This window comes from Pagrus major, chromosome 18 (genome assembly GCF_040436345.1).
Source record: "Pagrus major chromosome 18, Pma_NU_1.0".
NCBI classification, from domain to species: domain Eukaryota; kingdom Metazoa; phylum Chordata; class Actinopteri; order Spariformes; family Sparidae; genus Pagrus; species Pagrus major.
In genome coordinates, this window is record NC_133232.1 from 33,413,258 (window position 1) to 33,474,205 (window position 60,948).

Below are 60,948 nucleotides of genomic sequence, written 5' to 3' on the forward strand. Positions count from 1 at the left end.
ATCCTGCAAGCTTGTTTTCTCATGATAAATTATCTTGTTATCTCGATAAATCGTCCCTCTGTGTTTCCCAAGATAACGAGATATATCGATTATATTATCATGAGCAAAATGAGCTGTTATCTTTGTTGTAACTTCAACTTCAGTTGATTTAAAGTGCACATCACCCAGAGTCTCTGCGCACTTTACTAGTAAAAACAGCAAAACACAATATTACTTGTAAAAATGCACACACATTCATAAGCACCCAAACACACAAATACACAGGTGAAAGTGTCAACGAGACGACGTTGAGAGAGTTCCCAGATGTTGTTAGGAGAGGCTCAATGAAGAGAAAACAGACGTGTTTTCAGTCTGAATTTGAAAATGTTAACGGCGCTTGCCTCTGAATGTGTATTGGTAGGTTAGTCCAGAGAACTGGAGCTCTGTGGGCAAAGATCCAGCATTAAGGGATATTAGATAAAGAAATAATTAACTCATGATTATGGCCGTTCTTGGCCTCCGTAGGATTTGGAGGGACAATAAATGTCCGGACAAACTTTCCCAACAATCCATTCAACAGTTGTTTAGGACCAGCACACCTTGCTGTAATTATATCATCTGTTTTTGTGTGTATTTATTACTTTGATTATTTGCATCTTGTTGATTTATTTGATATTAAACTGCTAAAACTACAATGCGGTTATTCTCAAACTGGTTTCTAATGCAGAACGTCATAACTAGTATGAACTAATAGAATAATTATATATAAGTTGCTTCTGACACAGCAGCCTATCTCCAACAGGGTTTAAATCATTGCAACAATAATCCTCTGTGGCTCCAAACTCCATTGACAAATGGCCATATTTTACGTAAAGACCAAACTGAAATGAAGTTCCTCACAAATGTATTTATTTTTCCTCAACGTTTGCCCCACAAACCCCTCACAGAGCTTATTTTTATTCATTAGCTCTGCATTAATAAAGAGGCTCATTAACATGAATGAGGCTGCGGTCAATTCTCAGCAGAACAAACATCGTTTTCACGTTTGCCATTATTCATAAGTGTATAATCACTAATGATACATTTAGTATAGAAGAGACACAGAAACAAGCCGGCTTGATTTTTCTCCTGAATCTCACATGAAAACTCCACATTGTACGAGTTAGCCGTGCGCGTACACACACCTAATGTCTTCCTGTGTTCAGCGTTTTCTACATTTCCCGTCCCTAATTGCCTAATAATTTAAACACACTTAAGTTGGCTCATTAGCTGAAGACTTCAGGGGGGAAACACCTGTTCATTTACTTAATGAACTCCAAAAAAACACTGCAGTGTGTTCAGGGGGCAAGAAAATAAACCGAGACATAACATAGTGGTCTCAAGACATACAAACCCTTAATGGAACTCCAATAGTAAAAAGTAAATATCAGCATTTATGCTTTTGTTAATCTACCTGCAGAGACAGGCTGGAGCTGCTTTCTAGGGCTGTAAATCAAGTGTTTCCTCCCTTCGGCCGTCCGCTGGAAAAATAATGAAGGGCTTCATGAGGCCTGGGGCAAAAATAAGGATTAAAGTAAATATCCAAAAAGAAACCATTTGGATTGTATTAATGATATTTCCATGTGTGCAGGCAAGTGAGGGAGACACAGAGCTGGTGAGGAAAATGACAATTTGTGCGAGTGAAGCAAAAACTGAAAGAGAAGGACTGCTGCCACGAGTTGTTAGTGCAGAACGGGCAGGTGCTCCTTACTGAGAGTGGACGAGAGCACGTGAAGTCAAATTTAGGCTTTTTTAACTACGCCTTCATGAAGACAACCAGCTGTGTCGTGGACGTGGTTGTTCAGATACTTGCCGATGAACTACATGAGGATTCCACTAGAGGACACACCGGAGAACTAGTATAGAACCAGATGTTAACGACTTACCGGGTTAGTTTGTGGAAAATCACTCTCAAACTGATCTTTGGCTTCCTTTCATAACATATTCGTCACTTCGCAGCGGCAGTGACACGTCGTACATTTTTCATCACTGCTTTCGCAAATATTACAGCTGCAACGATTGATTCATTACTCGATTAGAAGATCGAGAGTCATTTTTCAAGTGAAAAAGTCAAACACTTGCTGGTTTCAGCTTCTTAGATGTCAGGATTTGCTGCTTATGTATGAATGTTAAATGAAAAGTCTTTGGGTTTTGGACTGTTTGTTGGACAAAAGAAGACATTTGAAGACGTCACTTTGGGCTCATTTTTCACATTTTGTAGACTAAACGATTAATTGATCAATAATGAAAATAAGCAGTGTTTCAACATTTGTAAGTGTCACATCACAGAATATTTTTAAGGCAACCTCGGGACAATTTCGAGCCGTGTTTGTGCTGATAAAACCAGGTATTTTAAACCAAACCAAAATGTTTTCCTAACCCTAACCAAGTGTTTTTTGTGCCTAACCAGAGCATGAATACGGCGTTGTCCCAATGCTGAAAGGTGAAACATAAAGAAATGTAAAGTTTCAACATATCCATAGTTTGTAGAAACTGCCAACATTTATTCTGCCGACTGGGTTTCCTATTCTGAGTATCTACAGTAGGTTTGCATGAACATGGTGTAACAGTACGACAGTACGAGTGTTTTCACATGGGGCTCGCAGCTCCTGTCGTCAGTGATCGATGTGGCGTCTTTAGGATGATTTGGCCCGTGCAGCGTCGCCCTTTGCCATCTTCACCAGCGCCCTTTGCTCAAACCTCTCCGTGCTTGAAACCCAAGAGCGCAGGCCACAAAGGACTATGTAAAGCACCTCACCCTTCCCTCTCAGTATAGTAATTAACCTGCCTCTCACCTCCCTGTCCAGCAGCGTCCTCAGAACAGCCTGGCAATCACCAGACACTTCACACAACAGCCTGCACACGGGAACTTGACCCTCGCGGGTCCCTTTCTTCTTTTGTGACACTTTTCTCTGCGGTACTTCTCTTTCCAAATTATGGCGGCCTGCCATAACTCGCACACACGCAATGTCATCACATTCTGTAATGACTCCATGTCTCGATTAAAACGCTTTGACAGACCACTGTGAATTAGTAGCTACTTGTAAGTGATTTCATATGTTATAATACGGGACAGAAAAAAAAAAACGTCCTTGATGTGCAGCTCGAGCGGTTGAAGTCAGTAAATCACAGGCTCCACTCTGTCCATAGGCAATTTTCAAAGTAAGAAAACATTAAAGGCTTATTAACTTTTAGTGGACTTTCAATGCAGGTCAAGAAATGGAAACAGGCTAAACAGCCAATAAAAGCATGAGCCCATCTTTGGCGCAACTCATGACAAAAGCAGCCCTTAAATCAGATGTGAACAACTCTGCCTTGTTCATAGAAACTCCACATGTAGCATGTTTGTCAGGCTGAACCTCTGAGGCAGTCCAGCACCTTTATTTCCATCAATAATTTCCTCTCCTTGGCTGATGACCTTCGAGCCCCCAGAGCGGGCTGGTTTTGATTAACAGTGCTGTGTACTATAAGTGAGACCTGCAGGGTTTGTGACGCCGTGATGGATACTCTGAAAAAAGTCACACCATCCAGGTTTTCCACACTGCCCACATTGTGTTGGACAGAGAAAGGAATTCTAACGTCACCTCGCATTATATCAATGCTTTCGTGCTTCTCAATATGAGGCAGCTACATTTTCCAGCGTACAATTTTTGTTGCTGGCAATCCAGCGAGAGAACACTGTCTGTTACCACCGAGGAATGACCCGAGAGTGTCTCAGCACATTTCTTTCAAACATTTCAAGAAATATCCCGTGATTTGAGCATTTCGGTGCGGCTCTGTATCGTGCCAGTCCCACATTTGACCATATATTGTTGTTGGCTGGACCAGCAGGGAGGTGTTGTGATTGGTGTCACGGTCCTTCAGCCGGAGCGGACGGGGCTCGATTCCCTTTGACAGCCAAAATCCACCCTGCTGAGGTGCCCTTCAGCAAGATTTCCTAGCAGCTACAGGGATGCAGCTCTGAAGAGGTGCGGTTCAGAAAGACATTAATCCTGACAAGACTCCGGTAAAAAAAAAAAATGCAGGGTCGTCCAGCAAAGAAAAGTGAATCTGGCTCAACTAGTGGGGTGCTACATCAGCCAATCACATACGTGCAACACACGGCCTTGGTGGCTGACTTTGTAACGTAAACAGCGTGTTTCTACTGTTTACCTCACGAACAATGTGATGAAAGATGAAATGACTGCTGCCATGATAACTTTTTCACAGTTCTATATTCCCGTCTCACAGTATTATAAACCGCTGTGCAGTGGTTTTGGCGTCTTAAGTGTCCTCAAACTCACAGATCTAACACTCAAACTGGACCTCCTGGATCGTAATTCATCGTCTAACCCTATTACCGAAGCAGCGGTAATAGGGTTAGGTACCGAAAACAAAAACTTGTTTTCCAATGCAGGGCTGCTTTCAGTCTGGATGCCCGATAATGTCCTTGTCCAGCAGACATGTGGCGTTGGAAACCACAATGGTAGGAACCCGGTGCAGCCGCCTCACAATGCCACAGCAAAAAAAACGAACCTGAAAATTTTAGTCCCAAGTTTAGTCCTTCTTTGGGCTAAAGGTAAGGAGCTAGTTCACCTCTGTGTCTCCTGAGGATGACTGGTTAGGGCAGCTGTGATAACATCGCCTTTGTCTCCTGAGCAAACAAGGCCAATAGACGGGATGTACTCGGCCTCAGACTCTTACAGACTGTCTCCTATTAGATTGTGTTTCATGTGAACTGACGATCACACAACATGACTTGACGTGAGGCTTAAATACTCCCTGTTCAGGAAGTGGTCTGGCACGACACAGCGTTCTCACTTTTAATGCTTATGTCTATTCTCCTCGATCAAGGTTAAATAAAGACATCCAAGTCTTCTGAGCGTTTTCAGTAATGACCCGTTCTGAAGAATTCCTTCACAACAAGAACCACTTTTTACTGAACTAAAAGCTTCCTTCAGCCAGTAGCTGTCTGCGTTTCCACCTTGGTCTGAAGGCCCGCGAAGGATCAGGCCACAAAAAAGGAACTTTTCTGGTGATAAAATAATGTCCCTGGATCTTAACTTAGTCCCTGTTCCCTGCGGTGGAAACTCACCTCACCTTCTCTCACTCTCATTTCATGTAACTGAACCTGTAACCGTTTAACTATCAACACTGGGTCAGGAGCATTATGCCAAATGAATCACACCTGTCACCTCCCTCACACTCACCGTATCCCTGCTTTACTGGGAGAGGGCGAGTGTGCAGGAAGTTAATCACTGGCACTTTGTCGATCGCCGATATTCAACAGAAGTCAGTCAGCTGATTGGTTGTGTGCAGCTTGAAGTCTTCCCCAAGTTATACTCCAACAATAACTGTCGAAAAAAAGAGTCTTTTTATTATTTTGGTTTTCTAAAAATTGCTTCATCCCCTCCATTCTTCACTTCAGATAAATGTAGCGTTTCATTTATTGTTCTTTTTCCGACCGAGAACACTTTTTCAACCTCCCGGCCCGTTAAATAAATCCCTTTTCCAATCCCTTCGGACAACATGAGAAATGAATCGCCGTCGAGCTAAGAATAAAAGTCGTTTTTCTTGATTCCTGAGAAGTTGACATTGTGGAGGTTCACTGGTGATATGTAGACATCACAGCGCACGCCATTTCCAAAGACACCTGGTGGAACAATTCATACTCCTGTGCCTTTTGTTCTTTGTAAAGAGACGGGACGGAGGGACGACATATTTTCAACACATTTCAACAGAATTTTTCTTTTTGAGCGGTCGTCCCTGGAGAGAAATGAACACCTGAAGCCGTCGCTCATGGATGTCAATAAACACGGACTTGTCCTGTGGAACATGCCATCTTCACTCACTATTGTTCCTCCAGAGGCCACTGAGGCCTGACTCATTTCTGAGGCTCCACACTGAATGAATTTTCCAGTCAAACACGGAGTGAAAGTTCCACTCTGTCGCACGTTAAATGGGACATAATTTGAGGTAAAGATCAACGTGGAATTAGCATACTTTCACGAATCCAGAAGGGATATGCCTCTCTGTAATTAGCAATAATACTCAATTCATTTTGGCCCTGAACGGCTCTTCTCCACAGGGGCACTTACTTAATCTCAGAGCCATACTTTCCCACCTCAAGAAATGCCACAGTGGAACGTCTACATCTATATTCACACTCTTCAGTGTCTCAGAGCGCCGCAGCATCTCATAAGTAGCCTTTTGAAAAGCCTCAAAGTGTCATCTCATGGATAAATGCTATTTTCAGTGGGGCTGTAATGAATAGCACTTAAAACACTGAATGGCTCTCGTATCAGGTTTTGTATCCAAAGTATTTTGGGGAACAATGAGGGAGGAATCACAAAGCAGAGGAGACAGAGGGAAGCGGAGTTGAGTAATGACCTTGTAATCTGCCTCCCTGACTATTTTTTCACTGCGCTTATAAACTCTTTTATTTATCTTCCAACAGATGCGGTAAGTAGTGACACCCAACGCTGGCCCCACCCAGTTAACCGTCTCTTTGTTGGAGGGTGGCACAGGCTGAATTCAGGTGCTGAGATGAGGGTAAGTGTTGGATCCTTCTTGTCGTTTTAATGAGATGATATCATTGTGTCAGATCCTTTATCAAACACATGAGCTACACAGGCCTGCAAGTCAGAGGAGGTCTCAGTTATCAGCTCTGAAAAGGCCAAGTTCATTTATCATCTGCTCCTTGAGAGACAGCCTCTGTGTACACGTTAAGATGTGAACACAATGTGGTGTGAACACAGAATCTCAAACACACAAGCCACAACACTGGAAAATAAAAGTGACATCACAGATCACAAAGCATTAAAATGAAATGCAAACACTTTCATTATTTTATTAGGGATTGCGTGACTATTGTAGGTAAAGTAGGTTCATGCCGATGAAACACTGCAGGCAAAGAGGAAGGGTCATAACTACTGTGACACAGAGAATAACCCGCCAGAAATCTGTCATCGAGTATCAAATTCTCAGCACCTGTAGGCTTGAAAAGTAGGTCTGAAGAGTTTGCAGCTCGCTGCAGCACGGAGGACGGCAGATGAAGAAAACCTTTGCAGTTATAATAAGAAAATATGTCAAAACGTCCATAGAGAGCAACTATTGATCAGTGTGTTCCAAGCTCGAGCTGCACCTCATGATTATTTACATGACTAATCAATGTGACAATTATACATTTGTTTGTAAAATTTGCAAGAAAATAGTAATAATTTTAGAGTTGGCAAGTTTAAATTCATTAAGATACAAGATAGTAAACAGAATATCTTTGCGTTTTAAACGTCTCAGATAAAACAAAGAAAAGCAGAAAATCTTCATAAGGGGAAACACCAGAATGTTTCCGGAGAAAAAAGCCCCGTCTCGCAGTGTTGCTGGATCCGTCCCTCCATCTGGACCTGCAACAAAAATTAACGGGGTCTATTCTTGGCCGAGACACGTCCTCCATCCAAGTTTCATGGAAATCTGTTCAGTAGTTTTTTGTGTGATCCTGCTGACAAACAAACAAACGTACACAGGTGAAAACTTAACCTCCTCCTAGACTTTCAGTCGTATCTCAACACCACCTGAGTGTTTGTGTTTTGGTGATTGCCCTATAAAGAGTCTTTGTTACTGCTTCCTCTGTGTCTAAAATATGATACAAGAGCTATTCAGTTTTAAGTGCTATTCATTACAGCCCACTGAAAATAGCATTCATCCGTGGCCTCCAAAGAGAGAAAGACTTTTCAGTTTTCTGTCCCCGTGCCTCTTTTTCAGAATCTGTGCTTTTGCTGGCAGGTCTTCTCACCAGACCAGCGGACTATAAATATGACCCCTCTGAATGCCCACATCCTTGCCCCTAAAATAAATCATGAGCCTTTCAGCAGGAGCAGACGCACGGCACCTAGCAAGGACGGTCGACACAAGCTGCGAACGAGACGCGTTCTCAGATCGCAATCTACCAACACACACACACAGACACACACACTTAGGGACACCCAGAGACAACAGAGGAGAGAGATCCTCTGAAGTACCCTGGGAACTAAGCACTGCTGGCTCCGCTCCTGGCCCAGCGTAGGCCGGGCCTCGCCTCGCCTTCCCTCGCCTGTCACTCCTCTTGCTGCCGGCTGGCCCAGTGCGCTGTAACAGAGAATAGGAGCCAGTGTGGGGACCGGGGGGACTGGAGCTCATCAGAGGGGTTGACTCAGTCCTGCCTACTCCCTCAACGCTGTGGGTCTGGCACTCTGCACAGGTGGAAAACGGAAGAGGGTGAGTGGGTAATCACGAGGGTGTTGGCCCACGTTCTGCCCACACAAAAAAAAAAAAAGCACAACCCACAACTATGGCCCTCTTACCAGCTTGTCGTGTGTGGGTTTTTCAGACTGTCATCACAGCGTTTCAGCAATGAGAAACACAGACGAGGGAGCAAGACCAGAAAGAAATACGCAAAAAGCAGAACTACCAACTGAATTCAAGTGAAGGCAGGCTGAAAGCTTCAGAGGGAAGAAGTGTTTTGGTTTCATCACCGACCAAAACTTATTCTGAGACTACAAAGTAGAGACTCAAGTTTAATGTCACAGCGGTTTAACTAAAATATGAACAAATACATCACACAGTTTGTCTGTTTACTTCTGAATCTTCGCTGGTCTGTGTACCCAAAGTGGAGAGCGAGCAAACACCAAAACCGACGAACACACACAAAATGATTCACGCTGAGGAAACAAGTAGACAAATTCATTTTGACGCAAATCACCCTTGACTTTTGCCAATCTGTCAGAAGCCTCGCCCCTCTCAGGCATTATCCACGCCGTGATATTCTTTCCCTCCTGTCTGCAGTGTTGTTGAGCGTCTAAGCTGCAAACGGGGCTGCCGTTGTTTTCTTTGCAAAAACACCTGTCTAAACAGCAGCAAAGCCAAGGGCAAGTCTCGCCTGTCAGCGTCGGTGACAGCTCTTGACAAAAATTCAGCAGAGACAATTCCTAAGACGTCCAGTCAAGCGAAACAATGCACGTGTGCAGGAATGACCCCAGCTGGGCCGCCTCACTCTCCATTAGGTTTCAGTGTTGTTTGTCGTGGCTCTGCAGCCGACAGACAACAACACCTGAGAGAAGATAAAATGCAAGACGTTCCCTGTAAAGACACAGCCTTTGTTTTGTTTGTCTCTGTGGTTTCAGATGCACTTAATCCTCCTAAATACACCGGCGGTTTCTGTGACATTGACTCAGCAAAAAAAAAAGGGTAAACCCAAACCGCTCTTACAGTTGTGTGACAGCAACAAAAGGCTGGACTATTTAAGTGATTAATTAATACAGCTTACAACCATTTATAAAGCCGTTTGTATCATCTGTCCGGAGTGGATTTAGGGGCTGTTTCAGAGAAGATTTACTGAACAAAGACCAGGTGGCTCATTAGCTACCAGAGTCTTAGGTTGGTCTGTATAGAGGGAGATCTCTGGGGTGGTCAAGTTTCAGTCCTTATGCTTAAATTTCAACACATGGATCCTTAATCTGTAATGCCCTCATCAGCTAGAGCCCAGTTCCCATCATCTGGCACTCATACGAGCACCTCCGGGGGCCGGTCCTGATTGGTTTGTGTTCGACACATGGAGTGAAAAATTACAATGAAACAAAACACTGTAACAAGCTGACAGAGAAGATTTTTAAAGACCTACGGAAGAAATGAATTAATACAGAACAGTTTGTATTATGAGTGTGTATTCACAGATGCAAGACACAAATCATGTGTTTTTACATGTAACATTTTTAATTATAAACACAGAACTGTCGCTGTATAACATCAACTCAACATTCACTTTAAACTGTACATTCTTGATTATTTTTTTTTTTATTAAAGCATACATTTTGTTTACATGAAAGGAGCTTTGAAATGGAGCAGGTGTTGCGTTTATTGTACAAACACATATGGCAGATATGTTCGGTCGGTGGACGCCACATTAAAACCCATCATGCCAGAAACTACTTTGACAAAACTGGTAAAACTTACAATATCCCCGCTGTTTCTAACAATACACATACTGTCGAACAGGCTATTAAAATGTGGTCAAAACGAAGATCCTATGAAGCATTTCATGCCTCGTAGCCATTCTTCGAAGCAAACTTCTGTTCTATAACGGACAGTTGAATAAGGCTATGTAGAGACCTCTACTGAAATGTCGCACATCATTCAGCTCAGCTCGTGCTCAGCTTGACGGTCGGGTACTTCCTTTCCTGAGTCAGATTCATCTATCAAGACTTTATCAACACAGCATCTGAACTGTCCCCTAACAGGACAAACCTGGGAATGTCACGTAGTGTGAAAATATAAAGCTAAATGCACATTTAGACTCTAAAAGTAACATCTGGAGAACGGATATACTATGTAAGAGATGTAAACTGTTCAAATATAATCTGAAGAATAAAGACTATAAAATATAAATGTTGATTTTTGAATGTAGAGTTGAAATATTTCTATGTAAAATAACACAGTTCACGTCACAGCACTGCTACTGCAAGCCCCTAATTGGCAAATTGAAAACAGATTCATTTCAGTCCACTAAAGCATGTTAACGCCTATTTCCCCTCATCCGAGCAGCACCACAGACATACAAGAATATCAAAAAGAAATGTATGAGAGAGCATTTGGTTTCACCTCCCTGTGTATGTCCTTACACTGAATCCATTTTATGGTCATAAGGAAAGAGATCTGACAGATGTTGATATTGTTATCTTTAGAAATATACTGAAGCATATCTAATAATTAAAACAGATGGCAGAGGAAAATATACTCATATATAAAAATATTTTCAATTACCAGAGTACCTGATCACAGAAGTAATCAGTAACTACAGTCAACCAGCTTCATACTAACACATAAATCCTGTAATCGCTTAAATTCTTTTTAAAGATGAGTCAGAAAATAAAATGATAGCTGCGTGTAAACTTGAACAAACGGAGGTCCCGTTTCCTTTTTGGTGAACCACCCAAGAAATCGGTCCTGCTCAATATCCAAACTACAGGCCAAGGCCTCGAAAACCACACAGTCTGTTCTTCATCTCACCCCAACGACTGACACACAGGAATACAGAGAACACACACTCTGAACACGCTTAATCCAGTCACCCCGAAAACCCTGGAAGAGGAATACTGACTGAAGACGACTTTACATCTGTAAGTGTGTGTGTGTGTGTGTGTGTGTGTGTGTGTGTGTGTGTGTGTGTGTGTGTGTTTTGTAGGGGGTCACTGCAACACACACATGGAGCTGCGAGGGGGGTTGACTGTCCGGGCCACGGTGTCCTGACTGTAGTTCACAATGTCTGCCTTCACCACACGCTGAGAAGATGGAGAGACGAATAAACACACAGACAATTAAAGAGCTGCCACGACAACACAAACAGTCATGAATCTTAATTGCTAAACTTTGATAAAATATATACAAAATATACTAGAAATTAGATTAGCTGTTCGCTATTTACTGTGGTAAAGCAATAGTTCACACATATCTTTGCTTTCTTGCAGTTAGATGAGAAGCTCTGCACCTCTCATGTCTGAACAGTGGAAGCTACAGTGAGCAGCAGGTTAGCTTAGCTCAGCATAAAGACTGGAAACAGAGGAAAACAGCTAGCATGGCTCTATCAAACTGCCTACCAGCACCTGAAATAGCCTTTTCACACCTGGAAGTGTTTTTTCGGGTTAGTTTTGGTTTCACATTGCACTTATGTGAGCACACTAAAGACCTATTAATGACAAACCCGCGCCCCGTCATTGTCACCTACCTGAGCCGTGTCTCCCTATACTTTCTATTGATTTGTAGGTCGATGATGGAGAAAAATGGATGAAGAGATTAATTTAGCTGCCACTTTAATTATATCTTTATTAAAACTCTTTCAATTAAACATTTGGTCTCATGAAAGTGGCTCAAAATGGCTCACTTTGCGTTGTTTTTCCTATTTCGGGTTTCTGACGATAACCTGCCAGAATTTCCTGTAATTGGTTGAAAAGTCTGAACCGTCCAAAAAAAATGTTTTTACACTAAACATGTACCGAACCATGGTTCAGTTTGATCTGGACCGGGACCACCTGTTTTCATTGGACTGAGGTTCCGCTGTTTCTTCCGAAATGTGGTCCAGGGGTTGGGGTATGTTCGGATCGAACTACAAAAGTCTGAAAGTCCAGACCAAACGATCTACGTAGGTGTGAAAGGGCCCAAAAGCTGATTAACATGTTACATCTTGTTTGTTCAACCTATACCAAAAAATTAAACTGTAAAGTTGCTGACCAGGCACAGTGACGACCATCAAGTTAAGAGGCAAACTCCAGGAAGTCTTCATGCTAAGCTAAACTAAGTTAGCCAGCTGAAGCTCCACAGACATGAGAGTCATTGATCTTCTCATCTAAAACTCGGAAAATGTTGAACTATTCCTTTAACATTTCTTTGTACATGGCTCAAAATCCAGGCGATGATTTAAGACACTGCTCAGAAGATTTGTGCACCCGAGCAGGTCAGGAGGTCAAACTGGAGTCATCTTTGTTACCATCATTAAGGGTTTTCTCACTGCATCACTCTCTACCAACTCAGCGAAACACACAGTTTACATTCCTGAGACACTTCAGCAAAATACTGTCAACTCTATGATAACACAACAGAACGTCAGAGGAGGTGCGATCAGGTTCTGGCACCAAATACACCCACGACTACAACTACAAAGCAACTGTTTTTACTTTCTAGGATCTATGAAATATATCTACTACGATCTACATCTGCTGAAATATATCTGTGTAACTGTGGAGACGTACTTCCAACTATTGAACAGAACATATTTTGCTTTGCTGAGAGTTCTCTTGTCTAATGGGGCCTTCATCCTGTGGGTAGTCCACCAGCTCAGCCTTCACAATCCTCTGAGCAGGTTCAACACGTCAGAGCAGTGCAGAGATGGAGGCGGAAGCAACAGGACAAAAAAAAAAAGGCAAAGGACAATGAGCAGGACATGAAGAGTGAGAACAATGGAGATCAAAGCCATGTATGGTGAGGACAGTGAACAGAGAAGCATTGAGAGAAGTGAGAGAGATGAACAAGAAATGTAAGAAATAAGACAAAGCAAAGCGTGACATCATGTACAGATAGCAAGCACAGCCAGGTGAAACAAAACTAAACGTCTTTAAGGCAGAATTACTGACTTTAATAATCTAACTATGACCCAAAAATCTCACGTTAAACTTAAGAGAGAAATGAATCAACTTGAAACACTAAATTAGGGCTGTAACCAACAATGATTTAAATATTGTTTATTCTGCTGATTTCTTTCTTTCGTTTAATTGTTTTGTCGATGTAACAAGAAGAGTTGTGATGATTTTGTCCGACCAACAGTCCAAAACCCCCAAATAATCAGTTTTATGTGAAGGAAAATCTGCAAAACTTGCTGTTGACACTCAGAATCCAGAGAAGGTTTTGCAAATTGTCTCTTGATATACATCTGTACCTAAACCATTAATTGTCTACTTGCTTTGGCACTACAGTAAATTGTTTTTAGCTTCCTACACTACTCGCCATACTTAAATGATCGTTAACAGAGCCAATAATTAAACAGACGTCAAGTTGTGCCTGATGTAATCTTGGGCCTGATCACTGAAAGAGTGCAAAAGGAAAAAAAGACATCTTTTCATCAAACATTCCTCATTTGTTCAATTATCTAATTTCATGCTACCAATATAAACCTAGCTTTATTTGTTTCTCCGGGTCCTTGAGCCATCCTGTGCCATTTTTCCGACCAACATGTGACGTCTCTAGCTATTTTATCGAAGTCTTTACACATCGTAGAGCATTTTGAACCTGTACTTTGTAAGCTTTGACGTAAATCTATATTGGAATCTTCTCTTGGGGCAGCTGGTACATTTTTGGAATACATATGCTTGGGACTTTAATTACAAATTAGCCTAAATCTGATCTGAATGGTGCATCAGGCTGCGGGGCTCTTCGCTGTATAACCGCTGAAGAACAGACCACATGGTTGAGGAGCAGGCCCTGGTTGGCTGTCTGATTAACGAGCTGCCGAAGCCTGTTGTCGGAGTCAGTGAGTGATCCGAGGCCTCGCTATCTGATCCAACAGACAGAGGACCATGAAGGAAAGGGCTGCCAGGCAGATATAATACTGTCAGGGGTTGTGACCCCCATGTTCGACTCTCTAAAGCTGACAGCTGATAATGAGGCTTCACTGGCCTCACGGCTAGACCCAGAGCCATGACCTGCTCAAAGCCTCGTCTCTATACCCATGAGACAAACTCTGTGAGTCCCTCCTTCACATCTCCAACATCAGAAAACGATATTGTCTTTGTAAGAATTAGTTTGACTACATAAAATACATTTCTGTAGGCCAAACTGAAACTGAAACAGTCTGCAGCTACTTTAATGATGTCAAACATTCCTGAGGTCCGGCTTCCTACATGTGAGGGTTTTTCTGCTTTTCTCTGTATCATATAATTTTAAGCTAAAGATCTTTGGGACGAAAAAACCTTCAATCGTGTTACCTGGGGCTCTGTGATTAGCATCTTCTTACATTTTAAATGGCAGCGACCAGAAAACATTCAGTATGAGGTCAATACCTGACTGTTACAATTGTATTTTCCATCAGAAGTTAAAGAAACACTGAACACGGTTAAATTTCGTGTGCTTCTGTCAACTTGTCTGTTTCCATGAAGTGCGAATGGAATCCAGCCAGCCTGATTAGCCTGGATTAAACCACTTTGCTTTATTGACAGACCTATCAGGGGAGGGCAGGAAGCAGAAAGTAGATGGACAGCTCCATTAGTCGACGGTCATTTTCAGCTAGTCAGCAGCAGTGTTGGTGATGAGAGAGGGGCTTGAGAATTTGGCCAGTCCTTCCCTTACATGCTCTCCCTTCTCTGAGGGTCCTGACCTCTCTGTAGCCCCCCAGCTCATCAACCACCACCCAGCCAGTGTGGCTCCAAGCGGTCATATCAGCCCCAGGATTAATGCCTCTGGGGGAGGTGACCTTGTAAATCCTACAGCTGCCACCACTGGGCACCTTGGTCTGGCTGGCAAGCTAAAACCCTGTTTTGGCCCAAAACGGTGGGAGATAAACCAAATAAATCAGGCAGCTGATCCTAACCTCCTCACCCCCGCAACTGCCGTCCTTTAACCTCCGACTTCACGCGCTAATGTGGTCAATGTGGGTCTATTTACAGACGGCCGTGTCAGTGGCAGGTAGACCATCACAGGAGGCAGACGTAACAAACTCGTGTTTACACAACAAAAGGTCCTTTACAGTGTGTGTCGACCTCCGCCGACCTAACACACTCACTGTGACCTCCCTTGAGTTCAGGCATAACATTACACGTAGCGCTGGGAGAGAGGAACCCGGAAACAACACCAGATACTTTCACTCTTTCATCGTTCAAAAGAGAGCTGCAGGGACGACGTGTTTTTCCAATTTTTGAGGCATACATTTAATCAGCAGAAGTAAAAAGCTAACGTTAGCCATTAAACGTCTTATACATATTATACACACTTTACCATAAACTGATCGATCTACAAGCTGTAAAGTCAGAGTTAGAATAGTTTGCAACTCGAGTTGGCCTGTAAAGACGGACTAGTGAGTAGATGGGTTTTCATGTTCAGCCTGATGATGTTAAATGTCCCCGACAACCTCTGTAGTCTCACTTAGCCACTTGTTAGCAGCCGCCTTTTTTTAAGACACATAAAGGTTTTTTAATTCAAACATATGGTATTCACTGACATTTTATATCGTAGAACAAAACACGAATATAACTGAAAACCCAACCGCAGGAGTAAGTGCAAAAATGCTAACTGATTTCCGGGTTTTAGGAATCATTCCTGCAGAACTCTATTATAAATATGAGACCAGAGCGATCTCTCTAAAAGTGTACATTTTTTAAAATAAGCCTTTTAAAAAAGGAGCTTGCATAGAAATTTGAGCGAGACCTTGATGCCGTGATGGCTCACCTGGGACTGCTCTATTTCTGCTTTGTTTAGCTTCACACCAAGAATCTCAGCAGCCACTCTCTGGAAACAAAGGTACACCTGGAGAGAGAGATGACAAGAAAAATAGGACAAGGTAAGACTCATCAAAGTCACTCCACATTTTACAATTTTATTGTGAATCGTCTGGTACTAACCGAGTCCCCTGTCTTGGCCGATACAAACTGACTGATGAGGCCGTTCTCTTGGCAGAAACGCTGGTGTTTGTCAGCCTTCACCGTCCTCATGTGCTCCAGGTCGACTGTGGATGAAACACAGCGTGACACGTGAGAAAACTTACGAGAGATGGATACATAGATGTATACGGTGGTTATGCAGCTCTCTCGCAGGGTTAACTGTCACGTATCTGAACATAAACAGAAAAGATAACTGTTTACACTTGAGTTAAGATGGAAGGGGATCTGCCTAGTGTACGAGAAAGGTGCACATAAATGAACGTGATAACAAAACATAATTCAATTGTTATGTTGCTTTCAAACCCAGCTGTGGAGAACACTGACTGTTGTATTTTTAAATTTATGGAGGGAGGCGTTTCAGGTGGTTTTAGAGTGGAAATGATCAATTCAGTAGCCCCGAGCTTCCACTCCCAGCTGGTATTAAGGCTTGATGTGACACATTCTTCTGTGTAAGCCTAGTACAGTTGAACCCTGAAGCCATGAACCTCTATTTGACCCGAAACAGACAAACCAGCCCAGCTGTGGAGAAATGCTTAAGAAACAATGTGTGGATGACCGAAGTCTTGAGGCTACACTCACAGTGAGAGTGTAGATGGAGAAACAGTTTGACTTATGAGCGTGCCGGCCTTTAAGGTGGGCACGCAGGCCCAAGAACTGGGACTGTCACCTTCACGCTGATTTACTGTGAGCACACAATGACAGCCTTCCTTTATAGCTATTGTGATGTGCATTCGACTCCTGTGCAGTGATACCGGGCGCTTTGCTTCTCTCCTTCCTCACTATGGGGTCGTGCTGGGGTCGATGAGGAAGGTCACCCGGGGGTCTTGCTGCTGAAAGCAATAGCTTCGCTCTTTATTTCTGGCTTTGTGCAGGAAGGCGGCCACGCCCGGTATCTGGTGCATACATGTCTATGGTAGCTGGAGGAGGTCAGGCTACTGTACGGTGTTGCATTTCTCTCGTCCCCCCGAGTTTTACTCTTTGTGTGAGGCTTCATTGAAGTTGTCAAGGATTTACCCTGTTCTCATGCCCCTCTGTGTGTGTGTGTGTGTGTGTGTGTGTATATGAGTGTGAGAGAGGGAGGCTGGGGAATAAAGCCAGCAGCAGAGAAAGAGAGAGACAGATACATAGCAAGGAAGAAATGTAAACACTGCACTAATCCTGTATTATTAATATCTCAGTAAGTCATATGACCCAAAAATGTTAAAGGCCAAAAAAATACATTTGGAAAGAATCATTTTAGACTAAAACGAATATTACCATCATCATAAGTGACATATAAACACAAACCTTTCTGGGCAAGGGCAGACACTTTTACAACTACTCAATGTCCAGGGCAGACTGTCATGTCTGTGCCGGTGCATAAACATAGCTGTCTCATAGGCGTCAGCACGTTATTAATTCCAGTCATTAACAGCGGAGGTACCCAGCATGCTACTAGAAGTAAACACCGCTAATCCTTTGGATCCTGCACACTTGGGAAAGGTTATCAATCATGTGTCACAGTCAGATTAGCCAACGTTAACATAGTGGCTCAGGAGCTGTTGAAGGCGCGTTACTGTACGTAAAAAAGTCGGACAAGTGAGTGACGTTTCTGGATTCTGGCGGTAGGTACTGTATGTGTGGCAACGGGAGGGGAAATTAAAAAACCCGCAATAAAACGAGAGGAAGTTTCTGAAGAAAATTTGAGTTGCTCCTGGTGTGACACAATATGAAATATATATAAAATATGCTGCAAACCCTTAAATGGCACTAAAACATACTGGAATGACTTCACCTTGCACTTGCAAATATTTGTATTGCCCCACAGATACAAAGCACATCTTTTGTGCAACAAATAGGGTAATCATGAGGTGCTGCTTCATAAATAAAGGATAAATAGCCCTCTCGTTCTTTTGTTTGGGATTCATAGTATCTACGCATTTCAAATTGAACTTTTTTCTATAGTGGAATAATGGACAGGTGTGTTTTCAGCCATGGTGACAGGATTAGGATTTTTGGAATAACTGGAAAGATGTGGGATCACCACAAATTCACCACCATCAACTTATTGTGAGTGTTTTTATCTCAGTGAGCAATAAAATGTTATATCCTACCATCCCTGATGTGCTCGCTTACACTGAATATTACAGGTCCAAACCCTGTAAACAAGCTGCATCGGCACATGTGAGATGATGTCGGTTGAAACACGTGAAGCAGTTGAAGTGTCAGTTCAAGCTGAAGCGCTGAAAGAGTATCAGCTGTCTGTTAAAGTGTACTCGCTTAAGGTATTTAATTTCATGTTTCGGCATTGTAGTCTGTTGAACTTTAAGTTGAAAAGTACTGAAAGTAGATGAAAAATAACACTGAAAGCAGCTGAAAAGGAGAAAGTAATCAAAGTGTCAGTTGATGTGTAGCTTTCCATCTGCAGTCGCTCGGCAGGAAGGCAAAATGTTATGTTTTTAGTAGATGTTTAAATTTCAATTTAAGGTTTCAGAAAAAAGGATCCACAATGATGACAGGGCAAACGTTGAGATCATACTATGACAGAAAGCCTCCAAGCATCTTCTGAGTCGATCTCATGATGAGATTAATTTGTCAACATAAATTACGCTGGATAAATACATCAGTATGCATGAAAAGACAATCCTCTAAAAGTGTGCATGTTCCTGGTAGGGTTCATGATTTTAGTCACGTAATCATACTGTAGGTGGGCCCACATTCTCACACAAAAGAATTTCGCAGCATGTGACATCTGTCTGTAAACTGAATACAACACTAATCCCACAGTTTTAGTGTTTTGCTCCATTTCTCTCCCTAATGTACCCATTTCTACTTATCAGGTCAAAACAATCTTCCTCCGATGATCTGGTTTCCCTCCGTTTCTGTCAAACTGTACATCAGCTTAACAACCCCTAGGAAGTGACTGCAACACACGAAATAAACTGTTTAGGCCTCCGAGCACATAGAGATAGTGGAGGGGATCATCACTCGTCGAGAGCGATGGCCCTCCCTCGCTCTGGTCACCATCAGTGTTTATTTAAAAGGTCTGCCTGTCACTGCGGTGAATTACAGGACAACAGTTACAGATTAATATCTGGCGGATAAATTAGGCTTTTACCGTAAATAACCGGTTTGTTATTGCGGTGACCTATTATATAAACGGGAACGCAACCAAATGAGAAGAAAATATGGATGTTCTTCTCCACAAGTTAGTGTCTGTGGGGATGTCAGCTTAGCTCCTTCATGGAAAGAATCCTCTCACTGGCAGACCTGATTATCCTGAAACCAGACAGACTTGGAAAAGGTCACTGAAAAACTTTAAATTAGAAAGGAGGATGGATTTTGGTTGGATGGATCTGCCCAGAGCAAGCTTTTAAACCAATACCACTGCTTTATCACCTTCCCCGAAAAGAAGACCAACTAATGACTCAAATGAAATAGCTGAAAAACCATTTAAGATAAGTGGAAGAGTAGATGTTTACATCTTATCCTGGTTTTCAGAAATCTGGATATGCTAGCTGGATTACTCCAATAGAAACCAGGGTAGAGAAATCAAGGCACACCTGCACACGCAGGATCAGAAACCTGGATACTGTTTAACAAGGTTTCTCACGGTCGTATCCCAAATAGGATCAAAACCAGGATAACACTCAAAACAGGGATACTTCTGTGTATGTAGACATACTTTTTATAACTTTTAAAGGAAGAAAAAACAAATCCTTCCTTTTTAAAAAGGGAATAAAACACCTTTGCTTGGTTCAAGAGTGGTGGTTGGTGCTACAGCTTTACTTGGTCTAGCTGCTTATGATGGCTACATAAGCTGATGTAAGCAAACTTTCACGAGTTTAATCTCTGTGACTGACATTACTGAGTCAGTTTGTTGACTTTGTGGATTTTTTAATCATGTAATTGTCTCTCAGGCTCCCTTTAAGTGCGGTTAGTAACAGACCTGTTTCATAACTTTTGCTGAACAACTGCCACTGTGGCAACAATTGACAATGACTGGATCAAGGCTCATTTATGCTCAACGTTAGATACATATACAGAGCTATCTGTCCATACTGTGTGTTCATTTTGGGCATAGTTGCGCACGTTTTCTGAAAGCTTGACAATGGGGACGACATAGAGCAGTAATCGTGAGAAGACAGTTTAGGCAATTCAAGGAAATACGACCATGAACAATGCCGCTCGTCATCAGTTTCTTTCATTGGTAAAGTGAAATGAATTCTCCGTCCACATGTTGCGATGTATTTAAAGGCCTCACGGTCCACTGCTGTCTAGAAGACGGCCTCTGCCACTTTCTAAACAGGTAGATTGGGGGTACCAGGTACATCACAACCTTCTTCATTGTTGCCGTGTTTGTTGTTGTCAGTTAGTCTTGACTCTGTGCTGCCCTCGAGTGGATTGACATCATGCCAACATAAAGGACACATGGGGGCATAAATGAGCCTTAATGCTAAAGCTTAAACTGAGCGTAACTGTAGAGGAAAGTAATAACAATGTGTCTGTGAAAAGTTTCCCCCCAGATCCAAAAAGGCACTGTACGTTGAACTTCCAGACACAATCTATTGTTATTCTCACTGACACAGTAACGGGCCAAATGTGGACAATGTGAGAATTCAAGGATGGATTTTTCCTCTGTTCAGTTCACCAACACACGTTGCCAAGGCAAAACAATAAGCTAATAGCTATTTGTTGGCTACCCAGCCTGAAATCCTACACTGCGCTGTGTGATCCTCAGTGGGCTTTTTAAAACCATGCTGTGATAACAGAGACACCTACTTACTGTTCTACTGAGTCGGCTGCTGGGGACCAATTGGAAGAGTTTACCCAGCGAGCAACGGCCAGAGAATAAGCTTGACATAACACAGTTAATTGCCGGCAGCCTCGTTTTAAACTAAACAGCAGTTGGTGCAGCGGGGAGTGTGAGGGCGGAGGGTGGAATGTGCGAGCTTGCGTGTGTGTCTGTGTGTCTGTGTGTGGTAGTAATGGTGGGGCGTGTGTGTGTTGTCAGAGACTTTGGGCTCCGAGGGGTCATATCACATTAAGTGAAAGTTACAGGGTTGAGCCTAATCAACCCCAGGGGAGAACCTATCACTTCCAACATTACCTCACACTATGCCTTTAAGACCCTTTTAAGAGGGTTTGCCTCAATTTCCCCTCAATGAGCGACCGTGAGCCAATTCAGACTGTACAGTGAGGGTAAGGATTATCAAACCAAGTCCAACTCCTAATGAAATGACTTACAACTGTGTGAGCAAACTGTTCACTAGGCTCCACTAAGTTTGAAAACACCCCAGAACTATTCTGCAGCTTTTGTGAGCCTCGACTGCTTCAGTCAGTTGTGAAGCAGACTCACAGCGGCCTTTTACATGAATGCCTCGACACAATGTCCTCACACGCTCGAGTCTAACAGGCACATGTGTCAAACTCATTTTATGTGGTAATTTGCACAATAACATTCTATGCTGCATTACAGAAGTACTGCGTCCAAAAACTACATGTCCCAAAATGCATCCCACATTTGTTATCCATGCACTGAAGGCTTCTGGCTGCTAGATGTAGACATACGCTAAATGCCGTCTCAATATCATACAGCTATTTTCAACAGTAGCACTCTTGCACTCTAATATTAGCAGCCGTGCGAAATGTCAAAGAAATGAAAAGTTGACGCAGAGGGAAGGCGACTTAATGAGAGATTTGTGCTGAATGAAAACAAGCTGGGATGTCTTCTTTGTGACGAGGCAGTGGCAGTGCCAAAGGAATACAGTTTACAGCAGCACTTTGACACCAAACACAGAGTCAAGTATGTTAATCTCAGCCACCAAGAAAAACAACTGAGAGTCCAAGAATTAAAAAGCAGCCTGCATTTCGCAACAGAATATGTTTGCAAACGTTGCAGCGAAAAAAAAATATGCAGCAGTTCGCAAAATGTTTTTCTAAAGGGACCTCACTAAATTATGTAATATGATAACAAGTAGATTTATATAGTCTTACATTTACAGCCGCCCCTTCTGAGGGCAGCCATACCGCTGATGTGGCCCGGGATGAAAGTGAGTTTGACACCTCTGTGCTACACTCCATTTATTATGGTGTTATGACGTTTGTTGCCAAATTGAAACCACTCACTTAAAATTGTGCGTTTTATTACAGAGTTTGCTGGCTGTCTCTGTCATTGGTATATTTCATCTCAAGCCATTCAGAGGAAACATCTGCACATCTCTAAAAACATACTTCAGTACATCTTGAATTCATTATCTCAGATCACAAGAAGGCCCTTTTAGTCTGTAAAGGAATTTAAACTGAGGAAAGTGATATCTCTGGCTGGTTTACAGACTATTGTGAATTTATACCAAAATAAATGACTCCTTTTATTAATTGCCTCTTTTCTTAACTCATTTTAGTCTTTGTATTATGTGTGTTTACATTCAGTGTTTCTCATCAACACATTCAATTTAAACTTGATGAATGCCTTTCTTTCTTTCTTTCTTTCTTTCTTTCTTTAAAAACCTTTTTGAATATACTTACATACTTCTTCTGTTATTGGTGCACTGCTACGTTTTAGATCACATTACTGCCACTAACTCTCCACATCACAGGACTCGTGATGTCAAGTAAGGCGAATTAACTCAAACACGTCCTGCTGCAACTTTTTTGCTCCTTGACACAAAAGTAAAACTCACACGGTTCTCATTTTCCTAATCTATAAGAGAAGTCTGTCTGATATAACATGATTTATTCAGATTTAAGGCTTGATTTGTTTGATTTAATTAACCTATTGAATTTGTTTTGCAGTGCTGATTTTTGGTGACATTTTTTAATTCTACTTGGTATTTTCTTTATTGTTTCGTATGTTTTGACTGAGCTATAATTATTATTTGTGAGACGTGACTCCGATTGGCAATCCTCTTCATTTTAAAGCGTTAAAAACGTTTGAATATTTTTTTCATATCGCAACATGTCTGTTGCAGAAAAGATAAATATCGCATTTTTTTTTCCATTAACGTGCAGGACTACCCCTGAGATGGTGGCACGAAAATGCATCGCAGATACAAACAATACAATTACCCGTACATCAAAACAATGTTCACCACCGGCACTAGTGGTCACAAACTTCAGAGGGTAACAAAGTCACCCACATTACAGTAAAATACTGTATTCCTGTAGTGGTTAGTTTTACAAAACAGTGTCCTATATGCCACCAAAAACCTGAACAACTATAAACATGTTACAAAAACTAATACTGACTCGATCGACTATTAAACAGCAGGAATCTGACAAAACAGCAGAGTCATTTTCCCTCAAAATCTGATAGCGAACAGGTGAGATTAATTGCGAGTGACATTTTATTTACTCTTAAATTTTCCGGTACAAGATGCAGGGAAACCTTTACTAGCTTAAAAAGTCAAGTAAAAGTATAATGAATCATTCTGTGTGAAGTCTGATTGAATTAGACATTGATTTAACTTTCGCAGCACAAGTGCCTAGTAAAACAAAATGACTAGTGGAATTTATGTGAAGCATTTAAATGATTGGGTCCAACTGGTTTACACGACTTGGAGAGAGCTCATAAAAGCTGAAATATGAAGTACGTGATTAGTCTCTATTAAAATAGTCTGTATTGAAATATGGACCACATCATATAAATGCAAACAATAACTGCTTTTCCTCGTCAAAAAAGAGCTGGTTGTATCCGCGTTTCATTTCTGTTTTCTGACATACGGTATCATAGAGAAGTGTGACAGAAAACTTTGTGTTTTCTTTACTCTTAAGACACTATGCAGTCATTCAGAAGTCAACTATGCAAACGGCACATTTCATTAGACCTTAACAGTGCAGGTATTGTTTACAGGAGGCGATGTTTATTTTCTGAGAGCTGGACGTCTAAATTTAATGCAAAAGTACCTGAAACTCAAAATTATTTTAATATTAAATTTGGCTTTAATTTACCTGTACAACTGAGGAAATCATAATTCCTGCATCATTACAGCTGCAGACTATTTCAGCACTCGGTAGCCAATTATGTACGTCTATTGATGACATTGGACAATGTACAACTGGATGTTTGAGAATCAAACTAATGTGGAATAATTATAGATAATTATCAGTATATTAAAGCTTGAAGGTAAGTTGCTAATATTATCTTGACTTTTCTGAGTGAGTACAGACAGATGAAGTGCTGTTAGTAGCCTGGTGTTGTCGAGGTGAGCGGGGCCCGTGCAGGAGTCCTCTGGGGGATCCTGACAGAGACAGAGCGCTCTTTGTGCTGCGGCGCCCCTGCCCCGGTGGCCTGAAGCGGGCCGGGACCGTCAGGGGACTCGCTTTCCACTAGGTCAGAAGTGTTCTGTCGACAGCTCATTGATCACAGCTCATCTTGTCATTTGATCGTTCTTCATGAAGCGACGTGTGGACACGCACACGTGCAAACACACACATGCATTCACACTTTAAAACATAATCAGATACTCTACTGCGGCTAGTAAAACAATGTGGTCTTCCTCCCCGGTCAGGGAATGTAAAACAGAGTGTCCAGCAGTAGCTGTGCAGGCAGGGAGAGAGCTGGAGTGCTGGGCTGTCACTGCTACAGTAAAACACGGGGCCGAGGGCCTTGCAGCCCGGGTTAACGGGCTCCCAGGACTCGTGAAAAGTGAACAAAAGGCCCAGTTCTGAGCCGACCGCACAAGACGCTGCCCGGGGTTTCACTGGCCATGTCCTCCAAGCTCTCCTGTCGCTGTTAAACTAAGTGGTCTTTTATGGGCGAGCTGTAATACATGCCTCTGTGAGCCGGCAGCGTTACTACGCGCTATAATAATTATACAGAGCACGGGGGAGCGTTCGTAATCGTACGCATCGCATCCCTATAAGTCTATTCATAATTATAAAGTCTTTCTATGAGCAATGATGTGTTGGACTGGGCTGCATATTCAACTTTAAGCCGCAGCAGTGAACTGTTGCATGGAAGTGTTTTCTGGCCTGAGCAAACATTCACCGAGTTAAAAAGCTGAAGCAGGAGCCGGGCGCAAAGACAGTGATGTAATATTTAACACCACGAATAAGTAGATTTAGCAGAAAAGGAAGTACATTTTTGTTGATATTTCACATATATTTATAATATATGCCTGTGGATCCAGATCAATCGCTTATTTACCCAACCCTGTGTCAGCAAGGCCCCTTTCCAGGAATTCCTCCATATCAATGTTGTGGAGCAGCGGAGAAATAAAGTACAGCCTGAGCGTGATGAGGGTTCCAGGCTGCACTCGGGTCAGGTGGCTAAGCTGTGCTGTACAACTCAAATGGCCCATGACTTACCACACAAGAAGGTATGCGAAGACTGATCATCTACTGCATGTGCAACAATATTTGCTTTATGGATGGCTAAAATGAATGAGGACTTTCCATGTTTCGACAGGCATGAGAGTCAAGAGAGATGAGAGCAGGGACCATAGCTGGGTCAGACAGTTGTTACAATTAAATGTTAGCATTTAGTTCATTTAGCAGGGAGTACTGGACTGGCAGCGGTTGCGGTGCTCTGTGCAGGAAAGACCACCTATCAGCCACCTGAGCAGGCTTAAACAAACCCTTCAAAGTATTTCTTAATCACACGTCTCAGCATCTGCAGCTGTGATTTTACACTGACCTATCAGCCGCAGTGTAACACAGCTGTAATTCTTCATTCATCCCTCTGTATCCTTGTTGTTACCTAAATCTCCATTTCCCATCTTTTCCAGAAATAGAGAAAGACAGCAGGCTAAAGTAAGTGCGGCTACTGAGACAATTTGATACACACGTCTGTTCTGACCCTTTACCTTCAATAAAATGTGAAGAGAAACAGGAAACACTGGATTTGCTGTAAACTGTAAACATTCCAGATCTTCACCCAGCCATACACCATGCCTTACTATGTCTATCTACTGTATATATAATGTTTTACAGTGTCGAACCTGTGGTCGCTTTACCGCAGTGCAAAACAGACACTGCTGACGTGTTCATCCCTCCTATCTGGGGAGGGGTGTGGGTGCCGGGGTAAGAGTACTGGGCTTTTGTCCCACCACATGTCTATTGTGGCTAAACCTTTCCCTTGGGGGCAATTAGGACCTTTTAGTTTGTTGTAAGAGGACCTAAGTACGAGTGGGTTGAGCCAGGAAAAACATTTTTGAGCTAAACCAAAAACAGAAGCGCATTGAGCTCCTCTGCGCTCCTGGACTTCTGAGCATCTCTCTATTAAGAAATGTGCAGGCCTGCACTGAACAGACAGGAACTGTGGCAGCTTTACAGGGGCAGGGAGGTGACGGGGGTGAGAGAGCTGGGTGGGAGGGGGGGGGGATTCAGCTCCACCTGAGGCCTTGCCAAGAGGCCAAACAACTCAAGACCAACAATGTTGGTGGCAAGGACATGCTTCATGAGAGTCAAGAGTTAGGGGAGATCCGTGTTTCGCTTTAACTTTCACATGGCTGGATGGAAAACTGGGGAGAGAGAAGTGCGACGGGTAACGGTATGCGGTGAGATCTGCCGTAGCATGCAGAAAGCAAACACACGCATGTTGTTTAACACAACAGAGACACGGAGCCAATGAAAAGACATTACTGTAAGTAAAAGCAGCTACAGCAGAAGTGTTGGTCTACACATGTGAGAGATAAGCGTTAAGAGTCGGTCTAAGTGTGTGATTGAAAGAGTTAATGTTTGCACACGGATGAAAATGAATGTGCAAGTGTGTTTGAGAGATGGAGCAAGATAGGGACAGAGAAGAAAGAAAGTGGAAAAAGAAACAGAGCAGAAGAGAGAGACAGGTAAGACGTAATTGAGTGTACAGATTGTCTACATGCGGGGACTTTATCTCCCTAAAGAAGGGAACGTTTCCCATGGCAGGCCTGAGTGGATCGGCAGTGAACAGTGTTAGAACCTCGGAGCAGAAAGCCATGAGTGATGAGGAGGGGTTAAGAGAACTGAACCCATTTAAGTCACCCAAATAAGGGCTGTACAAGCCCATGATGGATGCTCCGGAGTTCCTGAGGGAGAGAGCGCTTGCAATGGGGAAGGGTGATGGGTGGGGAGCGAGCAGGGGTCCTGCGATCCCCACTTAATAAAAACAAATTGGTTTGATAAACGACACAAGCTTAATGTCTACAAAGAAATATGTGTTCTAATTTCAAACAGTAACATAAGCCATTTTAAAATGGTGACGGCCCAATTTAGTGATGATATGTGTATGTTTCAACTAGACATGGGAAGATATAGCAATTTCAGGTCACGATTAGCCTGTCCAATCATATTATCCCGATAATCATCAAAATATTATTCAAACTCCCCCCCCAAAAAGAAATAACTTGTAGAAGTTGCACTTAAACATACTAAAATCACTTTGACCTTATATTTTGATAGGAAGCAAATACTTTTATTGCATCACAGACAGGACTCTAAAACAAAGAATCTTAAAAAGTAATCATAGATCATAAGGTTGCCCTGTACAAATAAAGGATAAATAAATGGAGGTAATCATTTTTTTAGTTTTGAATCCACATATTCACACACATCTGATTTAACTTGTTTTTGTGGGGGGATACAATGTACAAGCTGAGCCATCAGCCATGCTTAGGAAATTCAAAACAAATCAGGACACCGATACAGGACTGTACGTCAGTGAGTTAGACAGCGTGTGAAGATATTCATGATTATCCCGATAATGAAACAAAAAAAAACGCAACGTTTTTATCGCAATCTGCAATAACATCTTTTATCGTCCCGTTCCTAGTTACAACTCACAAAAACATGCAAAACATAGATCAGGACTGTTCACAGCGTGCCATGTTTTTTATATCCGTGACAATCTCTGATCTAAAAGACAAACAGTCACAAACAGGCCAAATGCAGCTGTTGTTAAGCAGAGAGCAGCAGAATTTATCATTTGGAGCCATTTCAAAACACACAGCACTTATTAGTCTACTAAAAATGAAACACTTGAGTGGTGAAGGAGATGACTGCGCAACAAGCCAACATTTCTCTTGAGAGGTTCCTGTGTACCATACGGTGTTACACTGGGCTGCGCTATAATAAACAGTTATAGTATGTTTAGACAGACCAAGAGCTTAGCATTCTTCCATTACCCTTGTGTTCCCAGAAACCCTACGAGTGTGTCACTTTACCTACGTGCACGTTTCTCTGTGTGTGCGTGTGCGTGCAGTTGCATAAATAATTGTGTGCCCTCAATAAAACATTTCATTGGCTTCCTCTCTGAATTGTTACAAGTGGTGCCATTATTTAACACAAGGCTCTGGGCGGCATGTAGAGGGCATGGGGGTGCAGCATGCTCGCGCTTAACAAGCACACTTAACCCCAGCCGGCCATGCTAAGCCCGAAGAAAGGAAAGGTTGTTCCCCGGCAGTGACATGGCACAGGAGGGCAGTCAGGCCAGGGTAAGGAGAGGAGGGGACAGCATCATTAATGAACCAGTCTGGTCCATAGGCTCAATTACCGTCCACTGGGTAAAGAGGACAGTGTTCAAATTAAACTAGAAGGCAGGCACGGGGTAATTCAGGAAATTTAAGCTCAATGTATACGGTAGCACGTGTACTGTTAATAAGCCAAACACAGTCGCCTGCACGTTAAACAGAACACTTAAATTTCATACTGTAACATGTCTTTCAGTGCATGGAAGAAAAAACCTTCTGCGTGTGCTGTATATAGCGCTCTTTCTGCTCTAACCAGCAACTAAAGTAAGTACTACTATGCACATGGCAGCCTGTGTTCACCTTAAGTTTATCTGAGTGGAAACACCACAATCTCCCCGAGGACAAGTCCTCACAGAGACATAAATCTGTAGTGTTGTTATAAGCTCCTTGTTATGTCTGTACTTCTATTTCTGTTGTCACAAACATGTTGCCTCACATCATGGGAACCTTTTAAAAGTCATCTAGACTGCGAAGAATGTTGTGTATTCATACGTTCATTATTGTTGAAGTGTGCCAAGTATTCAAGATGGAGAAAAGAGCTAAAATGCTAAATGTTAGACTCAACATTAAAACATAATGTAGGTGTGGACATTTTTAGCAAGATATCTCTAACTCTCTTCAAGTAAAAAAAAAAAGAGTCCGTGGGAGGGTTCAGGGATTCATAAAGTCTCGTAAGGTAATTGATTGCTCCTCGCGGGGCAATCTGTGTGGGATTTTGTTTTTCTTTTTTTCAGCCTGCAGGAACAGAAAAAACACACATGGGCCATTCTCAGCAATAGAGCCATTAGGGGGAGAATGACTGCCAGTGTGGGGGTGAGGAGCCTGACAGCAGGATGAACACTACTTAAATATTACAGTACACACACACCCAAAAACCTAGCCTAAATACAGAGGCGCCCACTGTTAAAGCCGGGGCATTAGGAGATGCAACGGATGCGAAGACAAGAGAATCTGCTCTAGACAGGCGAATTAAACCGTGACCTGTGGTCTCCATTGAGTAACATTAGCGAGAGCTTCCTGTGTGCAGGCACCACTCTGTTGACCGTTCATCATCGCCCGGGAAGGTGGACAGTCGCCATTACACACACACACACCGACGCCCCACTTTACAATAACACGGCGGCAGCCATGACTCCACATCTGTCAAGGGGATGTTTAAAAAGAGTCATCATTATTACTCTTTATTTTGGGGATGGGTGGATGGGCGCAGGCTGATAGGAGGAGAGCCGTCTGGTTAACGTCGAGTTCCTTTCCTTAACCAACGACTCAGGACAGGAGTGCAGCGTCGGGTTGGGGGGGGGGCCAGACGGGTACTGACTGGGAGGGATGGGGGGGGGGGGGGGGGGGGGGGGGCACAGATAAGCGGTGCCCTAGGTCCGTTGGCCCGGGGATCTTAAATCATCGTCAGTCACTCCCCAGAGTTCACAAACATCAGCATTCCCATCGCTCCAAACCTCACTCTCTTATCAACTGGCTTATCACACCGATCAGTTATCTGGTGCTCCAACAAACACGTCTGCTACCATCAAACACTCACTCCTCCACACACAAACACAGACACGCAAAATGCAAAATGAATCAGGCTGAAAGTGAGTCCAATAAATATAAGATAACCTAATTTCATTTGCACCTCTTAGTAGAAAAATAATTTCCAAACTCGATATGCTTCTTTTCTCATTTATGTGTGTTTGTGTGCAAGTCTCACTTTTGTTCCCAATCAGGGAGATGACAGGCTGGACGTCGGACTCCTCGTTGGCCTTCTTCACCAAGCTGAACCAATCCTCCAGATTCTCGAAGCTCTGGAAGTTGGTGATGTCGTAAACCAGGAGAACCCCCTGCATTGGAAAAACAACAGGAACAACCTCAGACTTTTTATTTTAGCAGCTCACCTTTACACTCCTTCACAAAGAAATACTGGATAATTTCACCTTCAGTCACCTCATATTCATTGATATTAACATGAGTATTACTGAGAGAGCAGGGGAACAGTAGGTGGCACTGCTCCTCTTCTTAGTGTGGGGGACAGATTCAAACAGAAGGGGACAACCTCACTCACACATAATCTGAGGCAGGTTCAGAACTACCATGATCTTAGTAAGAATATGTGAAGTCTCATTGGTTGGTTCTGTTCCAAATTGTGGTTTGTACCAGTTTTGTAAGCACCGTCCAGAATTCTGAGAATAGAGGTGAGGTTATCTTCTATCAGAGCTAATTAATGAAGGCTGTCTGCCTAAAGACATTTTCCTCCTCCCTATGTAATCCTCAACACTGTACGCACAGCAGAAACACTCGTGCAACAACACCAGGGCCGCGCTTGAGCAAACACTCAGGCCAGAAGGGGCTGTTTACACGAACACATAAATTAATCAAAGAGCAAACACAGATACAAGAGCTGCTGGCATAATTCAAGACAAATAATCACACGGCTCAACTATCTATCGCTGCGTAAACTTTTGCTGGAAATGAGCGTGAGCTGAGGTAAGTGTCTCTACTTTTTCTGCATGATGCAACACGACCAAAGAGGTGTCTATTGCTTTTTGTTCGGCAGACACGCACTGTCACAACACGCACGGTCGGTGACGACAGCTTAGGCCGCTGACAATTACTGCGAGTCTCTCCGAACAGCCATGATTGATTACAGGACGCACCGTGCTGAACAATAGGTGTGAAAGTTCTACACGGTGCTGACGAGAAACTCCCTAAGCAACGTGTCGTAATGTGGCAGTGATGTACGACATTTGGAGAGATGGATAATATATACACTTGTGAGGGCACAGTTTGGAGCAGGGTGCAGAAAATGCCCCAAAAAATGTCACTTTCACTTTATTTTTAAAGCCAGGTAGATTTAGGGAATGGAAAAGAACGTGTAAGTAATGTTTGTCAAGCTTCTATAGACCAACATGACAAAAGTGTGCTCGCACGTAGCTGGGATCTGACAAGTTTCCTGCCTCTTGTGCAGGAGTACGGGTCTCGGATCAGACAAACGGTGGTCATTAAGTAGGCCTCTTCAAACAAGAGACATTCTGGAGGTGACAGCAAGCTCTCGTCTCGTGTTGCTGGCACATGTACAGAGCAGCTGTCATTTTAATCAACACATTGATGAGTTTTCCACAGGAAAAGCATTCAATGAGAGTATATAGATCAATTAGAGGCCTATTTTTCCCCACGTTCCTTCATGCATGACCTGAGCACTATTAAATGCTGGCCGTTACTTTAATAATTATTGCAGTTTAAGTTGCTTAAAGTTCAATTAAACTAACATAAAATGACATGTTTAAGGAGGTAGTTTTTAAAGTATTTTTATTACTCCCAGTACTGGCCTACAGTGTGCAGTATTATCAACATTTGTTCCGTCTGACATAAAATATAAAACTAAATCAACTCTGTTAAGAAGTTAAAGCTGCAACTGTTACACGATTAATTGTCAACTATTAAATCAATTGTCAACTATTTAGATAATTAATAATAGATTTGAGTTGGTTTTTTTTCTACATTTTCTGATCCCAGCTTTTTAAATGAGAGTATTTTCTGGTTTCTTTACTCCTCTATGACAGTAAACTGAATAACTGTGGGTTGTGGACAGTGATCAACATTTAATCAGTTTATACAGAAAATAATTGGCTTGACTGATTGAATAGTTAGTTCCAGCCCTACAAGATGTAGAGATACACTGATTTTTAAAGCTCTTTCGACCTGCTACGCTCACTGTGAATCCAAATGACAGTTTATTATGATTTGGCTCCAGAGGGAGGGAGTGGCAGGCCCTGGATGAAGCTCCCGAGGCTGTAATAATAAGCCTGAACAGAGTCACAGGAATTGGAAACTAATTCTTTCTGTGCTTCCTGTTACTAATTCACAAACATCCACATTTACACATTTCTGATCCTTCCTGAGGCTACTGGAGTCGACGACAGTTTGTCTTTTTGCTTCATGTAGGAGGAATAGAAGGACTGTAGCACATGGCAGAGATGTACATGATTGCAGCAGAGGGTTTGGAGTGAATTTGTGTGTATGTGTGTTGCCTTACATGAGCTCCGTATACATATTTGTCCAGCATCTTCCCTCCTAACGTTTGGCCTCCAATGTCCCACACCTGTAGGGTCACGTTCAAATTGCCTGCAGTTGAGAAAAGAGACAGAAATACCTCATATTTAAAAAAGGACTGTGATTTAAATGAAAAAAATATGTACAAATCAGCTCTACAAAGGAAGGATAGATGTTTCTGAGTTTAGGTTTCCACTTTATTTATTCTTTGAAAAGTGTTTTTGTCTTCTAATCAGTAAATAGAAAACTCTATGCTCCGGATGTTTTTGTACCTTTTTTTTAATAATTAACTTGTTTGTTTTAACAAAGCTCATAATCCTGAGAAAATAACGAGTCAGCTGTAACTGGAGCCTGTATTTTGGGTGAGCGATTTCTTTAATAAAAGTCAACCTTGTTGATGTACATAATGGAAACAATAAATCAGCGATTAATCTTTCAGGCTAAGCGCTCTCGCCTGGCAGGTCACCCACACCTCACATCCAAGAATATCCATCCCAGAGATTGAGGGGGATGAATATGTACGCTTACCCTCTAATTTAAACATTCTCAATAGCCTGGCAGTAAAAAAAAATAACTTCTTATTAGCCTGAGAAGAGCTGTTTGCATTGTGCCGTATCCTGCCAAGTTAGGAAAGTGAGGAGAATTATGTGCTGTTAAGGAAAATAGCAATAATTAAACACAAAATAAGAGGAAAAGAAGACTCTTGTCCCTGTGCCTGTGGAAAGAGAGAGAAGGAGTGAATGAGAGGGAGAGAGAGAAAGACGGGCACAAAAACCAAATCCAAATGAATATTTTCTTCCTCTGGAAAATGAAAGGGGTGGTTGAAAAAAAAAAAGGCCCAAAAAAAAGTGGAGGAGGGAGGACGAGACAGCGAGGAGTTTATGTTGGTGTGATGAGGGCCCTGCGCTGGGCTGGAGCGGCGATGGGGAGCAGAGCGTACACTGTGGACACGGCTGGACGACTCAACCCCTTCATAAGTCCCCTTTTTAAAGCGGAGGAAGGAAACGCTGAGGTTCACAGTCACTACATCTAGACTATACAGTGTCAATGTAAAGCTACATTGAGGAGTGCAATGAATAACGGTTCTTTGGTGTTATAAAGAGCCATCCCCACCCATCCACCATGCTCGGACACTAGATTTATTTGTGTTTCTGAGATTCACGCTGACTCAACCGGCTGACATTTTTCTGCTTTGCAACAAGTAGAAACTGCGATGGAGAGCCTAATAGACAAACCTTAAAACTGATAACAATGTAAAAAAAAGAAAAAAAGGCACTTTGGTGAGATAAATGTCCTCTCAGTGTGACATGAAGTGGACGCAGACGAAGCCGCTTCCGAAAGTTTGAGTTTGATGGAATTTATCGAATGTAAATTTCACCTCTAGTCAATCCCCTTCACCGCCTGGACCTCATTGGTTTGGCAGAGACATCTGGAAGAGGTATTGTTATAAAAAGCACACACAGAGGAGGCTGTTGTGTGCCAGTCGGCCTCGCCTCACCTCTCTCTGCGTTGGAAAATGTACATTAAGTTTGACAAGCTGGGCCTTCATGGTGAGAGGGGCCAACGCTGGCTATAGGCTACTCTCCCCCCTGCTGCAAAAGACCCTTACAGCCCCATAGAGACCCGCAGAGCCACACAACCTCTCCAATACAAGGCAGGGTGGGGGTCCTAACGAAGTCTGAGACCACCCAGCTCGCAGAGCCACCCTCCTCTTCATCAGCTCATCAACACCCAATTCCCCAGAAAATGGGCCATTTAACAGCTCCGGTGTTGGACGCGGTGTTGTTGCTGCCTCAGTGATACAGACGTATGTTCACTACATTTAAACAAAGGTTACAGTTAAATACTGCGATTGTTTCAGGAAAGAAACTTACTGGAAAGAGAAGTCAAACGATTAACAGCATTTGTTCGACTTCACATTAAGGAGTTGAGCCCAGCCTGTGCTGGTTGGCTCTTTTCATCCCGACTCCACCACAACATTTTTGGGGGTTTAGTTCTCCTAAGTCTCATAAGCTGAAACTGACACAAAATCAAAATAGAGTCCTTCAGCCAACTCACAAATCAGCATAACTTTTACTTTTAGCACTTAATTTGCCGTTGCTTAATGTTATTTTATTAGTAATGAAAGAATGGAAGCACTTTGCAGATTTCTGCAGCTTAGACTTTGGCAGAGTTTTAGAAATGCTATTTAAAATGCTGAAAATCCCCATTTCACATGGTAGGAAGTAAAAATGGAGTGCTTTCGTCTAAATATAGCATTAGTCAATAAACATTTATTTTACAGATCTGAGGGGGATACAGAGTGTGGCTTTATTTCTGCGGGTTCAACATAAACAAATAAGAACATGAATGTTTTATGTGGTGGAGGACAAAGATCAGTTGAAGTCGGGGATCAGCGATATGGATATAAAATGTTAATGTATTTACTCTGTACTGTGCCCACAGAATTATGAGCAAGACTCGCCCGGTTGGACATAAGCTGTCCATTGGCCTTGTGGAGTCTAAAAAAAAAAAAAAAGTGTGCTGTTTGCTCTGGAGAGAAGAGCTTTCAGAGTGAATAAGCCTGAGAAGTGGCAGACACTCTACAATGAGGAGCTACCAGAAAAGACACATTCAGCTCCTGAGTTAACCTGAAGAACAAACTTGGCCTGGAAAAGGTAGGACGAAAAAATATGAACAGTCTGAGAAACAAAAATATGACAGAATGTGAAGGTGGAACAACAGGCTTCTTTGTTAGACTTTCAATTAATATAAATAATATTCTGGGTCTAAACTACGCCAGGCTGTCTAGGTACAATCTTGACAAACACATATCCACAGTGTTTCATTGAATTAACAAGTCTGCAGTCTGCCACTTTGTGTTTGTGCAACACGCGTGTCCGTGCAGAGTCTCCGAACAAGCGAGCCCTCCCAAAAGATTGTGAAGGTGTCTCACCTGGAAGGCTTATTCTCTTCAGAAAGAAATCCAGGCCAATGGTTTGTTTGTACTGCTTCCCAAAGGCCTCCTGTGCAAACCTGGTGGCGAGTGATGACTGAAACAGAGAGACAAAAGGGGGAGACACGGAGAATGAGTGCCGATACACCTCTGCAGCAATCAAGAGGACTGAAAGTATGTTATTTAAATCACAAACGTGTTTTTAAAAGAAAATGCTTCAAGGATAAAGAAACCTTGATTCAGTCCTGAAATATTAATATTAACACACATATTTTCATAACATGGAAACTTAATCAAAATCACAGCACTGTCCAGGGCAAAATGCAACATACTGCAAAACTCCTCTCAGAGTAAATACACAGTCTATTGAAGAACATTGTGTTGAAGAGATATTTTGGTGGTTAGAAGAAGTAGAAAAACTTTCCCAATATTTCTAAAAAATGCAAGGGTGTAATTTATCATGTCAAAGGTTTTCTACGAGATTCTTTTTCTGTGATGCAATCTTGAAGTACGCTCTGCTGCAGGACATTAATTTCATCATTACAAAATCCATTTTGAGCGACTTCAAAAACCTCATGATTGACTGGGAGGTACACTGATGTAATTGTCTGCCTCCTCTGCTGTCTCACTTCTCAGCCGCGGGTCTGACAGTGAAAATCAACGCGAATTACAAAAACAGGTGTCGGGGTATGTGTCATGTCTCCGGACTGCAGACCTAATAATTGCCACAAATTATAAAACCTCCATCACTGTCACTGTTGTGTTTGAGGAGGGAAAAAAATAGCATGTTAGGGGCTCTCCTGACATCCATGGGAAATTCATAGTGCAGACTTGACATGCCAAGTTTAATTCATTTTGATGGATGAGGATGGGGATGGGGAAAAAAATGAAGTGCTGAATGTCTACTAGCTATCTTTAGAGCCGTGTGCTTACATAAACACAACAGAGACGTGAAGCGATGGGATTCCCTGAGTGTTCATGTGGCAGCCAATGCATTTTAATGTGGTACTTGACAATCACTGTGGGTTAAAAGGATTTAAAACAAAATTCTTTCTTTCAATACACTAAGCTTTCACTTGAGCCCCTGTCCTTACCTACCTCCATTCATACTCAGGCGCTTCAGCCAATATGTCTGCTTTTCTTTCAGATTCCTCCAGAGGAACAATTTTAAATTATCAGGAAAACACTTATCATGTTTTACCCAAACCTTCTCCAAGTTAACAAGAGTCTGTTTGGCTTTCCTAACGCACTGATTTGTCTGTGTGGATGCAACATTTATTGTCAAAACTTTATAACCTTTGCCAGTGGCTTTCTTTATTAACATTTCCTTGGCAGTGCATAACAGAGTTTTATCCACCTAATTTAACCTTAAGTTCTCTAACCTACAGATGTTTTTTCATCTCAGCCTGCGGAGCATGTCACAGGCTTCACGAGTGACTGAGAAATTACTCGAGGTGACTGACGCAACAAGGAGAAAATCGGCCATTTAAGTAGCCCAAACAATCACTGACAACACAGGAATAACAAGCTCAGACAGCAAAAATGTATTCCACATGCTCGCGTTGGCCTAGTCGGCCATTTGTCTTGGCATTCCAGTAGCTTGGCTCTCCTCCCTCGACGTAGTCCTTTTTTTCCAACGTACAATTGGGACTAACCAGCGAATGTAAAAGCTGGCGTAATCCTGACACTCCAACAGAGAACAGCACAGGGTCACCAATGATACCACTGCCGGGAAATGGGGGAAGTTCTACTGAAACAAGAGACTGGGAGAGAGAGTGGAAAAAATATGGCAAGCTGACTCTGTTCATGTGATGCAACTCATATGAGAGATGCTGCATCAAATCCAAACAGGCTCTTTATTCTACTTAAACTGTTAAGACAGATATAAACGTAAGTATTCTAGTGAAGAGTTTGACTGTAAATAATACTGCCGGGATGCCAAATCCATTAAAGCACAGGACCTGTACCTCAAGCTCTTTTTTACCCTATGGGTAAGAGAACAGCAAATATTCTGAAAAACTGCGAGGCTTGTAGCTCAGGTTGAAAAATAGACCTGTGTGTAAGTAATGCCCAGCACCTGAAGAGCCTGGCTAAATGTGAGACTCCATATTTTAAAAACATCTTGCTCAGGTGGACAAGCCTTCCCACATCTCCCTATATTTCTGAATGGACAACCAACCGCAAGCGAAAATACCACCGAAAAAGCTGTCCAAGAAAAACCGATCCGATTGCAATTTGCTGAGCAAATTGACATTAATAAGGGGGGAAACGGCATTCAAGATGTCAGTCAGTGGTGCCTGCTCAAAATGGGGGGTAGGGCTCCTGTTTTCTGCCCAAAACAGACAAGCAGGTAAGTCATTCAGACAGTGACGAGCTGACACCTGGCAGCAGTGTGAGGAGGGTTATTAATGTAGCGTATCTACTGGGAACTGAGTTGTGTGTGTTCTCCGCCCCTCCTCCCCCAAAAGAAAATGTCGACTTTCCAGAATGAGAACATTCATTTTTCTCATTGGGTCTCACCATTACTGCTACATTCATTTTCTTTCTCCCAGAGGAAGGAGAGATTAGTTACGAGAGGGGATGTGTAGCTGAAAACCACTTGACGTCCCTGTCTTTACATTCACACACATTCACTCTGGGATTCGAGATGCAGTGAAGACGAAACATAGCTGTATTGTCATGACAACCTCCTCGCTTTGCTGCATATGATTGCTTGGTGTGACAAGGGGAAACAATCCCCTGTTGAGGATGTAAGTTAGACCTTTTTAATCTACACCTTTGAAATGATTTTGATAAACACACTGAATGATTCAGTGTACTAGTTTTGAGACTAACACTAGTCCTAAAGCTTGTGCAGATTTAGCAGACAGAGACAATGCAACAAGGTATATTTGTTCATGCATGTAAAGCAAAGTCCCCACACATGAATCTCTTCACATTGTTATTTCATTCTATCAAATGAGAAAACAAACATTTCTCATGAGTGCTGTCCAGACATAATTTTCTTAAACAGGGCCTCACTCTGGAGCCAAATACATATGGGGGTCCTTGGCCAGGAGGAGAGAGGTAAACTGATGGAAAACAACCATCAGCTACAAGAGCCAGGCTAAGCAACTGTCACACTCTGTGTAATACTGCACAGTGCAGCGTTTTACCCCGAGTTCACTCAGCAGCAGCACAGATGTGACTTTGAAAATTCATCATTTAGCTATACTTCATGTTCAAAACAAACATTTTATTTAAAGAAATTATTCTAAAAGGGAACATTTAAGTTGATGTTCAGTGTTATTCTCAAAGGTGCTATTACATATGTGTGTTACTTATTGTCTGTTTAATTTGCTCACAATTCAGTGGTGAATTTTGTTGACTGATTTACAAATATATAGCGGTGCAGCAAGAGGCAGGGCTAGGGCAAGATACTGAAAACCAGTATGACCACCTGTTGTACTAAGCCTTAGCCGAAAGCTTACAAAGGCCGGGCCCCTCTTGATGAATTACAAAAATAGAAACATAACAAGACAACAACATATAATTTCTTCACAGTAAAAGCTTGTAAGCTCAGTTACTTGTTACTTTATAAAACGGCACCACCGGCACGTAGCCTATAACTATGTTCAGCGGCACATGTAAAGTGGATTAAGAGCTGGGTAGACTTAATAGGTTTAGAACAACAGATTTGTGTCAGATTTAAATCCATGAATCTATCTTTGAGACAGAATCAAAACTACAACTTTAAAATATCCCACTAGATTTTCAAGACAAACTCACAAATGAGAAAAATAAAAATTTAAGGTTGTGACTTATTCCAGGACTTCACCGTACAGAAGTAGATTTTTTATTTTGACTAAGAGCAGTTCTTGCGCCGTATGATTTGTTGGTCTAATAACTACTCCTACACTTTACCATGCAGTCAATACTATGTGTGATCCATATTTTCAGTCCACATTGCCGTTTAGGAATCATTACTCTCCCATGACCGTTATTTGCGATTAGTTCAGTATTTTTCTCATACAGTACTCTCCCCCTGTCAATAATCGAACCATCTCAAGTGCTGAGTGGGATGAACACCCTCATCCTCAACCCAAGATCAGCGTGGACGGACAACCTTAGAAAAATACATTACGCACGTATTAGTACATCAGCAGCTCAGTTTCTTTATGATGTTGTTAGTAGTAACCAGGGTACAAAATTTTAACAATCACTAGCCATTTGGCAGGTGGACAAAAAAGTAAATTTTGCACCCTGGTAGCTAGACTAGTTACCAAAGACAAAAGACTGTAATTATTAATATGAACTACTCTCGACCTCTTCCAGCCTATCCCTGCTGCTACTGACAACTGTAATGCTTTTCCATGTGAAGTCTTTAAAGGGGCATTATGTAGTTTTGAGGAAGAAATTCAAACTCCGAATGAATATTCGCAATATTAATGAGGTAATAAAACAAACACAGAAATGTTTATTTTTTATCTCAGAGGAAAATAAGGTCCCCTGAACACTGTTTGAAGCTAGAAAGGTGGCAGGGTCCGCCACATATAAAACCAGTACAGTACAACAGTATGAAATTGTGTTGTCTCTTTAAGTCAGTTTATTTATTTAGTTTATGTTTGTTTATATTGTTCTGTGGCAGTAAAGTTAGTATTTACAAGTATGTAGGTCAATGATTGTTTCCTACAGCGGGATATCTGAGCATTTATTGATACTATATTGATATGATCTGAGTCGAGAGACATAGCATTTAATTCTGACTTACTTCAGAGACAACGTATATTAATGCTCTGTAATGCTCTGCAAGAAGAAAGTTATAATCCTGAACGACAGCTGTGGCGTTTACATCCCGTTAAATGTGATTGTTAGCCTTGGGGTGTCGTTAGCTAGCAATTAGCCAGCGTAGCTACATTAGCGTCGGTCGCCATGGTGACTGAGCGGACGGTGCAGCGGCAGGATGAGCAACGTAAACAGACCCAGCGGTCGTGTACCAGACCGCGAAACACCGTCGGTTCGGAGATGTCGGATCCGGACGTGTGTCCTCTTCGGGGACGTTGTGTAGCTGCGCTGTCAGGTCATTTGTGTGTCTGTGATGTGTCTCACCTTCCCGCACGCTCCGTCTCCGACCACCACGATCTTCAGCTGCTTGTCCTGGCTGTCCTCCTCCGAGTCCGACATGACGCCGAGACGTGCCCCCGACTTTTACCTGTGGCGACCCGAAAGCAGCGGGGAGCAGTCGGCGGTGTGCTGAGTGCGGTTATCGGGCTAATCACAGATGGATTAAACGGCAGTGGAGTGGGCACGCAGACGCCATTTTGACTCCAGTAACACCGCTGCTCCGCTCGGCACGATCCACTCGCACGCTTCCCGCCGCGGCCAACACTGATCTCTCGGTTACAGACGACTTTAACAGCCGCCCAAAAAAAAAAAAAAAAACCAAGCAGGCAGCCACGGTGGGGCATTTAAGTTGGTTTAATATTTTCAGTATCGCCACGAAGCTCTTTTCCTTCACGGGGGAAAAAACACAGATCAGAACCGGAAACCCGGTCGCTGGCGCTGCGGTGGTTGCGTCCTGTGTGTGACGCGTTGCCGTTGCCATGGCTACAGAGGTCAAAGTGTAAGTAGAAAGATGAAAATCAGAAAATGATTTTAAAATTCACCTCAACACAACAACAGGTAACGAGTTACTGAAGCACAATACTTGGATACTTTTTTTGAGATATTGTACTTTACTTGAGTGTTTTCATGACAAACACCAAACACTACATCAAGCTCTTAATCTGAACCTTCACCACATAAACAACAGTATCAGCATCAAATCCTGAAAGTAATGGAGTACTTTTCAGTCTGAATGATCTGGATAGTCCACTACATGTGTCTTATTTGAGATTTAACAGAACATTATATTTAAAATAATGTATTATTTAGGCTCACACAGTGTGCCTCCGACATAATGTCTTCAGTGGCTTATCTGGAAATTCTCAGTTATTTTAGTCGTAATACAGTTCTTCCAAAAATACACTTGCAGACATAAACCTATTTGAAGCAATATAATTGTAATAATATATTTATATTATATGAGTATATTCATTTTTTCCCCTATTATCTAGGAACCCAGTATGACTTATTGAGGAGTTGTTATGTGCTCACAATACTCCAACTGTATTACACTTAACTTGTCGTCTTACAGTCTGTATTTTATCCCCTAAACACTTAAATCTGCCTTTAAAGGGGCACTGTGTGGTTTTAGAGAAGAAATTGAAAGTCAGAATTTTAATATTTACAATATCAGTGAGGTAATAATACAAACTCTTTTTCCGTAAGTGAATAAACAAGCTGTTCTCAGAGGAAAATAAGGTCCAGAACACTGTTTGAAGCTCGAAAGTTGGCAGGGTCCGCCACATATAAACAAAGTAAAACAGTATGAAAGTGTGTTGTCCTTTAAGGTCAGTTTGTTTATTTAGTCATGAAAACAAAGAGTTTGTTTATTAAATTTGTTTAGGTATAAACATCATTTAAATTTCTTCCCTAAAACAACATAATGCACCTTTAAGCATTTTTGTATTAACTCTGTACTGTTAATCAACTCATTAAACTTTATTCCTGCAGCATCCCGTTCATAGACAATCCGACCTATTTCTTTTTTCTTTTTTTTCCGCTGCTCAACTCAGCTGTCTCCCACTCTGCCACAGTTAGGAGGAATATCTTTCCAGCTGTGCGATGTGATTGCTCGAGATGACACACTGATGTTTTTACCAAATGAAGAATTACTGTTCTTGGCAAATTTAACTCCAGTCTAAGTGACAAAATAGAACATTTTAAGACGATTATTTTGTGATAGTTCTCTCTAGTGAATTTGATTTTCCCTTTTTCCAAATTAGTTCAAGATATAAAAATAAACCAAATGTCGTCCCACTGGGGGAAATGTAGTTAAAGAGTCATGATTCAAGTTGGAATAAGTTTAATTTCTATGCATGAAACAGGAACATTGGATGTGTGTGTGTTTTTAATATATATATTTTAAAGATATTTTCTGTTTGCAGTCCAGAAGATTAAATATACTTCGCACTGAAAGTATTTTTTAAAAATAAAAGTATTCTTCTTTTTTTTTTTTTTAAATGAAATAACATAATTCATTAGGGATTAAAAGAATAAACCTTTTGTGTCATTGACCTTCAACTCATTCTTATTAAACATAAATCTGTCAAACAGGAGGATTAGGACATTAAAGGGGTATTGTGCAATGTTTTCACTCTTTCACAGCTGTTATCTAAAACCTGTGGAGCTGAACATTTCCAAGAATATTTCACAGCCGTACGAATACAGTTTCAAACCTTTTCTCAACAGTGTGATGTTGAGCAATTCTGAGCAAACCAAGATGCATTATGCACAAAAAAATAAAAATAAATGAAAAGTTTAAAATCTCCCAAATTCCTCTCCATCATTACATGATATTTGGTGTTTGGTAAGAGGTCTTTGTATCACTGACTTCAGCCTTCAGGTTGAATGTTTTGTAATATCTCTCCTGAGCTTCAGGCCTACAGGCTGAGTCCGTCCTCGTCTTTCACACAGGAGAAGGATGTCGCTGCAACATGAGGGAGGAGATGAAGAGGAATTCACACCTGGGCCACTCTGAAGCAGGTGTCTGTCAGGTCAGTCTGCTGCACGGGGCTCATGAGGGTGTGACTGACAGCTCCCCAACAGGACAGAGAGCAGCAGAGGGAAATTAAGTCTAATTGTTTTGTTTTTTTTAAAAAAGGTTGTAGACAGAAGTGATCAGGGAGCTGCTGTGGAGAGACAGCAGTCTGAAAACTCCTGTCAGTGCTTCTTTTCATTTCACTGGTTTGTTCTGTAGCTTATCGGCTGGATGGAGAGTGTTTGATCACTTCTTCTTCTCCTGCTTCTGAAGATCTGTGGAGCCAAAAGGATTCAGCTTAAATTAATGAAGGACAGAAGGAGAGAAGTGTCGGAGGATCCAACCTGTGATAATTAAGCTGTATTTTGGTCCGTGTGAGGCGCGAAAATCAGGGAAAATACAAAAATGATCATTTGTGATTTTCACAGATTGATTAATGTTTAGTCTTATGATCGTTTGATGGGAACATTATCAATACGCTTTATGAGACGATGACGTGGGAACGGCCAATGTCGCTGCATTGAGATTTTCAATTGATCTAAACGGGTTTTCAGTTTGCATGTGGTTAAAATATAATAACGATTAATAACATTTACACAAATAAAGAACATAAAGGTGAGCAGATCTTAAATGTGCATTAAAAGTTGACTGAAAAGTAAAACACTGTTAAACATGCAGCCTCAAAATAATAAGATTTGGCGTCAAATAAACAAAAATATGAAACGAGTTTATGCAGATTTTACATATTTGTTTTATTCTATTTTATTTATTTTAATAAAATAAAGTATTTAATTTGTGGTTTATTACACACAGCCAGGCTGATGCAGCGTTAATAGGCCTGCAGGGAGATAAATGTTCTATTCGCCTGTTCAGCCACTAAAACAATTATCTTTATTTAATTTGTTGCTGATATGCTGATAAAGAAAAGGAGTCATCGTGTCACTTTTTTCCGGAATTTTCAGCTTGACGTGCTCTTTTAAGTGTGAATCTTGATTTTAGTCGGATTATTTTTGATAAGATTTTTTAAAAAGTGTTGATTCAAAAGTCAAACCCACTGTTTTCTACAAAATAAAAAATAATAAAAAAAAAACTTCGAGTGCTTCACTGGGTCAGGAGAGAAAATCAGGTGCTCTTCACGGGTAAAGGAGGTCCAAGGTCGTAAAAATAAAAATGAGCAGTGACCGTGCAGCTTCCTTGTGACGGAGTCTTTGGGTTAGATAGGCGGTCTGAACTCTGAAATCTGACGTTTTGTTAAATAGACAGTTTTTGCAGTGTAATTTGGTGGGAAACCTTAAACTACAGTGAGTCTTTGTGGTCGCTCCGCCACAAAAAGACGCGAATACAGCCTGTTGGGGGGAAAAGGACACCGGCAGCCAGCAGTGTTCATAACTATGCGTATTTTTGATGTAATGATTGTAAATATCCTTCAGTTCAGTTAAGTGGAGCATTGATCGGATCTGTATAACGTGTTGAATAATGAAGAGTGTTAAACACCAGTTCTATCATCAATAACAACTGAGGCGTCTCTCTTCAAATGAAAATTATAGGCAAGCGGCTGAAAAGTCCTTCACTCACATGGGCATAGATCAGTTTAGGTCTGAAAAGAAGAGCTCAGAAAACGTCAAAAGACTCGTGTGAAGATGGGTTGTGGGGATGAACAACATTTCTGTTGGGAAAACCATAATTCCAAACCCAAATTCCTCAACGGGGAGAGGGAAGAGCGTGCGTAAAATGATGACGAATAATCCACTAAGTGTTATAAACAGCGGACAGCATCAGTTTACATGTGCGTAATGTGTGTCATCAATTTATTAGATGCAATATGGTGCAAATAAAATTCATACTATGGGGTACTCTCCCCTTTAAGTTAGATTTGTTTTCCTGCGTAAAACATTAAAACAACATTAGCAGCTACATTCAGGGTATTTCCCGCGCGCTAAACGTAAATTCTAAAAAATACCAATAATAACGGGGCTGGAATGGGGTTCTTGCACACCGATGAGGGTGTTTTTCATTTCAACAAAACCGCCGCGATTCGTCCCTCTATATCAGATATCTCCACACATGCAGGTATGAAAGGAAGTTATGTGGGACGGTCCGCTCCTCAGTATCCCTCTCTGTCCTTTACGCCTCCGAGCAGCCAATGAGGAGCATCACTACCGCTGGCTGAGGCCTCGGATGGCTTGTGTACCTGCATCAACGAGATCAGATTTTAGGACATATAGGCGCCGGTGTTTTTTTTTTGTGTGTGTGTTTTTTTTACCATATAGGGTTAAAGAGGACGAGGCACTGATCAACCAAACCCCAGCGTGGACCCGGGTGATGGTGCGGAGACGTGCGTAAAAGCGCAGCGTCTTTGCGCAGTGCTGTCTGTGCTAAAATACAGATGCTGCCTGTTGCGTCCACATAAATGAATCACATGTTAGTTGGGATCTTTGGTGCTTTCACTGCCCATGTATGAGTCACATCTGTGCTTGGACACGACTCTTCATTTTGGCCTCATCTTCCACGCGAAACACCTTTTTAATTCCTGATATACAGCATCCCACCGGCTGTTACTGTCTGCAGGGTTTGTAGGTATTTTACAAGTTCAAAGATGGATAGCCACTGTACGGCAGCTCCCTGCTGACCCCGACTTAACATTCAGGCTGTTAGTGGAGACAGAAGAACAGCTAAAAAATCCTCCCGTAATACTTCAATTCCAGCACCAGGCCTAAAATCAGAAAAGCAAGCTAAAGTATTTTCCTGTCCGGTTTTTCCTTCTTTTACTCAAATTCAGGCGCAGTGACATGGGCCTCCTTAACCCCGGAATACTCCTCTCATCGTGTTGACATGTAGCCCTAAAGGTAGCTGTCAGTTTGCCCTGTCCAGGCTATTCATCATTGTGTGACAGGTGTTTGGGAAGAAAATTCATAGTGGCCCAGATGATACCTAGAAGGTTTGAGGGAAGTTAAAGGCTTCATGGAAACCCGTTTTACGCGCGACAATGCGCAGGAACAACAACAATTTGACTTTACTCCAAAAAAGCTGCCCTAAACCAGTCTGCTAAAGACAAAATGACAATTAAAGTAGTCATGAACCATTTTTTCCGTCTTATCTGTGGGTCAATTTGGATTTATTTAAATGTTGAGATGCGTTTTGGTGCGAAAACAAGTGCGCAAAACACCGCGTTTGTACCAGAAAGCCAGGCTTGTAAAAACCCAGGTTGTAGGAGCGTTATAATTTTAAGAACTATGTATTTTCTTCTTTTTTTTTTTACTTGCTAATCAGTCTCTGATCGTCAACTTAAAGTTAACTTGTAACCCAGTGCATCCTTAAAAAGTGAAAAATCTGTTTTCTTCTTGTTAGTCGATTATTAAAATGTCCCATTATTACACTTAAAAACCTTTTAAATGAAACTGCATCCAAATGAAGATATAATGCCTGATATGTTTTAATGTTTTTCGTTCTAAACAGTCATTTAACACAAATAACACAAGTACATTTCAATTAGAAGTTGGTCTGTTTTCGCCTGCTTCCTGTCCGGCCATTAACACAAGAAAAACCGACTCTGTCCACACTGTAATGCTTGTTTTTTTTTGTTGTTTTTTTTACATTGAAATTATGTAACATAAATGCTCAAAAGTGCTGAAATATCTTACCTTTACAAACACAGCAAGAAAAACAAAAATAACACAACCTGTAACAGAGACAGTTTTGAATGATAATCAATGGAATATGCCTGTTTCCAATCACTGCAGAGGTAGGAAGGCGCATGTCAAATATAAACCAACATAAGGTGACATTTTCAGTCTGTTTAAGGCCGCCTGGCCCCGAAAGTGAGGGTCCGGGGGGCTTCAGAGGTCCTTGAGGGGCTCCCGGGTAAAGAGAGGAATACTTTAATGTTATGAGTGTGTCGCTCCTCAGAGGTCAACATACTGACATTTTGTGAGGAGGTCCAGTCAGACTTTAGAGTCTACGCGGGAGAAATGTCTTCTTTAACGGGGTTCCTCGAGGCAGACTCGTATAATATGAAAGAAGGAGTCGTTTTTGAGTATTTGAGGATGTGAATAAAAAAGTTTGGGAACCCCTGGTCAGGCCTGGAGGACACGATGAGGCAGAGAAGCTGTAGATTCAGTCCCCTCCGGTCTCCTCCTCTTGTCAGAAAATATATAGTTAGTTTGATTTCCTGGCAGCAAAAATAATAAAAATGAATAAATACAGTCAGCGAGTTCTCACTGGTTCCCCGCACACGCAGACAGTGTCCATGCAGGGAGGCAGTAGGCGTACGGGTAATAGTAGGACGGCTGCAGGGAGAGCAGCGGGGGCCGCAGGATCTCTCCCGGGCTGTACTGTCTCTGGTCGTCCCGCACCAAAACTTTCACCGCCACCTTCTTGGCCGCAGGAGTCGACGCCATCAGGTCCGCGGCCATCTGGCGGCGTTTCGTCTTGTAGCGCCGGTTCTGGAACCAGATCTTGACCTGAGTCTCTGTGAGCTTCAGGGAGGCCGCCAGGTCTGCGCGCTCCGGCCCGGACAGGTACCGCTGGTGGTTGAAGCGGCGCTCCAGCTCGAAGACCTGCGCGTGAGAGAAGGCGGCCCTCGAGCGCTTCTTCCGCTGCTTGGGCTGGTCCAGGCTCTTCTCGTCCAGGGTGCTGGAGTCTGGAAGAGGGAGACCCACAGATAAAAACATGTGAAGTGTGTTTGTTTGTTGTTTCAGTGCAGCTGCAATCACATGTGCTGATTTCAAGCCCGTGTTTTTAGATGAGACTGATACAAAATAAAAGAGTGTGCAGGCCTCTACGGAAGATTTTCTGTTTTAGCTTCCATGAATTTGTCTAAGGTCGATGGAGTTCTCAAATCAAACTAGAAAATGTCTGCTCAAAGTTTAAATTCAGGCATTGGCATCACAGCTACGCAGAGTTTATTTCCTCAAAGTATGCTTCATTCAGTGGCCTGTTTCTGGTAGTTTCTAACTTTGGTCCAAAGTTAAATCGTGGCAATGCAGAATAAGTCCAAATTAAACCAAGAGGACTCTGATAAATCTATAAAAATGATTGCTATAGTGCCAAAACTTGATTATGAGTCAGGGTATCCATTTATAATCGTGCGTAAAACTGGAGCAATCCGTGCGTAAAAGTTTTCAGGATGGAAAGATTTGGCAAAAAAATAAAATAAACGGCCTGATATCCTCCAACAACACAATCACAACACTTCTTATGATCCTGGAAAACTGTACCAGAAATATTAAACTGTTGTGTGATGAGCAGTCTCGGCTCTTTAAGTCAAACGTGTCTGTTTTTAAGCCAGAATCTCATTTATTCTTTTTACATTTTAGTCTTTACTCACCCGTCGCATTATTGGGCTCGCTGTCACTCTTCGTGTTCTCCGCAGCTGCAGACTCGTGGTCCGTCTCCTCCTGCAGACTCTCCTCCGGCACATCCGACGCAGCGTCTCCGTCTTTCTCCGACTTGCACGCGGCCGCCGTCTTGCTGTCGTTGTCGTCGCTCAGTCCCGAGTCCGAGTCGTAGCTTTTCTGGTCCGTCGGCTCGCAAGCCTCCGCGTTATCTCTCCGGGAGCCGCCGTTCATCTCCCCAAATATTTTCCAGCACGCCGTCTTGGAGAAGCACATGTCCAAATCTGGCAAGTGTCGACTGTCGTCCTTTTTGTTCAGGATGGCTTGGATCGAGAAAGGCATCAGCGAGTTGCCACGAACGGCCATTTTCAAAAAAGAGAAGTTCTTTCTAGTGGAGTGATTAACCGGCCCGGATAGAGGAGGGAATGTCAGTTCATCCACATTTTAGGCTACTCCCTCCGTGCAGCACTGCTGTCGCTTAACTTTTCTTCCCTCCAGTGTTGGTTCCTGGTCGCATCCCCGCGGGAGAAGCCGTGGAAAGTTTCTGCTACATCCGCAGGCGCGATGCTTCTCCTCCGCATAGCTCTGCCATCAGCCCGGGCTCTCTCCAGTCTCCGGCCCTTTTCACCCAACTTTTTTTCTACCATCCACCCTCACCTGTGACTGACAGGCACTACTCGTCGCCTCCCATTGGCTCAGAGAGGAGGAAAGCCGTTTCACGATTGGCCACTGTAAACGACGTCATGCTGCTTTCAACCGGGTGGGAAAAAGTTCAAGAAAAGTTTGGTGGAAGTTTTTCACAGGAGGCTGAACTGACACAGGCTGCAACCACACACAATTATTTTAACTCAAACTTCATAAAACACAGGGGAGCTAACTGTGTATCTACAGGGCTTCTTATAATTAAATATCTTGCTGATTTTGATTAATGATTTAGGATTAATTAAGCAATATAGTTGGATGGATAATTCTCTGTGCCTGGTGATGTTTAAAATCCATGCGGCCTGTGCGTAAAAGTCTGAGATCACAAGAAAGCTGATTTTAGCTGCAAAATAAAACGGGGAATTTGTGTCTCCAATTTTCCCTGCATCACCTGAATGCAGCACCAGGACAATAAATTCGCAGGACATGTCATCTTTTGAAAACTTAACCCTTCGTCATCCGAACAGGTCTGCTGGGAGTCCGGTGCGTAACGCGTAATGTGACGGGGTTTTTTTTCTTTGGCGACCTTTTGCGCTCTGACCGTCGTGTCAGGTTGTTACCGAATCACTCAGTCGGAGTTTTATTAAACATTCAGACGTGCTAATTGTTGTCTCTCCCTGCATCATGAGTCGCCATGACCAGGTAGGCCTCAGCTCGTGGGCAAACCAAACTCCTGCACTGAAAAATATGATTTAAAAAACAACAACAAGTTACTTGACCTGCTGCTGAGACTGTTTCATTAAACGTTTTCATAGTTACATGATAATTATAGGTGTCATTTTATGCGTGTGCAGCGTCTCATAAACACTGATGTCTGATTCTTAGAAATTCTGGAGTAAGTGACGCAAGAAACAAGTGAGATGATCTCGTTTTATCAGCGCAGTATTTGACCCGATCTGTGAGAATTCATTCTTAAACTGGCATTTTTTTGCAGCGTGAAAAGGAAAACTTGTTTATTTTCTTTCACCTGATGATGAAAGTTGTTTATGAAACTATAAAAGACACAGATATGGCGCACATGAACTTCAGTTCAGTGTCAGCGTTTTTTATTCAACATGAAGTGTCGGTCTGAGGCTGAAAGTGGACAAACATCTGTCGCTGCGGATCCGGATCGTGACCTTCTGCCTTTTCTCACGTCAGAGCAGATCTGTGTTCATTTACCAACCAACAATAATCCAAACTCTTCTTAAGATGATCTATATCTCTGGTAAATTACACACACAATTACTCGGCTAAACGCGTAAAGGGAGATATTTTATTAAGGCCATTTAATGCAGCTGTTATTTAATGGATCATTCTGTTTCTGTGGAGGATTTGATGCTGATTAAGTTTTTAAATTAAAAAATAATTAGGTGTTTTTTTCATTAATTCAACCAGCCTTAAATAACTCCTGTTTAATGTGTTTAACACGTATGAAGTAAAATCGATCATAATCGTTTAATAAATATGAATGAAAGTGTCCTGATGACTTCAGTGCTCCGTCGATCAAAGTCTATTGATTAATCAAACTATAATTAATATTATTAATAAGCAGCATGATAAAATATAATAATAGGCTAATAATGGTCCTAATAAGAATAATAATAATAACAATAATAATTATAATAACCGTGTCACTGCTGATCTGTTCGCACTTTGTGTTTTATTTTTTAAATGTTACAACTGAAAGGAAAAAATGATTAAAATCGAAAAGTGGATAAAAGCTCAAACGCCGTCCGAGCAGGAGCTGAGTGGAGCCGCTGACAGCTGCTGAAAACACTGAAGCAGATTTTTAAACCAATTAATCATTTTATTTTTTTCCATCAGGCTTTTTCGGATTTTTGTGCCTTTTTCTGCTCTCTGACCGTCCGACTGAGCGCAGCGGAGCATTACGAGAAACAAAAAACGAGTCCTTGACTCTCAACTTACATTAGTTTGGAAATATTTAATTTTTTTTTTATCTCTGAAGATTTGTCATTATATCTAATTCCTTGAGGCGGGAATAATATTGAGTTTGCGGGTGATACAATCAATGAAAAAGGCGGATTAAATCAGTGTATTTAAAATATTAACCTGTAAACTAAAAGATAAATATTTCCTCTCCTCCAGGTCACTTCATCTGTGATATTTACATACTAAAAACACGTGGTGTTTGACTCATTAAGCTCGTGAAGATCTTTGTTAGATCCAGTTAACATTATGAGAATAATAAAGAAAATTAAATTGACATAATATTCATCTTACTTCAGTGCTGCTGTCACCTTCTCCAAACCAAGGACGTTTGGTCCAAAGCCCTTTGCGTGCATACATTATACCATCTAGTGGCCACTGAACAAACCTCTCCATCTTGACTTTTTGACATCTTGCACCTTCAGGGTCAGCTCAGAAAACACACTCGGCTTCACTCCCGGCAATAGAGCCTGCACTGTTAATAGAAACCTTCTAACACTGTTGAATTATTTACTCTTCTTTTTAAAGAAGTTCACCCCAACAGTCTGATTCGGTTCAGCTGCTTCGCCCTGCTCTCTGAAATGATTTATGAAACCATGTGGCATTGTCTGATGAAAGTCTGCGTCACCGCAACAATGAAAACACAACTGGCAAAGAGAAAAGCACAAACCACCGACACCGTCTGGATATTTTCACGCACCCTGCCCTTGTTCTTGTAGACTCATTCCCCTCCTCCTCCTCAAGGCCAACACACAAGTGCTACATCACACAGCTTTTCTTTTCTTTCTTGTATTGTACAAGTTCTTCTCTGTGGCCTCCAGGCAGTTTTTTTTTTTATTCATCCCATACTGTTGTCTTTTGTCCTAAAAACCAGCCTGTAAGTGACCCGTACAACAAGGCTGATTTAGCCTGGGGAAAAAAAATGGAAAATAAATAAAACTGTCTGCCAATTCTCCAACAAAGTGAGTCAGTGTGCGCCTATCAGTGTGATGTCAAGCAGAGCTCGGCGGGTTACTCTGTGTTTTGGTAACCACACTGGGAGGAAGAGTAATAAGCAGTAAGTAGCTGTAAGTGGCAGGAAATGTAAACAGCAGCCTCGGACGGCAGCTCGGTGTTCATTCAGACAACTGCAGGGGCATTTAAAACAGATCCACGGCCGGTTCGTTGGGATTCACACTCAGAGAACAGTTCAAGTGATCAGCTGAGCAACTGAGAATGTATTGATTTATAGATGCATTCAAATACTTTAGGAAAAAATAATCTAATTTATTGCAAATATCTGAAAAACAAAGCATTAAAGGAAAAAAACAATATCATATTCGTGCCTAACAACTCCAAGTAAAGTAAGAATAGATTTGTCTTAATAATTCTCATTTAATTCGTACGAGCAGCATCACCAGGCGGATAGTTCATTAAAATGTGACGTTTATCTGCTTATTTAAGACTTTCTGTTCCATTTATAGTGAATTAAAGTAATAAAAGTCAAATCATGAGCATATTAGAGGCGTAATCTACTCGGAAACTAACAGGGAGGATTCAAATAACACCATAAAAATACTCTGTTACAGTTCAAAGTACACTTAAAGGATCACTATGTAGTTGTGGGGGAAGACATTTTAATCAGAAGCGAAAGATCTTTATGCCTTAAACAAAGTAAATAAACAAACTCTCTTTGCTTTCATGACTGAATAAACTGAATAAACAAACACAGTTTCATACTGTTTCATTCCTTTGTTTATATGTGGCGGACCCTGCCACCTTTCTAGCTTCAAACAGTGTTCTGGGACCTTATTTTCCTCTGAGGACAGATGGTTTATTCACTTATGGAAAAAATTAATATTTCTGAGTTTGTTTTTTTACCTCATTGATATTGTAAATATTAAAAATCTGAGTTTCAATTTCGTCTCCAAAACTACACACTGCCCCTTTAAAGTAATAATCTGGAAGATTTTCATGTAAATAAATATCTGTTAAGTAATTTATTGACGAATGAGGTAACACAATGACGACTGAGCCTCTGGTCCGCTGATGAAGTACTAATTCTGCAGAGCTGATTTTAACTACTTCATAATGTACTGCTCTGTAGTTCAATCTGTAATAATGCTTTATATTTTGTAAACTGATCACATGTTGTCTAATTGTACGTAATCTGTCAAATAAATTATCCCTAGCATGAATGGAAATACTCAAGCAAAGTAAAATTCCCTCAAAATTGTACTTAAAGGAACTAAGATTGATATTCAGTCATCATCTCCTCACCCTCACACTGATGGAAAGTCAGGAGATGTTTTCGTAGTCCACAAAACATTTCTGGAGCTTCACAGCAAAACAGCGTCGCAGCGTTCTCTAAACAGCTGCAGTAGATGGGGACTTGTTTTAAAATGTAAAAAAAACAAGTGAAATAAAACATAAAATGTCTCCATACAGCTGGACGAGTGTGATCCAAGTCTCTGGAAGCCCCGAGATTGATATGAAAAGACGTTATTTACACCCTGGACGCACAGTCGAGCTCGTGCACACACCGCAGACAGAGTGCACGTTAACACTTTCAGTTCAGCAGCTGAAGAGAAGTTTCACATTAAAAAGGGTGAAAAATAACGTCTTCAGTTGTTTAGGAGAACGATGCAACACTGTTCTGCTGTGAAGCTCCAGAAACTTCATCCAACTTCCCATCAGTAACTTGTGTAGTTACTTTCCAACACAGATGGAGACTTCGATGAACTGGAGTGATGTAATATTAGCCGTAGCATTCTGGATATGTTGCATTTTTACCCTTGTGAATGATATAATTATTATTATATTAGATAGTAGTAGAGGAGGAGGAGTAATCGTACTTCAGTAGAAAAATCTTACAACAGAAAAATTCATTTCTGTCTTGTGATGTTTTGTTTTTTTTAATTTGCAAGTAATTGTAAATCACATTTTGCAAAAAGGCAAATAGCAAAAAATATGTGATGTAAATGAATGTCAACATGTGTGAGGTGTAATGATTATTTTCACTTTTTCTAGCAATTGTTTTTGTTCTCAAATCTCATTTAATTTTTAAAAAATGTAAGAAATCAGAAGAACAAATGTTCATTACTGGAACACAGAGCCTTCGGTGTTGTCTTGTCAGGAAAATGTCTTGTTTTGTCCAAAATCCAAAAATATTCTGTTTACAACGATACAAATTAGGAGAAAAGCAGCAAAACCTCACACTAGAGTAGCTGGAACCAGTGGAGTTTTGGTATTTTTCCTTAATGAATGACTTAAAACATGAATCATTTATTTAAAAACAGTTGAGGACTAACTGATTAATTGTTGTGTTTAATGTTTCACATTATTAGCACCACTCGACAAGCCTTTATGGATTTTTTGGCTCTTACTGCAGATTTCTTTCTGAAGTTATTGTTTTTTTTTACTTCCCAATCATTATGTAGAGTCTGTATTCTGTTTCTTCCTCCTGGCGTTTTATGTATTTTAATAAATAAGCAATGAAAATTAAACAGTTGTTGATATAAACCCTCTCCTGTCTGTTTACAGTGAGCACAAAGCTGTAACTGGTCCGGTGCTTCTGGACAGGAGGGCTCCCTCTGCTGGCGACGACGAGGAGCTGCTGCTGTAGAAAAAAGGTGAAGTGGAAAGATGAGCTGCTCGCTACATAATAGCCGTGCCGGGAAAAGGTATATTCTGTCCTCTTTTTCTATCTAAAACGACACGATTCCTTAATATCCCCAGACTCTTTGTCTGCTCCGCTCCAGTTTAACTCCCACCACCTTTTCCAGTAAAGAAATAAACTTTAATGGCATATTAGCCTTTTTACGTCTGCCTCCACCCTCCACCCTCCACCCACCAGCACTCAACCCCCAGAACCCCCTTCGTCCTGCCTCTTCTTGTAACTTTAATCTCTGCTTTTAAACAGAAATCTGGCCTGATGCAGCAACATGCCAGTCGCTGTGGTAACGTCTCTGTTTCCCCTCCTCTCCTGGGTGTTTATGACAGGTCTTGAATTTTTTTTTTTATTCTTGCGTGCTGGTATGAAGACTCAGGGCACGCCATACATACATCCATACATCCATACATACACCCCCTCCTTACCCCACCCCTTCTCATGTGAGAATAGCTGCCAAATTGTGTTCAGATGGAGCAACACATGAGAGGGCACTGCCAAGACTCATTTGCAGTAAATGCTCCCGAAATGCCCTCTAGATTTCTCACCAAATATCAGATCCACCATGATAGCACCCTTAATCAACCTCAACATTGGAAAGTGGAAGGAAGGGAAGAGGAGGGGGGGTTACTGCCAGCTTTAAGTATGCTTTTAGTCTCTAAGTTACGATTGAACCCTCTTTCCCCAAGAAGAATTATCCTCGCATGCGATGGAGCACTAAATGGAAGAGCCCTTGGGACCGAACACTTAATACAGTAAATGGAACCAAGAGACAAGCAGGGAGAAGTTCCTCCGTCTGTTGGAAGCTATTCAAAACATCTCAGCGATGGCTGCATTACTGCAGACACAGGAGAAGAAGTGGGGGGGGGGCAGCCCGCTGTTACAGTCCAATTAATGTGTGTAGATAGCGCAGACGTGATTTATAGTTTATTTTCGGCTCTGCTGTGCTGACAAACGAGCTTCCATCCGCCTCTGGCACGCAACAGATAATGCAGCAGCTCAAGCACATCATGAAAGGCTTGCGGACGGTCTGGAGAGCCTGTTCGCCGCCTGCTCGGGTCTCAGTGGCCGCTCACGCCTAAATAAAGACGTCCTTCAAAGCGGAGAGACCCCCCCTTCTCACTGGTTTCATGTCACATGTAAAACAGCACTTTCGAGCATGTGAGTTGATGTAGTTATGAAAACTTCAAGGACCATTTAGAAATTCTTGAGATATTATGGGCCTTTTCTTTTTCAGGAGGTGAAGTGGGCGTCGGGCTGCAGCTGCAGCTTCTGGCTCACGGAGACGAGCTCTGCTGTCAGGATGTTTGCAGATGATGGATTTATCTCTCTGACAGGCTGCAAATATTGATCATTTCTATTTTGTTTTAATCCATGATTTACTTTTTGGATGAATTGGTTACAGCTTTAAAGGTCCAATGTGAAAGATTTGAGTGGACTTACGTAGTGTAATTACAATTACATAATTATGTTTTCATTAGTGTATAATAAACTATAAACAAAGACTCGTGTTTTTGTTGCATTAGAATGAGCATTTTACAAGTACGGAGGGAGTGAATCCTCTTCCACAGAATCTGCCATGTTGCAGCGCCGTCCTCATCAGACTGTCGACCGTGAAAGCAGCTTATTACGACGCATATTTACATTTGTTTTGAGGCAGCGACCCCTAGTGGCCAGAGTTTATTACAAAGATTATTACAACAGCAAAGGAGGAAGTCATGAAGTATGAAAGAACAGCAAAGTCCGCAGAGGGAGGAGGTCGAGGATGGATGGTGGGAACAAGCAAAGACACTGACGTTCATGTCCGATGTGAAAGCGAAAGTCAATAGTGAGTTCTTTTTAGTTATCCGGTCCGATACGCAGTCATGTTGTTTTGGGAACACTGATGTCATTTTGTGACTCACTGGTCTGTTTGTTCACTTCGGTGTGACGATGTTGGTTTTCAACATGGCATCTTCAAATCTCTTGTCCGACACACAAGGAGAATCACTTTTGATCATTTTAAGTTGATAGAATTATAAAATCCTCGTGTGTGAACCTGCAACCAGCAAAAGTTTGGCCCTTTTTTGCTTGATAAATGATTTAAACTATTAATTGATGCTCAGAATTGTTGGTTGTCTTGATTGATTGATGGATTGATTGATTGATTTTGAACATGTAAAAAGGAAACAAAAACACTAAAAAAAACTAATAAAAAATAACAAAAAAAAAAAAATTGAAATAAATCCAAACAAATTCATTTAACAAATAAACAATTGAGAAAAAAACAAGTTACTCAGTTTCACACATGATTTAAAAAAAATTTTTTTTATCTGGTTTCAAAAAAATTCTCATGACTTTTTTTTTTCTCCAAAAAAAAAAAAAAATTGTCCTGGAAAAAAATGTTTTCAGTCGGTTTCACACATGAAAAAAAAAATCTCGTGAAAGAATTTTTTTTTTCTCGTGGATTTTTCTTCCACTCATTTTCACACATGATTTTTTATTGTCTTCAACTTTTTTTCATATCCGGTTTCACACATGATTAAAATAATTCTCCAGAAAAAAAATACTGTTTCACACTTTCCACTTTTTGTCTCATTACTTTTTTTTCTACTCAGTTTCACAGATGCAAACACTTTTTTTTCTCAAAAAAAAAAATGTCCTGGAAGATTTTTTGCACCCGGTTCCACACATTTTAAAAAGAAAGATTTTAAGATTAAAATAAAATGTGTGAAACCGGGTGCAAATTTTTTTTCCAGGACAATTTTAAATTACTTTGTTTTCCTCTTAAAACTTTTTTTAAAGAAAAAAAAATTTTTCTTCAAAAAAATTTCTTCAAAAAAATTTTTCCTTAAAAAGTTTTTTTTTAAAGAAAAAAAAGTTTGTTTTTTTAAAGAAAAAAAAGGTTTTTTTTAAAGAAAAAAAGTTTTTTTTAAAGAAAAAGTTTTTTTTAAGAAAAAAGTTGTTTTTTTAAAGAATTTTTTTTTTTTTTTTTTTTAAAGAAAAAAGTTTTTTTAAGAAAAAAAAAGTTTTGCATCTGTGAAACTGAGTGAGAAAAGAAATTTCATGAGAAAAAATTTCATGTATGAAACAGTACAATCTTTTTCCGGAGATCTTTTTTCAAATAAACGACTGACACGTGAAAAGAAGCAGGCACTATACAGAAGGCCAAAGAAATAAGGACTGAATTCTTTTATTATCAATAAAATACCATGAAAACACCAAAACATTCATGTGTTTGTCCTGTTCTGTCTTCCATACGCTCTCTGTGGCGCTCAGTCCTCATCTTGTTCACTGAAGAAACAAATCTTTAAAGGTCCTCTTTGTTAGAAAGTTGATTTCTGGGTCTCATTCCCAGCTCGTCAGATACCCGGCCAACCTGACCTGCTGACCAAAAAGCCCCACTATTTGACGAGTATCTTACAAAGTGGACCTTTAAGTTTCTGACTACAAAGAGTTCAGAGTTCAGCAACACGTGAATCCAAATCTGGTGACAGTTGACTGTGAAATGTGCAGCCAGTGATCACTTTCATTATCAGCTTGTCTGCAGATTACACGGTGTCATCTCCACACCAACAGTCCAAAATACTCGTGTTTGAGAAGCTGGATTTTGTATTTTTGCTTAAACAAATAACAGAACAATTAACTGATAACTCACAGAGTTGCAGATTCATTTCGAGCAGTTGCAGCTGTGCACATTGTCCATTGTTAAAGTTTCGACAAATGATAACTAAGACTGTTTTTTCTGGACTTAAACTTTATTTTCTTCTTTCTTCTTTGTCTTTTCTTGAGACTTTTCAGGGGCTTTAAATCACCCTGGTTGAAAAAACAAAACAAAGAAGAAAAACCAAAACCATTGCAGTTGTTATAAAAGTACATTGAAAACCTCATCTGCAGAGGGTTTAAAACACAGCAGCCTCTCAATGACTTGTCTTGTATTGTGAAACTACGAATCAAAGGTTAAAAAGATCCTTCTGCAACACATACGAACAAACATATGATGCTTTTCAGACTTTACACAATGCTGACATCCTGCAGCCACTCAGTCTGACTCCAGAGAGCTGCTCTGTAAACACACATTTTAGAAATATTCCTGCACTTTGGGCTGTATTTGTTGCAGCCTCAGATGCCAGAAGTCGATCCAAATCTCGTCTCAACTGCAGAACTATTTCAATACTGCAGGAGAATGAAAAAAGAAACAACACGTAAAAACTTTAAGACTCTAAGCCTCCACCCCTCCCTGCTGCCTGTCGCTGGCTATTTCTAAGACTCTCGTATGAAGCACTTCTGACGTTAAACACCTGTTAACTTTTATGTCTTGTGAGAGGAGTGGCTGAATGGGAAAGCATTATGTTCGGCGCTGCCCGGCCTGGCCAAATCCCCAGTAGAGGAAAGACCACTCCCAGTGCAGAGGCAGCAGCAGCAGCAGGAGTGAGTGAGCCCCCTGATCCCCTGCAGCCTGCGAGGATCCCCCCTCAGCTCAGAACCAGCAGTTAGCTCGATTCCAGTTGACAGCTGCGTGAAACCACCATCTCTCCACAGCTCTCGGCTGGATAAACTGCAGCTCTGCCCACCGGCAGACCTGCTTAAGAGGCAAAGTGAGGAGACGTGAGGCGGATCATGTTGTCGGTGTCTTGTAACACATTTAGATGCCAGTGCAGTGAGTCCTGCCAAAATCACCAACTTTGAAGAGTCCCAAACTGTATTTTAAGGCTGTAAGTGCAAGATTACTTAAATAGTCATAGTTTATTTGTTGTATTATGCAGTAAAAACACATTAAGTACAGTTTTGAGGTAGTTGTACTCACGTATTTCCATTTTTGCTACTTTATAGGACAACTCCACTTCATTGCACTTCTCTCTCTGCTCCATTTGTCTGGCAGCTTTAGTGGCTTTGCAGATTCTCATTATGAGCCTAAAATATAATCAACTAAAACATTTTAATGTAATATTATAGATGAAGTTACCAGCAAAGTAGTTACAATAACAATTTCTCAAATTGTATTTAACGTGTTTTTCTTCATCTTAAAGCACTCACACTTAAAGTTACGGAAGCCCTGAGGGCCAAGTGAGGAATGTTTTGTTCTGGTGTTTTTCTGCATCTGATCTAAGTTGTTTTCTCTCCTGTGTTTGTTGAGACTTCTAACTTTCTTTTCACTCGGTCTCGCTCATGCATGTACAAAATTCTCCTGAAAGTATTTTTTTTTCTCGTGAATTTTTTCTTTATGCAGTTTCACACGTGATTTTTTTGTTTTTTTTAATCTGGTTTCACATGAAAAAAAAATCTCATGAAAGTTTTTTTTTCATTGTTTCACAGATGCAAAAACTTTTTTTCTCCAAAAAAAGTTAAAGAAAATTGTCCTGGAATAAAAAAATTCACTCGTTTTCACACATGAAACATGTTCTCTTCAAAAAATGATTTATCCGGTTTCACACATGAATAAAATAATTCACCAGAAAAAAATTACTGTTTCACACATTCAATTTTTTTGTCTCATTACTTTTTTTTCACTCAGTTTCACAGATGCAAACACTTTTTTTTCTCAAAAAAAAAAAAAAAAAAAAAAAGAAATTGTCCTGGAAAAATGTTTTTGCACCCGGTTTCACACATTTTTTAAAAAAGATTTTAAGATAAAAATAAAATGTGTGAAACCGGGTGCAAAAACATTTTTCCAGGACAATTTTAAATTACTTTGTTTTCCTCTTAAAAATATTTTATTTATTTTTTAAAAATCTTTTTTCTTTAAAAAAATCTTTTTTGTTCTTCAAAAAAAAAATTCTTCAAAATTTTTCTTCAAAAAAATTTTCTTTAAAAAATCTTTTTTCTTTAGAAAATTTTTCCTTTAAAAAATTATTTTTTTCTTTAAAAAAATACATTTTAATGTAATATTACAGATGAAGTTACCAGCAAAGTAGTTACAATAACAATTTCTCAAATTGTATTTGACGTGTTTTTCTTCATCTTAAAGCACTCACACTTAAAGTTACGGAAGCCCTGAGGGCCAAGTGAGGAATGTTTTGTTCTGGTGTTTTTCTGCATCTGATCTAAGTTGTTTTCTCTCCTGTGTTTGTTGAGACTTCTAACTTTCACTCAGTCTCGCTCATGCATGTACAAAATTCTCCTGAAAGTATTTTTTTTTCTCGTGAATTTTTTCTTTATGCA

At 41.3% G+C, this 60,948-nt stretch overlaps 2 protein-coding genes across 3 annotated transcripts; both read right to left on the bottom strand.

Annotated features, from left to right (window-relative positions):
• Positions 1-9,723: 9,723 nt before the first annotated feature.
• Positions 9,724-40,989, bottom strand: rab28 (RAB28, member RAS oncogene family). Of its 2 annotated transcripts, none has more exons than XM_073486936.1 (7): positions 40,662-40,989; positions 35,574-35,670; positions 32,622-32,710; positions 30,300-30,429; positions 16,131-16,234; positions 15,958-16,035; positions 9,724-11,309 (listed from the first exon to the last, which is right to left on the bottom strand). In XM_073486936.1, the coding sequence occupies exons 1-7, from the start codon at positions 40,734-40,736 to the stop codon at positions 11,217-11,219; spliced, it is 666 nt and encodes a 221-aa protein (XP_073343037.1). In that variant the 5' UTR covers positions 40,737-40,989; the 3' UTR covers positions 9,724-11,216. The 2 variants fall into 2 exon arrangements, with proteins under 2 accessions (XP_073343037.1, XP_073343038.1); XM_073486937.1 differs by lacking the exon at positions 9,724-11,309 and adding an exon at positions 12,697-12,875.
• A 5,614-nt stretch (positions 40,990-46,603) lies between these two features.
• On the bottom strand, positions 46,604-49,149 carry nkx3-2 (NK3 homeobox 2). The gene is made up of 2 exons (XM_073487408.1): positions 48,521-49,149; positions 46,604-47,833 (listed from the first exon to the last, which is right to left on the bottom strand). The coding sequence occupies exons 1-2, from the start codon at positions 48,891-48,893 to the stop codon at positions 47,409-47,411; spliced, it is 798 nt and encodes a 265-aa protein (XP_073343509.1). The 5' UTR covers positions 48,894-49,149; the 3' UTR covers positions 46,604-47,408.
• Between the last annotated feature and the right edge of the window lie 11,799 nt (positions 49,150-60,948).

Excerpts from the sequence above, each read along its gene's own strand:
- nkx3-2 (XM_073487408.1), bottom strand. The coding sequence starts at position 48,893 with ATGGCCGTTCGTGGCAACTCGCTGATGCCTTTCTCGATCCAAGCCATC. Across the intron at positions 47,834-48,520 it reads CGAGCCCAATAATGCGACGG|ACTCCAGCACCCTGGACGAG; the intron begins GTGAGTAAAGAC and ends TCCCTCTTCCAG.
- rab28 (XM_073486937.1), bottom strand. The coding sequence starts at position 40,736 with ATGTCGGACTCGGAGGAGGACAGCCAGGACAAGCAGCTGAAGATCGTG. Across the intron at positions 16,036-16,130 it reads CGGCCAAGACAGGGGACTCG|GTGTACCTTTGTTTCCAGAG; the intron begins GTTAGTACCAGA and ends CTCTCTCTCCAG. Across the intron at positions 12,876-15,957 it reads CAGAAATAGAGCAGTCCCAG|AGGATTGTGAAGGCTGAGCT; the intron begins GTGAGCCATCAC and ends GAACCTGCTCAG.